This window comes from Streptopelia decaocto (assembly GCF_964273445.1).
Source record: "Streptopelia decaocto genome assembly, contig: HAP1_SCAFFOLD_30, whole genome shotgun sequence".
Taxonomy (NCBI): domain Eukaryota; kingdom Metazoa; phylum Chordata; class Aves; order Columbiformes; family Columbidae; genus Streptopelia; species Streptopelia decaocto.
This window is the reverse complement of record NW_028116159.1, coordinates 12654-83529: the sequence shown is the minus strand read 5'-3', so window position 1 is coordinate 83529 and position 70876 is coordinate 12654. Positions and strand designations below refer to the sequence as shown.

At 52.2% G+C, this 70876-nt stretch overlaps 2 protein-coding genes and 1 long non-coding RNA gene across 3 annotated transcripts; 2 read left to right on the top strand and 1 right to left on the bottom strand.

Annotated features, from left to right (window-relative positions):
• The first annotated feature begins 10450 nt into the window (after positions 1-10450).
• Positions 10451-12926, top strand: LOC309452329. The gene is made up of 3 exons (XR_014186529.1): positions 10451-10599; positions 11624-11711; positions 11932-12926. It is a non-coding gene; the product is annotated as an uncharacterized lncRNA (long non-coding RNA).
• A 13950-nt stretch (positions 12927-26876) lies between these two features.
• On the top strand, positions 26877-31239 carry LOC309452332 (uncharacterized protein; the record flags this gene model as incomplete). The annotated part of the gene is made up of 5 exons (XM_082076973.1): positions 26877-26917; positions 29157-29254; positions 29365-29506; positions 29758-29968; positions 30268-31239. 5 exons carry the CDS (start codon positions 26877-26879, stop codon positions 31237-31239), a joined length of 1464 nt encoding a protein of 487 aa, XP_081933099.1.
• A 2890-nt stretch (positions 31240-34129) lies between these two features.
• Positions 34130-38477, bottom strand: LOC309452331 (tRNA-dihydrouridine(47) synthase [NAD(P)(+)]-like; the record flags this gene model as incomplete). The annotated part of the gene is made up of 10 exons (XM_082076972.1): positions 34130-34202; positions 34837-34965; positions 35051-35239; positions 35532-35607; positions 35851-35947; positions 36320-36430; positions 36506-36571; positions 36760-36876; positions 36975-37256; positions 37854-38477. 10 exons carry the CDS (start codon positions 38475-38477, stop codon positions 34130-34132), a joined length of 1764 nt encoding a protein of 587 aa, XP_081933098.1.
• Between the last annotated feature and the right edge of the window lie 32399 nt (positions 38478-70876).

The window sequence follows — 70876 nt, the reverse complement described above, 5'->3', positions numbered from 1 at the left end:
GAGCCGCAGTGGTGGCTGCGCCCTCTGGCTGTTGGTAACTAAGGACTCTTTGGGTGTCCCAGGAGGGAATGTTGGGGCTCCCCGTGTTCCATCCCAGCCCAAGAGCCTCCCCAGCTCCTCCTGGGCAGGGAAAGGGTTCAGGGGGCTGGGCTGCCCCAGCCCCCACAGGCGGCTCCCAGGGGCTGGGGCTGCAAGTGCCTTTGGCTGGAAGCCTTGGGCCGTTCCCAGAGCTGGGACATCCTTGGCATGGGGGAAGACTTGGTGGGACGAGTCCCACGCCTGCAGTGCTGGGCAGGAGGGTCCGGGCTGGGCAGGAGGGGTGGGCAGGGCAGGCGAGGTGGAGCTGTCGCACGGGGTGGAAGGGAGAGCTTGGATGCTGCAGCCCTTCCAGTGAGACGTGAGGGGGCTCAGAGCCTCTGGGGGAGGGTCAGGGGCCGCCAAACAGAGCAGAGGTTGCACTGCGTGGCTGCTGCCCATCGCCCAGGGCTCAGGAGTCGGCCAGTGCTGCTCAGGCTTGAAGAAGCCCCGTGGAGAAGCTCAGGAGCCAGCAGTTCCCATGGTGGACGTCAAGCGAGCGGCAGAACAGCAGCTTGGCTGGGCAGGGAACTCCTGGCCCAGCTCTGGAGGAGACAGGAATTCACCGTCTCTGGAGCCAGGTCAGGCTGGGCAGGAAGGTGATGGAGCCGTCGGTCATGGGTGCGGGGAGATGGCACCAAAGGGCAGAGCTCGAGTGGAGCTGGAACTGGTGGGATCCGTGTCAGACACCAAGAAGGGCTTTATTAAGTGCATTCAGGGCAACAGGAGATCTGAAGAAAACGTTGGAGCAACGGCAGTGACGGAGAGAACTTCTTGTCACAACTTCTCAGGGCCCAGGAGCACAGACGCCCTCCCAGCCTGTGCTGTGTGACCCAAAGCCAGTTCCCGCTCTTCACGCCGTCAGAAACCTTTCTGTTCCGAGGCCAGCGCGGCAGTTTGATGCGGCGGGAGAACAACAACCCGACCCCGGACAGAGTTGATGTTTCCAGGCTCTGCGGTGGCAGCCGAGGCCTCTGAGCTCCGCCCACGGGTGGGAGGGGCCATGGGCGGGGCAGCCCCTGACTGACACCCAGACCGACCAATGAGAACGCTGCATGCCCTTGGCCTCAGGCTTCGCATTGCAGGACATTAGGATGCTGTGGCTGGAGGGACGGACAGGGACAGACAGACAGCCGTCTGGGTTCTGCTGTTCCGGTGCGGTTCTGTTTGGGGTTTCTTTAGTAGGGCCTTTGGCCATCTTGCCGTTTGCAGAGGCCTCTGGGCCTTTGCTGCCTTTGTCTCTCTTCTCTCTCCGGATCGGCTGTTGGGGACCAGGTGCTGCTGCCGGGACCGGCTGCTCGCTGGGACGCACTTTGTGAGGAGTTGCAGTTAACGTCTCTTATTTTATAGTCGACTTTTCACTGTATAGATAATATTACTAGTAGCCCATTAGTCTTGTTCCGTGGTCTCATTAAAGCATGTCTGTGTCCAGCCCGAGTGCCCCGGTGCCCTCTCCCCTGGGGTGGGTGGGCAGTGAGCGAGCGGCTGCCGTGGGTTGGAGTCGCTGCTGGGGTCAAAGCGCGACCCCTCCCGGCTCGGCAGCTTCCTGGGGAGGGGCCGTGGAGAGGGAGGCGCTGAGCTCTGCTCCTGGAGCCGGGACAGGACCCTGGGAATGGGGCGAAGCTGCACAAGGGGCTTCACACTGGACGGGAGGAGCCATTTCTTTGCGGAGAGGGTGGTCAAGCACTGGAAGAGGCTTCTGTGGGGGGTGGTGGATGCGCCAAGGCTGTAAGCATTTCAGAGGCATTTGGAATCCCCACTTAAAAACATGCTTTAGTGGTTGATTATCTTTCCAATTTTATTTCCAGGCATTCCTGGTCCTGCAGCTGCCCAAGGTGCAGCCAGACAAGGGCAGGAGGGTCCCTGCCCTGCAGCCCCTCCCTCGCCATTCTGGGGTGATTCGGGTTGTTCTGTGGGCAGGGAGGCACAGCCGGGCTCTGGAGCTGAGCGCTGGGACCCGAGGAAGGGCCGGATTGTCCTGAGGCTCTGAAGGGCTTTGTCCCCAGCCCTGTCCCCACTGCAGGGGATGCTGCTCGTGTTCCAAAGACGTTGCAGCCCCTGTTGTCTGTGTGTCCGTCCCCAGCCCGGCCCCCCCAGGTCTGTCCCTGTCCCAGGGGCTCCGAGCTGCTTCCTGCGTGGGGCCGTGTCCGTGAGTCCCGCAAGGACCCGTCTGTCCTGCTCCCCCTGCCAAAGCGCGTCTTGCCCTGGGGAAGTGGACAGGGGAGCCCCCATTGCCTGTCCCGCTGGCGGTGACTCAGCCTTTGGGGGACTTGGTGTCCTTGGGGTCTCATGGGCTCTGATTTGGGCTCATTGGGGCTTTTGCAGCTCTCAGGGCAGTTTCCCGGTGCCCCCTGCGCTCCCTCCCCCTCCCACACAGACACGGAGCAGTTCTGGACAAACAAGGTTTAATACAGAAAAACAAGAGAAAAGGTCCCAGAGTTACTCTGACCCCCCACACCCTCCTCCCGCCCACACTAACACCCCCTGCGCCATCATCCCTCTGGCTGTTGGTAACTAAGGACTCTTTGGGGTGTCCCAGGACTGAATGTTGGGGCTCCCCGTGTTCCGTCCCAGCCCAAGAGCCTCCCCAGCTCCTCCTGGGCAGGGAAAGGGTTCAGGGGGCTGGGCTGCCCTGGCCCCCACGGGCGGCTCCCAGGGCCTGGGGCTGCAAGTGCCTTTGGCTGGAAGCCTTGAGCCGTTCCCAGAGCTGGGACATCCTTGGCATGGGGGGACTTGGTGGGACGAGTCCAAGGTCGGACGTCAAGCGAGCGGCAGAAGAGCAGCTTGGCTGAGCAGGGAACTCCTGGCAGAGCTCCAGAGTCGAAGTGCCGGATTCCAAGTGACAAAGTGACCAGTGGGCAGAGCCGAGCAGGACAGAGCGGCCACTGGATTGCTTGCTGCAGTTGCAGTGTCTAATATTAGCCACAGGTCCTCTACTTTAGGAGCCCTGTCAAGAAGGACAGCGATCCCCGTTTCTGTCTGTAACCCCCCGGAGCAGCGGTGTTTGAGGTCTGGAACATGAATTCTGTCAGATTGCCCAGGGGACACTAAACGGCTCTTGGCTGCTTTGGTCTGGACTTAAAATAGGAAAGAAGCTCTTCCAGTGTGCGTGTGTCCTGACACTCCCCCTTTCCATATTGATCCCCAGGAATGAGTCCCCCCTCAGTCTCCTCTTGTCCAGCTCCAGAGCCCCAGCTCCCTCAGCCTTTCCTCACACGGGAGATGCTCCACTCCCTTCAGCATCTTGGTGGCTGCGCTGGACTCTCTGCAGCAGTTCCCTGTCCTGCTGGAACTGAGGGGCCACAGCTGGACACAAGATTCCAGGTGTGGTCTCCCCAGGGCAGAGCAGAGGGGCAGGAGAACCTCTCTGACCTACTGACCACCCCCTTTAACCCACCGCAGGTACCATTGAACTTCTTGGCCCCCTCAGCTCCCGCGCCCATCGCGCGCTCTGCCGGGGCCGGGACGCGAACCCGGGACCTCTGGGTGCGCTCGGACGCGCGTGCCGCCACGCGCCCCTCGGCAGAACCCGCCGTGGCGCTGCCGGCGCCTGCGCGGGTAGTCATGGGGGCGGAAGTGTCGCGGGGCGCGCGCCGGCAGCGTGGCGGCCGCCCGCTGCTTGCGGCTGTGCGGGCGCTGGCGGCCGGCGCTGCTGGGCCCCCGCGGCGCCGCTTCTTGGCGGCCGCTTCCTCCGCGATGCCCCCGGCCCCGCCGGGCCCCGCGCCGCCCGTCCGAGTCGCCTTCAGCACGGGCCCGCCGTGGCAGCAGCGGAGCGCCGGGGGCCTGGCGGGGGGCGACGCGCTGGAGGGCGGCGGCGGCGAGGGCGGGAGCGGCGGCAGCGGGGAGGACGGCGGCGGGGCCGGGCCCGTCATGACGGCGCTGACGCCGCTGCTCGTCCCGGAGCATTTCCCCAGCGTGCCGCTCATCGCCGTGACCCGCAACCCCGTGTTCCCGCGATTCATCAGGATCATCGAGGTGAGGGGCCGGGGCTCTAACAGACCAGGGGCGCTTTTCTCCTCAGAGCCGCGCTCTGTGTCCTCACAGGTTTATTTCAATCGTAGAGGCTTGTGGGGGTAGCAAGGTGTGCAGCCTTCTGCTTTTTAGTGTTTATCTGGAGCATCTTTGTGATGAGGAGAGACTGGGGGAGCTGGGGCTGTTGAGCTGGAGAAGAGCAGCTGAGAGCGATCTGATCAGTGGATCAGCATCTCAGGGTGGGTGTCAGAGGACGGACCAGACTCTGCTCAGTGGTGCCCAGCGCCAGGGTGAGGGGCAACGGGCACAGACTGAAACACAGGAGGCTCCATGGGAACATGAGCAGAAACTTGTTTGCTGGGAGGTGCCAGAGCCTGGCCCAGGCTGCCCAGAGCGGGTGTGGAGTCTCCTGCTCTGAGACATTCCAACCCCCTGGGCCCACCTGTGTGATCTGCTCTGTGACCCTGCGTGAGCAGGGGGGGCTGGGGATTCCGTGATTTCTAACTATACATCCTGACCACATTGGAATGGTGGTTTCTTCTGGGATACGGACTTTGTGTTTCATGGGTGTTGCATCAGAATCACTAACGCTGCATCTAACGGGGAAGGTCAGTGATTCACACAGAAGCTATTTCAGGGTCTGCTGGTTTCTCCGAGTTCTTTTGCTGAAGGTTGAGCAAATGTGTCCTTGGTTCAGCTTCATGGGGTTGTGTCGTAGCACCAAGAACGATATTTGTGAAAACTGCGAGGAGAAAGTACAAATTCAATACAGAGCGATGCTGCTGTGACGGGAGAGGCTGTGAGGGCTGGGGATGGGCATCGCAAAATTTCAGCGTGGTCTTTCCCCTCTACACCCCATATGTATTTTTAAGAGCCATAAATTTGCTCTTTGCTATGTGACTTGAGCTCATAGGCCACAAATACATATTCCTCCTGAAATGCAAGCATTTTGGAACAAGTACTCATATTTTTGCACCTTACTAGTATTTTATCCATCTGATTTTGGAGTAAATGTAACAAGAACGGAATCAATATTTTCCTGTTCACGTAGTGTTATTGATAATAATATCTGCTGTAGTATTTTTCTGCATGTCCAAATCTAATATGTGCACCTTGTAGTGTCCTTATAGATGTGTTGAGGGAAGGGGAAGGTTATATATTACTATGATCTTTAGGCACATTTTCACACAACACTTTTGTGTTCAAGTCATTCGTTTCAATGCATAGATCAACAGTGTCTTCTATTAAAATAATTGTTAAATATTCTCTCTCATTCTGCAAATTAATTCTGCCATTTAATACTTTATTTCCTGACGATGTGAAGGCTCTGCAGTGAATAGAGAATTATTACTTTTCTTCTCTCTGTTAACGCCTGTGACGCTGGCAAGCATCGCTTTGCTAGACATTGTGCCAAATGACAGCAGCCGTTGTTGTCCTAGGTGAAAAATAAGAAGCTGGTTGAGCTGCTGAGGAGGAAAGTTCGTCTTGCCCAGCCCTATGCTGGTGTTTTTCTGAAAAAGGATGACAAGTAAGTAATTTCTCTTGATCTTTTTGAAAATAAGTTATTTCCATTAATAGGCTGCGTTTATACTAAAAGTTGTGATCTGAAGTTCCCTGCCCTGGATAATGTTACAGAAATGGTGTTTATTATTGCCATTATTATTTGGGAGGGAGATGAACCATCCAGGCAGGTGGGTGATTTGGAAAGGAGCTACGTGGTGGTAACAGTGGGGATAAAGTCGAGGATCTTTGCTCCCGAGTCCAGTTTAAAGTTCTGCAACGAGTGATTGTTTCTGTCCTTTTTAATGTTACCTGCTCTCTCAAGATTCTGAATATCTGCTCCTTTTTCCCCTCAATAGCAATGAATCGGACGTGGTAGAGGATCTGAACGAAATCTACCAAATAGGAACTTTTGTGCAGATTCACGAAATGCAGGACCTTGGAGACAAGTTGCGCATGATCGTCATGGGGCACCGAAGGTGATTTCTTACTTGTCCTTCCACTGCGTCTCACCAGACTTCTTTATAAACAGATATATCCCTTTATTGTTTTCACCATGTATATTCATTTTCATACACAACTTGTGTATAACAACCTTTTGCTTTGTTACGACACATATCCTGATAGAGCTCTGGTGCTCCAGCCCTAATATTCTGTGTAATATTACAGATACAACAGGTTAACCCCCAAAAGGAAGAGCTAGTGCATGTCATTCTTATATAGGTTTTAATTTGATACAAGCAAACACTCATTAAGCTGAAGTAGAGTGGTTTCTTTGTCAAGTACAGCAAGGTTCAGAAATGATGAAAAACTTTCTCTGGAACTAATTCAAGCCAGTATTTTTGCTTTAAGAAAAAGAAATGTGATCCAGAACTATAATGATGTCTTGTCTTTATAATCTTGTCCAAGAACCAAACTGAAGAAAATAGGATTATTGTTGGGAATATAGGTGTAGCTGTATCGTGCCAAGTATTTTGAGCTAAGACAATATAAAATCGTGGTTTTAAATGTGTCAAGTAATGAATTTCCATTTGAAGGGAAAACAAAAGGACAGAAACGTGGTGGGGAGACATTGAGGGTGGGTTTTGCTTTGAAGTGCATTATCAAAGCGCAGTTTTGATTGGATTTTGGAAATTGGCAACTGTTGGTTTTGGTTTCCTTGGAATAGAAATAGTTCCCTGGACCTTGGAAGGGTGGGGGATTCATCTGTATTGATTTGAGACACAGAGCGCTGGTCAGTCACTGGAACCACACGGGACATCGGATGGGAGGAACGTGCTGTATTTACAGGGAAAAAGATAGCAAAGGAAACTCTTTGATTGGCAGCCAAATTAACAAAATGTGGTGTCCTGCAAGTGTGGGTCCTCTCATTTCTAAATCCTTCCTTTTTCTCTCCCCGAACACCTTCTAGACACCTTCTGTAGTTAATCCAGAGCTATTTCCATGCTGCAACCCCACCCTCCAGAAAATGGCTTTGAACTCTATTGACAAGAGTAGTCAAAATTAGTCAAAAGTTGCCAGTGGCAGAGAGTTGGAGTAGTTGGGGAGCTGTTTGTTTTTAAAGATCACATGGAAAATAAGACCTACACCCTGCGCATAACGCAGTGATCGCGTGAGCGGGGAGTCTGCTGCACCACAAGGGGTTTTTGACTCCATATTCACGGCCTAGTAAGACAGATTGGTCAAAGGCTGTTGCGGTTCCTGAGTGTTTGTGTAGCGCTGGTCTCTGGTGGGGAAAGTTTAAGGCAGTGGGGAGGGCAAGACTTTGATCCCGGTCTGGAGAACTGTAGGTCATGCTCTGTACTGCAAACATCTGACATGGGGTTGGATGCACAGCAGGAAAAACTCAGAAAAGCTTAAAAACAGTAACAGGGAAACTGATTTTTTTGGAGGGTGCTCATGCCATGTCCCTTTTAGGGACTAATACTTGATTAATTGGTGTGGAATATACTGTGGGTTTCATCTCTTCCAAAATCATGATCTAGGAAACCTGTGTAAAAAACCAAAATTTCAAATCTCTATGTATGGAATGACTTCAAAATCTGTTCTACACATGGTATATAATATTTAGTATTACAGTGGATAGTGCAGCAGATGTGACTTAAAGCCATTATATCCAGAATTAAAGTGCAAGAGCGAACTTGCTTTTCTGGAGAGACAAGAAGAGGGAATGAATCTACATCAGAGTTGTTGGTTCGTGCAGCTCCTGAGCTATTAGCAATGATGCCTGATTAATTGTTCTGTTCATGTGCTGCAGCATGTGGCTGAGAATTCAGACAGTCTGATGTTATTTAGATTCTTTTAATCCTTAGAAGTCTGGTTTTGTAGTTCTGCAACTGGTTAAACTAATAGAGTTTACGATAAAGGTGCTGTCAGCCGCCCTTGCCCTCTCATTAACCCACTAATTTAGTGGTTAAATTTGTTTGCATGACAACTTACTTACTGTAAATTTATTTAGTAAGTCCTGTCAGTATCTAGCACTCGTTTATTATGTTTTATTCAATCAAGCCTTATTTTGACAAAACAAAGCAAAAGCTAAATCTTGTTGAAACACGTACAATCAGTTACCTTTGTCAAAATTGGAAATTTTAGCTTACTCAAAATATAATTTAGACTTTCCTTTTTATGCGGAAGAGCTGAAATCACATGTAACAGAATTGGTTGTAGCTGGTTTCTTTTGGCTTTCAGGATCCGTATAAAGAAGCAGCTGGAAGCTGAGCCTGAGGAGCCCGAGAACAAGCAGAAGGTTCGAAGGAAACATCAGTTCATGCTTCTCACAGCCACTGCATGAGGGGATTAGATGAAAAGAATTATTTTTCATTGCCACAGCTCAATTTGCTTCAAAACGTTGCTGAATGACGAGGCTGGGCTGTGCTGTGTAATATCCTCCATCAAACTGGGTGACTTGAGTGGTCAACCTGATCCTATCTTCTGGCCAAAACCCAGTTGTTTTGTGTGTGCAGGACCCCAGCCTGTTCCCCTTCTTGCATTTCCTTGTCTCCAGAGCAATAACCGCCCCAGCGCGCGGTACCGATCCCACACACCATCACAGCGGGGACCAGGGGCTGCATTGCTGTGCTCCCGTGCCAGACACGTCGTGGAATGTCATATTTGTACTGAGGCCTTATTTGTCCTTTTCCAGTCTTTTCCTTGATTAAATCTTTGGTTTGTTTATAGGCTCTTACTGCAGAAATTGTCAAAACAATCCGGGACATCATTGCCTTGAACCCCTTGTACAGGTACGTATCCCACGTGTTCTCACAGATATTTCTATGCCACTTGTCTTTTGTCATAAGGAAGAAGAGAGATTTGCTGGATTGTCAGCTGGAATTTTGGTTTGGGATGCAAACTTTGTCATCCCTGGTTGGAAACAGAGGGGGAGTTTTGAAAAGCTGATGTGTAACTCTGATCTGAGGTAGGATGATAAGTCCTATGGCAGGTGATGTGGGTCTAGGTGAATAAATACTATTACTTATCACTGCAATGAGTATCACAGTTTGATCGTTGTAATATGAGCGCAGTATAGGTCTCTGCATTCTGGCACACAAAAATGTTCTGTAACTGTTAAGAGAGCATTTAATATATTTGGTTCTGTTTATCACACAGAATCCCAGAATGTCAGGGGTTGGAAGGGACCTGGTGAAGTGTTGAGCGTAGCCAGGCTTCAATTTGGCCGTTCCCTTCCCCAAACTGCGGTCAGGCAGGTTCTCCCGCTGCTCCCATGTGCTGTGCGAAGCAGAGATTTGTTACCTCAGGGGCAACACTGATGGTACTTAGGCCACCTCAGTAATTGTGCACAGAAGCCCCATTTATAACAGAACAATGTCATTTTATATAACAAATAGTAAATTCTGAGACATCTTGGGGTTTTGCTTTTATTAAATTGCCTTGTTCCCGAAAAAGAGAAAGGTTTTGAAGTATCTTTGAAGCCAAAGGGGCTTCTTTCCCTAGTAGTGCCCAAGACTTGTGAGTAAACCCCACTATGTGATTTATGATTTTGAATGATTGATGGTAAGCCTGTTGTTGCACACTTGCAAGCAGAAATCCCCTTTTGAGTACCAGTCTCTTATGTTAATGCCCATTAGGCCCAGCCTTTATACAGCAACAGATTGAGTTGCCTCGTATGGGTCTGGGGCTTTGATTATTGATGTGATTAATTCCACGCAGCGAAGATTCCGCAGTTGTAGCAATGCAAGCGAGGTGGATGATTTTAGGCTACTGAGAAATACCTGTGCAGATTTGAGCCTTAATCAGTTCTATCGTCCATGTATTGCTGCAGCATTCAGTGCTGTAGGTGGAAGAGATCAAGGCTCATCTTTGCTCAATAACCAGCTTATTACAGGCGAACCACATCTCTGTGCCCACATGCATAGCGATTTCTCCACTGTAAGCGCACGAGCAGTTGAGGTTTCAGTTCTGAGCTCCCATCTTTTGATTTCTCAAGTGCTGAGGGTTATTTGAGGTTTACCCAGTGCAGGAGTGTGAAAAGATATGAGTTTAATTTAGCAAAGAGGAACTGATGCGGTGGGAGATGCTCACAGGTAGCTGGGTGAACCAGGGAAGCCGGGAGAAGAACTGGAAGTCTGTCTGCCCGCTTCAGGACAGTGGAGAGAGGCAGACGGGCAGACGGACAGACAGACAGACAGACAGACTGCTTCTCCCGGTGACATGAGTACAGAGCACAAAACCCAGTGTGTAAATAACCAGAGCGAAAAGAGCTGCACCAGCATCCTTCCCCTCGCCCTCCCCAGCTCCTCCGAGGACCAGATCTGTGTACGGTGTCCATTTTGTCATCGTTGCTCCCCTGGTAACGGGGCCGTTTGGTGTTGCTGCAGTTCCCTCTGTTCACCGCGGGCGCTTCCTCCGTTCCGCAGGAGTTCATCGCGGTCAGCCAGCTGCGGGGATCCACCCAGGGCAAGATCCTGTGTTTCTATGGCCCCCCGGGGTTGGCAAAACCAGCATTGCCCGCTCCCTCGCCAGAGCCTTAAACAGAGAGTATTTCCGCTTCAGCGTCGGAGGGATGACTGACGTAGCAGAAATAAAAGGACACAGGTCAGTGTAAACTGAGCGGTTTCTCTGTCCAGCAGTTTTTACGGATGTTCTCAAAATAGGAGCTTCACTGAAGTTGGACAACGTGCTTGATTTTCGTGTGTGTTCTGCCAACCCTTGCGGCCGGGAGCTGGGATGCAGGAGGTGGAAAGGACAGCACAGGGCGGAGTTTGGAACATACCGGATTCGTGTCTCTGAGTGCAGTCGCTCCCTGTTTCTAGGGTTTGCTATGGGGAGATCACTGAAAAGCTGTGAGCCCCCCCAAGAGCATCGCACTGATGCCAAATGCGAATGGTTTCTAATAATCAGGAAGCGCTGCCTGAGGAAAAGCTGGGAAGAGGGATAGTCCCAGGGAGAACACAAGACATGGATACAAAAATCAGTATATCCAGCCCTGCCACAAGTTTATTTCCCTTCCACAAACACCTGAAAATAAAACTAACAGTGTTTTCAAACTAGTAAAAGTAACTGTTCTGGAGCGCGAGGTGAACCTGTGAGGTTCTGCCCTATATGATACAGAACCAGAGAGAAGTGTTTTATTAATACACACTTTTCGGAGTGTTTTTTTGGCGTTCACACCTTTTACCCTCTTCTTTGCTGCTCCATCTACCTGGATGCCAGTTCCGTCTAGCAGAAAAATCGTTTTGCTGGCCGCAGTTTGTTCCTTCGGTATCTTTTGATTTACACTCATCTTCCTTTTTTGTCCCTACCACGTGAGGGAATGAAACGTTCCCTTTGCTAATGTTTCTTTACCCAAGAAACAAGAAGTCACTACTCAAACATCTCTGTTCTCGGCCTTAACTCTTTGCTTCACATTTAAATGTGCCCAACATTCATGTCTGATTGCTAGAAACAGGCTTGATGGGTCTTGGTGCTTAGTGTGGTGATGGAGATGCTTTTGATGGGTGTAGAAGCAATGTAGACTTATTTACCAGTGGGATAAAGCTGTTCCATCAGCTGCATGTTGTGGTGTGCGATGTGTTTGCGCTTTACAATGGTTCCCTAAACAGAGTCTCTGCTAACACAGGAGGACGTATGTTGGAGCAAAACCAGGAAAGATCTTCCAGTGCCTGAAGAAAACCAAGACAGAGAATCCACTTATTCTGATCGATGAGGTGATGCACCTGCTCTTTCTTCTAGTTTTTGCTCTTAAAAACATTCTTGACCCCAAAGGGAAAGGTGGAGTAGTAACTTTCCTAAAAATCCCAGGTTTTATATGTTTAAATGAGGCTGGGCTCTCAGTCTTTGGGTGGCAGTGGTACCTTAAACACTTTGTTTTCCTATAACAGACTTCAACTTTAATATTTCAGTTGTGCTGTTCTCGTTGAATTGCAGCTGTTTGGATCGTGAGGATCCTCATGGACATTTAGAGGCTTCAGTAGCTCTCCTGTTCCCTACCTACACGTGGGTACATCATTGTGACAAAACCACTATTGCCCACGTGATTATTAGAGTCGCTCTCTCAGCAGATCTAAAGCAAGACTATAAGGAATGAGATGTCTACAGTCAATTTTTTATCTGATTTGGGAATAAATGGGACAGGGCTACCAGCCTGCTGCTGTGTGGAGAAGCCAATAAGGACAGGATTTAATAGCAGGTGTTCAGAACAGACCAAAGGTCTCTCTGGCCCCTGTGTGCCCTGTCTGGGGAAGAGCAACAGCAGGTGTCTTGGGAATTATAGAATGGTTTGTGTTGAAGGGACCTTCCCAGCTCCCCCAGTGCCCCCCCTGCCATGAGCAGGGACATCTTCACCAGCTCAGGGTGCTCAGAGCCCCATGCAGCCTGGCCTGGGATGTCTCCAGGGATGGTTCATCCACCCCCTCTCTGGGAATGGTGTGGGGGGCCGAGAAACTGCGTGGTGTAAACAATGAATATCTTGATGTGAAAGGTAATGAACCCCACAGGTCAGGGCACTTAAGTGCTGTTGGTGAGGAGCCTTGCCTTGGCCACTGTAGCAAACTGCGTGATGTCCATCTAGTCAATGCTGCTCTTTAGGGGGAAGAAGCAGTGGAGAGCAGCCCTGTTGTGCCCTCTTCTGAGGACGTGAATAATGCTGATAGAGACAACAACCTGGCAAAAGGGGTCAAGGACAGCAAAAAGAGCTTTTTCAAATACATAGCAGATAAAACTAACACCAGAGGCGATGTAGGCCCACTGATGAATGGGGTGGGTGCCCTGGTGGCAGAAGATACAGAGAAGGCAGAATTACTGAATGCCTTCTTTGTCTCTGTCTACTCTGCCGGAGGCTGTCCTGGGGAGCCCTGTACCCCTGAGACCCCGGATGAAGCCAGGTCAATGGAGGAGTTTGCTTTAGTCGATGAGGACTGGGTTAGGGATCAATTAAATAGTCTGGACATCCATAAATCCATGGTTCCAGATGGGATGCACCCGCGGGTGCTGAGGGAGCTGGCTGAAGTCGTTGCTGGACCACTCTCCATCATCTTTGCCAAGTCTTGGGAAACGGGAGAGGTGCCCGAGGATTGGAGGAAAGCAAATGTCACTCCAGTCTTCAAAACGGCAAGAAGGAGGACCCGGGTAACTATAGACCGGTCAGCCTCACCTCTGTCCCTGGGAAAGTAATGGAATGGCTTGTCCTTGGTGCCATCTCAAGGCATATCAAGGTTAAGAGGGTTATTAGGAGCAGTCAGCATGGCTTTACTAAGGGTAAGTTATGCTTGACCAACCTCATAGCCTTTTATGAGAATGTAATAAGGTGGATGGATGATGGCAGAGCGGTGGATGTGGTCTACCTTGACTTCAGCAAAGCGTTTGACACGGTCTCCCATAGCATCCTAGTTGCTAAGTTGAGGAAGTGTGGTCTGGACAATAGAGTAGTGAGGTGGGTTGCAAACTGGCTTAAGGAGAGAAGCCAGAGAGTGGTAGTGAGGCCAGTATCTAGTGCAGTGCCTCAGTGGTCAGTACTGGGGCCAATATTATTCAATATATTCATTAACGATTTAGACGAGGGAATAGAGTGTACTATCAGCAAGTTTGCTGATGACACCAAGCTGGGAGGAGTGGCTGACACGCCAGAAGGCTGTGCTGCCAACCAGAGACCTGGACAGGCTGGAGAGTTGGGCGGGGAAAAACCTGATGAAATTTAACAAGGGCAAGTGTAGAGTCCTGCATGTGGGCAGGAACAACCCCAGGTTCCAGTATAGGTTGGGAAATTACATATTAGAGAGCAGTGTAGGGGAAAGGGACCTGGGGGTCCTGGTGGACAGCAGGATGACCATGAGCCAGCACTGTGCCCTTGTGGCCAGGAAGGCCAATGGCATCCTGGGGTGTATTAGAAGGGGGGTGGTTAGTAGAGCAAGAGAGGTTCTCCTTCCCCTCTACTCCGCCCTGGTGAGACCCCATCTGGAGTGTTGTGTCCAGTTCTGGGCCCCTCAGTTCCAGAAGGGCAGGGAACTGCTGGAGAGAGTCCAGTGTAGGGCAACAAAGATGACTAAGGGACTGGAGCACCTTATGAAGAAAGGCTGAGGGAGCTGGGTCTCTTTAGTTTGGAGAAGAGGAGGCTAAGGTGGGACCTTATTAATGTCTATAAGCATATAAAAGGTGAGTGCCATGAGGATGGAGCCAGGCTCTTCTCAGTGGCAAACAATGATAGGACAAGGGGTAATGGGATCAAGCTGGAACACAAGAGGTTCCACTTAAATTTGAGAAGAAACTTCTTCTCAGTGAGGGTCATGGAGCACTGGACCAGGCTGCCCAGGGAGGTTGTGGAGTCTCCTTCTCTGCAGACATTCAAAACCCACCTGGACATGTTCCTGAGTGACCTCATCTGAGACGTTCCTGCTCTGACAGGGGGATTGGACTAGATGATCTTCCGAGGTCCCTTCCAATCCCAAACATACTGTGATAGGCTCCACGCCACAACGGTATATGTGGAACGCTTGCAAGTGTTCTCATCCAAACACTGTCTTTATTGTATTTTGGGTTTTATAATGTCTCAGAGTACAGTGGAATAAATCATTCTGTCCTTGACATTCATCTTCTCTTTTTATTGAAGTACTTAGACCTCTTTGTAAATGATGTGGCCCAAGAATCGTGTGTTTAGTAGTAGATCTACTGAAGGGAGGGTTACGTGACCCACGTTGCTCTCCTTAGCGTGACTTTGCAAGTCATATAATCATAGTACCAGAACATTTCTTGAGCAATTTCTCAGCCCCCTGCTGCTTTTCCTCTGGGTGGTCCTGCTGACATGCAGAGTATTCAAAGTTAACTCATCCTTAATCTCACCTGGTGGGACGGGACAAACACACCAGGATCAGACCCCTCCATTCCTTTGCCCAGCTGTGCTGAACTTCACGAGGGCTCGAGGCAGGTTCCTCCCCACTCTTGCTGGGTGGTGACTCTGTTCCAGGCTGCTGTAGTCACCCTTGCAAACCTGGTCTGTTGCAAACACTCTTTCCCAAAAGGTTTCTGGAAGGATGCAGCCTTTTTGGCCAAGCAGGAGGAGGAAACAATTCCTGCTGCTTCTGTTTGAATGTGAGCAAACCCCAATGGTGACAGTAGAAGCTGCTGCTCAGCCTTCCAATGGGCACCTCGCCCTGCGTGGGGGACTCAGAACTTGGCAGATTTGCACGATGCTCCTCTCTGGGAGCTCACAGCACTGCAAACCCTCTGCTGTACAGCCCGATGTTGCGACAGGACAAGAGGTGATGGTTCTGAACTAAAGGAGGGAGATTCAGGCCGGACACGAGGAAGGAATTGTTGGCCCTGAGGGTGGTGAGAGCCTGGCCCAGGTTGGCCAGAGAGGTGGTGGATGAACCATCCCTGGAGACACCCCAGGCCAGGCTGGATGGGGCTCTGAGCAACCTGAGCTGGGAAAGTCCCTCCAACCTCTTTTCTCCCCAGTCGATTCCGTTCTTCCCAGCAAAGTGCGAACCAGCCCTGATCTCACAGGTGGTCAGTGCAGTCTGGAGACGTTTTGGTGAATACCAGCAGAATTTTACTGCTTCAGATTTCTGCAAATTCAGCTCACTAAGTACCATGAAGCAAAGAGGAGGGGCTCAAGAGCAGGGGCTCAAGGCTCGGCCATTGTCCTTCATCAGACAAACCAAGGGCTTTCTCAGCATCAGAGCTGCTGCACTTTGCCTTTGCCTGATGCAATCACTGCCTCCAATTATCTGCTCTAACGAGTCCCTGGGGAGGCTTTGTCAGTAACAGCCCTCAGTGGGGCCCATTAATGCTTCAAGGTACTTTGGAGTTTGCTTCTGACTTGGACTTCTTGAGCAGACTCTTCAGTCTGTGCTTGGTGTCTGAGGTTCATGGACTCAGCACCAAATACGCCATGGGGCTCATTAAAACACAGAAAGCCCTAAGGAGCGATGTTTCTTTCCCTAATTTCCTTCAAATCTTCAGACTTGTAGAACTAACGGGAGAGGTTTCAATGGGACATTTGCTGATGAAGATTTCAAAGACGATTTCATAAAGAAGGTTTTTTCTTTCCAGGGTATTTTCTGTCATTTTTCAGTGTATGGAAGAAGTGACAGCAGCATTCTACACTGGACATTGATCCCGAGGGTCTCCTGAAGACATCTGGACAGGCAGGAGAACGGGCCCTTGAGGCTGGACACTGTATGGACAACCTGGCTCCTCACCCCCACCCCCAGTCTGCCGGTTCCCTCATTGGCCACCAGAGATGGCATCACTTTTCCTCCATCAGACTTCTCCACCGAGCTCTGCAGGAGATGCTGCAGCTCCTGTGCACCAGCTCCACCTGCTCTCCTGTGTGAACACTGCACAGTTTCATAAAGAGCAAAACACTTTCCTCCGCTGTGTGTGTAAGCTGGATCTGATGAGATCCACCATCCACAAGGGACATGCACACAAGAACTGGTTTAGACAGAGAGATAGGACAGGATAGAAATAAAGAGCACACCCGATACAGCATCATAGATACAGCATCTCAGATACAGCATCCTAGATACGGCATCCCAGATACGGCATCCCAGATACAGCATCCTAGATACGGCATACCAGATGCAGCATCCTACATACGGCATCCCAGATACAATATGTCACATACAGTATCCCAGATACAACCTCCTAGGTACAGCATCCCAGATAGAGTATCCAAGATAAAGTATCCCAGATATGGCATCCTAGACACAGCATCCCAGATACATCATCACAGATACAGTATCCCAGATAGAGCATCCCAGGTACAGCATCATACATACAATATCCGAGATTCAGCATACTAGACACAGAGTCATAGATACAGCATCCAAGATACACCATCCCAGGTACAGCATACTAGATACAGCATCCAAGATACAGCATGCCAGATACAGCATCCCGGATACAGTATGCCAGACACAGCATCCTTGATACAGCATCCCAGATACATCATGCTAGATACTGCATCCCAGATACGGCATCACAGGTATAGCATCCCAGATTCAGCAGCCTAGATACAGCATCCTAGATAAAGCATCCTAGATACAGTACCCAGATACACCATTGCAGATACAGCATCGCAGACAGAGCATACTAGATACAGTATACTAGATACAGTTTGTCAGATACAGCATCCCAGATACAGTATCCTAGATACAGCATCCCAGATAAAATATACCAGATACAGCTTCCTAGATACAGAATCCCAGATACAGTATGCCAGATACAGCATCCCATATAAAACATCCAAGATACAGCATCTTAGATACAGTATCCCGGATACATCATCCTAGATAGGGCATCCCAGATACAGCATTCCAGATACAGTATCCCATATACAGCATCCAAGATACAATATCCCAGATAGAGCATCCCAGATAAAGAATCCCACACACAGCATCCTAGATAGAGTATCGTAGATAGACCATTCCAGAAACACCACCCTAGATACACCATTCCTGATACAGCATCCTAGATATATCATGCTAGATACAGCATCCCAGATACAGCATCCAAGATACATCATCCAAGATACAGCATCCCAGATACATCATCCTAGATATAGCATCCAAGATACAGCATCCTAAATACAGCATCCTAGATACATCATCCCAGATAGAGCATCCCAGATACAGCATCTCAGATACAGTAGCCCAAATACAGCATCCCGGATAGAGCACCCAGATACAGCATTCAAGATACAGCATACCAGATACAGTATCCCAGATCCAGCACCCATATACAGCATTCAGGACACAGCATACCAGATACAGTATCCCAGATACAGCATCCTAGATAGAGCATCCCAGTTACAGTATTCCACATACAGCATCCCAAATTCAGCATCCTAGATACAGCACCCAAGATAAAGCATCCCAGATACAGCATCCTAAATACAGCATCCTAGATACATCATCCCAGATAGAGCATCCCAGATACAGCATCTCAGATACAGCAGCCCAAATACAGCATCCCAGATAGAGCACCCAGATACAGCATTCAAGATACAGCATACCAGATACAGTATCCCAGATACAGCATCCCAGATAGACCATCCCAGATACAGTATCCCAGATACAGTATCGCAGATACAGTATCCTAGATACAGCATCCCAGATACGGCATCGCAGATACAGTATCCAGATACACTATCCCAGATACAGTATCCAAGATAGAGCATCCGAGATACAGCATCCTAGATACAGCATCCCAGATAAAATATACCAGATACAGCTTCCTAGATACAGAATCCCAGATACAGTATCGCAGATACAGCATCCCAGATAAAACATCCAAGATACAGCATCTTAGATATAGTATCCCGGATACATCATCCTAGATAGAGCATCCCAGATACAGCATTCCAGATACAGTATCCCATATACAGCATCCAAGATACAATATCCCAGATAGAGCATCCCAGATAAAGAATCCCATACAGAGCATCCTAGATAGAGTATCCTAGATAGACCATTCCAGAAACACCACCCTAGTTACACCATCCCTGATACAGCATGCTAGATATATCATGCTAGATACAGCATCCCAGATACAGCATCCAAGATACATCATCCAAGATACAGCATCCCAGATACATCATCCTAGATATAGCATCCAAGATACAGCATCCTAGATACAGCATCCCAGATACAGCATCCCAGATACATCATCCTAGACACAGCATCCTAGATACATCATCCCAGATACAGCATCCCAGATACAGCATCCCAGATACAGCATCTCAGATACAGCATCTCAGATACAGCAGCCCAGATACAGAATCCCGAATAGAGCACCCAGATACAGCATTCAAGATACACCATACCAGATACAGTATCCCAGATACAGAATCCCAGATACAGTATCCTAGATACAGCATCCTAGATACAGTATGCTATATACAGTATACCATATACAACATCCCAGATACGGCATTCTAGTTACAGCATCCCACATAGAACATCCTAGATACAGCATCCTAGATACAGTATCCCAGATACAGCATCCTAGGTACAGCATCCCATATAGAGTATCCAAGATACAGCATCCTATATACAGCATCCCAAATACAGCATCATAGATACAGTATGCCACATACAGCATCCTAGATACAGCAGCCCAGATACAGCATCCCAGATAGAGCACCCCGATAGAGCATTCAAGATACAGCATACCAGATACAGTGTCCCAGATACAGCATACTTGATAGAGCATCCCAGATACAGTATCCCCGATACAGTATCCTAGATACAGCATCCCAGATACAGCATCGCAGATAAAGTATCCCAGATACGCTATCCCAGATACAGTATCCAAGATACAGCATCCCAGATACAGCATCCCACATACAGCATTCCAGATACAGTATCCCAGATACAGTATCCCAGATACAGTCCCAGATACAGCATCCCAGATACAGCTGGGATGCTGTAACTAGTATGCTGTATGTGGGATGGTGTATCTGGGATGCTGTATCTGGGATACTGTATCTGGGATTCTGTATCTAGGATGCTTATTCTCGGATCCAGTATCTTGGATGCTGTATGTAAAATGCTGTATCTGAGATGCTGCTTCTACGATGCTGTATCTGGGATACTGTATCTAGAATGCGGTATCTGGGACGCTGTATCTGAGATACTGTATCTAGGATACTGTATCGGGGATACTGTATCTGGGATACTGTATCTGGGATGCTCTATCAAGTATGCTGTCTCTTGTATACTGTATTTAGTATGCTTTATCTGCCATGCTGTATCTGTGTGCTCTATCTAGGATGCTGCATCTAGGATGCAGTATCTAGGATGCTATATCTGGGATGCTGTATCTAGGAGGCTGTACCGGGGATGCTGTACGTGGAGTGCTGTATCTGGAATTCAGTATCTAGCATGATGTATCTGGGATGCTGTATCAAGGATGCTGTATGTGGGATGCTGTATCTCCAATGCTATATCCGGGATGCTGTATCTGGGATACTGTATCCCAGATACAGAATCCTAGGTACAGCATCCCAGGTAGAGTATCCAACATACAGAATCCCAGATACAGCATTGCAGATACAGCATCATAGACACAGTATCCCACATATAGCATACTAGATACAGCATCCCAGATACAGCATCCTGGATACAGCATGCCAGATTCAGCATCCTAGACACATCAACCAAGATACAGCATCCAAAATACAGCATCCAGATACAGTATCCCGGATAAAGCATCCTAGATACATCATCCTAGATCCAGCACCCTATATACAACATCCTAGATACAGCATGCCAAATAGAGCATCCCATATACAGGACCCAGATACAGCATCCCAGATTCAGCATCCTAGATACAGCATCCCAAATACAGCATCCTAGATACAGCATCCCACATACAGCATCCCAGATATAGCATCCTAGATAAAGTATCCTAGATACAGTATCCCAGATACAATATCCCAGATACAGCATCCTAGATACAGCATCTCAGATACAGTATCCCAGATTCCATATCCCAGATACAACATCCTAGATACAGTATCCTAGATAGAGCATCCTAGTTACAGCATCCTAGATCCCATATCCGAGATACAACATCCTATATACAGTATCCTTGATACAGCATTCTAGTTACAGCATCCCAGATTCAGCATACTAGATACAGCAGGCAAGATAAAGCATCCCAGCTAGAGCATCCTGGCTACAGCATCCTAGATACATCACCCTAGATACAGCATCCCAGATACAGTGTCCTAGGTACAGCATCCCTGACAAAGCATCCTAGATACATCATTCAAGATACAGCATCCCAGATACAGCATCCCAGATATAGCATCCTAGATGCAGCATCCCAGATAGAGCATCCCAGATACAGCATCCTAGATGCGGTATACCAGATACAGTATCCCAGATAGAGCATCCCGGATACAGCATCCCAGATACAGTATCCCAGATTCCATATCCCAGATAAAACATCCTAAATACACTACCCTAGATACAGCATCCTAGTTACTGCATCACAGATTCAACATACTAGATACAGCAGCCAAGATAAAGCATCCCAGATACAGCACCCCAGATACAGTCTCCTTGATACAGTATACGAGATAGAGCATGCCAGTTACAGCCTCCTAGATACGGCATCCCAGATAGAGTATCTTAGATACATGATCCCAGACACAGCATCCCAGATACAGCATCCAAGATACAGCATCCCAGATACAGCATCCTAGATGCAGCATCCCAGATACAGTATCTCAGATACAGCATCCCGGACACAGCATTTCAGATACAGCATCCCAGATACAGCATCCTTGATACAGCATCCCAGATACATCATGCTAGATACTGCATCCAGATACAGCACCCCATGTACAGCATCCCCGGTACAGCCTCCTAGATACAGCATCCCAGATTCAGCATCTTAGATACAGCATCCCAGATACAGCATCCTAGATACTGCATCCTAGATGCAGCATCCTAGATAAAGCACACAGATACAGCATCACAGATAAAGAATACTAAATACAGTATCCCAGATACAACATCCCAGAGAGCGCATGCTACATACCGTATCCTAGATACAGTATCTCAGATACAGCGTCCCAGATACCGCATTCGAGATACAGTATCGCGGATACAGCATCCTAGAAACAGCATACTAGATACAGCATCCCGGATACAGCATCCCAGATACAGCATTTTAGATACAGCATGCACGATACTAGATCCCAGAATAAGCATCCTAGATACAGAATCCCAGATACAGTATCCCAGATACAGCATCCCAGATACAGCATCCCACATACAGCATACTAGTTACAGCATCCCAGATTCAGCATACTAGATACAGCATCCCAGACTTAGCATACTATATACAGCATCCAAGATACAACATCCCAGATACAGTATCCCAGATACAGCATCCCAGATACGGCATCCCAGGTTCAGCATCCTCGATACAGCATCCCAGATACATCACCCTAGATACAACATCCTAGATACAGTATCATAGATACAGTATCCTAGATACAGCACCCAGATATAGCAACCCAGATAAAGCATACAAAATACAGCATCCAAGATACAGCATCCTAGACAGAGCATCCTAGATACAGCATCCCAGATAAGGTATACCAGATAGAGCATCCTACATACAGCATCTAAGATATAGCATGCCAGATAGAGCATACTAGATACAGCATACCAGATACAGCATCCTACATACAGCATCCTAGATACAGTATCCCAGATAGAGTATCCTAGATACAGCATCCTAGATACAGCATCCCAGAAACAGCATCCTAGATACAGCATCCTAGGTACAGCATCACAGATAAAGTATCCCAGATACAGCATCCCAGCTACAGCATCCCAGATAGAGCATCCTAGATACAGTATCCCAGATAGAGCATCCCAGATACAGCATTCCAGACACAGCATCCTAGATACAGCATCCTAGATACATCATCCCAGATACAGTATCCCAGATACAGCATCCTAGATACAGCATCCCAGATATACCATTCCAGATTCAGAATACTAGATAGACCATCCAAGATACAGCATCCCAGACACAGCATCCTAGATACTGCATTCCATGATACAGTATCCCAGACACAGCATCCTAGACACAGCATCCCTGATACAGCATCCTAGATACAGTAGCCTAGAGACAGCCTCCCAGATAGAGCATCCCAGATACAGCATCCTACATACAGTATCCTAGATATGGCATCCCTGATACAGCATCGTACATACAGCATCTTAGATATAGCATCCCATATACAACAACCTAGATACAGGATCCCAGTTACAGTATCCTGAATACAGCATCCCAGATACATCATGCTAGATACTGCATCCCAGAGAAGGCATCCCAAATACAGTATCCCAGATAGAGCATCCCAAATACAGCATCCCAGATACAGCATAATAGATACAGCATCCTAGATACAGCATCCCAGATACAGCATCCTAGATACAGCATGCCAGGTGCAGTATCCCAAATAGAGCATCCCAGATATAGCATCACAGATACAGAATCCTAGATACAGCATCCTAGATACAGTATCCTAGATACAGCATCCTAGATAAAGTATCCCAGATACATCATCCCAGATACAGCATGCTTGATACAGCATCCCAGATACAGCATCCCAGATACAGCATCAAATACACAGCTTCCCAGATACAGAATCCCAGACAGAGCATCGTAGATACAGTATCCTAGAATCAGTATCCCAGATGCAGGACCCTAGATACAGCATTCCAGATACAGCATCCCAGATACAGCATCGCAGATACTTCATCCCAGATACCGCATCCCAGGTACAGCATCCCAGATACAGCAGCGTAGATACAGTATCTCAGTTACAGCATCTCAGATACAGTATCCTACATACAGCATCCCAGACAGAGCATACTAGATACAGTATCCTTGATACAGTTTCTCAGATAAAGCATCCCAGATACAGTATCGTACATACAGCATACGAGATACAGTATCACAGATACAATATACCAGATACAGCTTCCTAGATACAGAATCCCAGATACAGTATCCCAGATACAGCATCCCAGATAAAACATCCAAGATACAGCATCTTAGATACAGTATCCTGGATACATCATCCTAGATAGAGCATCCCAGATACAGCATCCAAGATACAGCATCCTAGATAAAGTATCCCAGATATAGCATCCCAGATAAAGAATCCCACACACAGCATCCTAGATAGAGCATCCTAGATAGAGCATTCCAGAAAAACCACCCTAGATACACCATCCCTGATAGAGCATCTTAGATATATCATCCTAGATACATCAACCCAGATACATCATCCTTGATATACAATCCAAGATACAGCATCCTAGATACAGCATCCCTAATACAGCATCCCAGATACAGCATCGCAGATACAGCATACCAGATACAGCATCCCAGATACAGCACCCAGCTACAGCATTCAGGACACAGCATACCAGATACAGCATCCCAGATACAGCATCCGATTTACAGCATCCCAGATACAGCATCCTAGATACAGTATGCTAGATACAGTATCCCAGATACAGCATCTCAGATATAGCATACCAGATAGAGAATCCCAGATACAGCATCCTAGATAGAGCATCCAAGATACAGTATCCCAGATACAGTATCCCAGATACAGTATCCAAGATACAGCATCCCAGCTACAGCATCCCAGATACAGCATTCCAGATACAATATCCCAGATACAGTATCCCAGATACAGTCCCAGATACAGCATCCCAGATACAGCTGGGATGCTGTAACTAGTATGCTGTATGTGGGATGGTGTATCTGGGATGCTGTATCTGGGATACTGTATCTGGGATGCTGTATCTGGGATACTGTATCTGGGATTCTGTATCTAGGATGCTTATTCTCGGATCCAGTATCTTGGATGCTGTATCTAAAATGCTGCATCTGGGATGCTGTATCTGAGATGCTGCTTCTAGGATGCTGTATCTGGGATACTGTATCTAGAATGCGGTATCTGGGACGCTGTATCTGAGATACTGTATCTAGGATACTGTACTGGGGTTACTGTATCTGGGATACTGTATCTGGGATGCTCTATCAAGTATGCTGTCTCTTGTATACTGTATTTAGTATGCTTTATCTGCCATGCTGTATCTGTGTGCTCTATCTAGGATGCTGCATCTAGGATGCAGTATCTAGGATGCTATATCTGGGATGCTGTATCTAGGAGGCTGTACCGGGGATGCTGTACGTGGAGTGCTGTATCTGGAATTCAGTATCTAGCATGATGTATCTGGGATGCTGTATCAAGGATGCTGTATGTGGGATGCTGTATCTCCAATGCTATATCCGGGATGCTGTATCTGGGATACTGTATCCCAGATACAGAATCCTAGGTACAGCATCCCAGGTAGAGTATCCAACATACAGAATCCCAGATACAGCATTGCAGATACAGCATCATAGACACAGTATCCCACATACAGCATACTAGATACAGCATCCCAGATACAGCATCCTTGATACAGCATGCCAGCTTCAGCATCCTAGACGCATCAACCAAGATACAGCATCCAAAATACAGCATCCTAGATACAGCATCCCAGATTCAGCATACTAGAAACAGCATTCAAGATACAGCATCCCAGATACAGCATCCTACATACAGTATGCCAGATACAGCACCCCAGATACAGCATCCTTGATACAGCATCCCAGATACAGCATCCTAGTTACAGGAACCTAGATACAGCATCCCAGATATACTATCCCAGATACAGCATCCCCGATACAGCATCCTAGATACAGCATCCCACATTCAGCATACTAGATACAGCATCCAAGATACAGCAGACCAGACACAGCATCTCAGATACAGTATCCAAGATACAGCATTCCAGACACAGCATCTTAGATACAGCATCAAAGATACAGCATCCCAGATACAGCATCCCAGATACAACATCCTAGATACAGCATTCCAGATACTATATCTCAGATACAGCATCCTAGATACAGCATCCCGGACACAGATCCTAGATACAGCATCCCACATACAGCATCCAAGATATAGCATCCCAGACACAGCATCCTACATACAGTATCCCAGATACAGCACCCCAGATACAGCATCCTTGATACAGCATCCCAGATACAGCATCCTAGATACAGCATCCCACATTCGGCATACTAGATACAGCATCCAAGATACAGCATCCCAGATACAGCATCCTAGGTGCGGCATCCCAGAGACAGTATCCCAATACATCATCAAAGTATCACAGTATCACTGTATCACAGTATGTTTGGGATTGGAAGGGACCTCAAAAGATCATCTAGTCCAATCCCCCTGCTGGAGCAGGAATGCCCAGGTGAGGTCGCACAGGAACATGTCCAGGTGGGTTTTGAATGTCTGCAGAGAAGGAGACTCCACAACCTCCCTGGGCAGCCTGGTCCAGTGCTCCATCACCCTCATTGAGAAGAAGTTTCTTCTCAAATTTAAGTGCAACCTCTTGTGTTCCAGCTTGATTCCCTTACCCCTTGTCCTATCATTGTTTGCCACTGAGAAGAGCCTGGCTCCATCCTCGTGGCACTCACCCTTTATATATTTATAAACATTAATAAGGTCCCCCCTCAGTCTCCTCTTCTCCAAACTAAAGAGACCCAGCTCCCTCAGCCTTTCTTCATAAGGTGCTCCAGTCCCTTAGTCATCTTTGTTGCCCTACACTGGACTCTCTCCAGCAGTTCCCTGCCCTTCCGGAACTGAGGGGCCCAGAACTGGACACAATATTCCAGATGGGGTCTCACCAGGGCGGAGTAGAGGGGAAGGAGAACCTCTCTTGCTCTACTAACCACCCCCCTTCTAATACACCCCAGGATGCCATTGGCCTTCCTGGCCACAAGGGCACGGTGCTGGCTCATGGTCATCCTGCTGTCCACCAGGACCCCCAGGTCCCTTTCCCCTACACTGCTCTCTAATATGTAATTTCCCAACCTATACTGGAACCTGGGGTTGTTCCTGCCCAGATGCAGGACTCTACGCTTGCCCTTGTTAAATTTCATCAGGTTTTTCCCCGCCCAACTCTGCAGCCTGTCCAGGTCTCTGGTTGGCAGCACAGCTTCCAGTGTCAGCCACTCCTCCCAGCTTGGTGTCATCAGCAAACTTGCTGATAGTACACTCTATTCCCTCGTCTAAATCGTTAATGAATATATTGAATAATATTGGCCCCAGTACTGACCCCTGAGGCACTCCACCAGATACTGGCCTCCAACTAGACTCTGCACCATTGACTACCACTCTCTGCCTTCTCTCCTTAAGCCAGTTTGCAACCCACCTCACTACTCTATTGTCTAGACCACACCTCCTCAACTTAGCTGTGAGGATGCTGTGGGAGACTGTGTCCAAGGCTTTCCTGAAGTCAAGGTAGACCACATCCACCGCTCTGCCATCGTCCATCCACCTTGTTACATTCTCATAAAAGGCTATGAGGTTGGGCAAGCATGACTTACCCTTGGTAAAGCCGTGCTGACTGCCCCTAATAACCCTCTTATCCTTGATATGCCTTGAGATGGCACCAAGGATAAGCTGTTCCATTACTTTCCCAGGGACAGAGGTGAGGCTGACCGGTCTATAGTTACCCGGGTCCTCCTTCTTGCCCTTTTTGAAGACTGGAGTGACATTTGCTTTCCTCCAATCCTCGGGCACCTCTCCCGTTTCCCAAGACTTGGCAAAGATGATGGAGTGCGGCCCAGCAATGACTTCAGCCAGCTCCCTCAGCACTCGTGGGTGCATCCCATCTGGAACCATGGATTTATGGATGTCCAGACTATTTAATTGCTCCCTAACCCAGTCCTCATCGACTAAAGCAAACTCCTCCATTGACCTGGCTTCATCCGGGGTCTCAGGGGTACAGGGCTCCCCAGGACAGCCTCCGGCAGAGTAGACAGAGACAAAGAAGGCATTCAGTAATTCTGCCTTCTCTGTATCTTCTGCCACCAGGGCACCCACCCCATTCATCAGTGGGCCTACATTGCCTCTGGTATTAGTTTTATCTGCTATGTATTTGAAAACGTTCTTTTTGCTGTCCTTGACCCCTCTCGCTAGCTGTAATTCTAAGGAGGCCAATTTCTTCCCCAAGGGGCTGTGGGGCATTGGAACAGGCTGCCCAGGGCAGTGCTGGAGTCACCATCCCTGCAGTGTTGGTCAGACGGACTTGAGGTTCTCAGGACATGGGGCAGTGCCAGGACTGGGTTATGGTTGGACTTGATGATCTTGAGTGTCTCCTCCAACCAAAATGATTCTGTGATTCTGTTCTACAGTTCTCTTGTTGCCTGCTTGAGCTTTTTCATCCCCTGCTATAATCAGGTCACACCAGGGTTGGACACGAGGAGCTGTGAAACCTGCGTTTCGGTGCTGGACGATTGTTGGTGATGAGTACAGCGCTTGGGTCGCCAGAGCTGTCCCTTCAGCAGCACTCAAGCAGTTTGGAGGAATCCAGTCCTCAAGAACTCGCTGGGAAAGGCCAAGCCAGGAAAAAGGAAAGGTTGATTGCAGGAAAGGATGAAATATATATGCAGGGAGCACTAAGTCAGAAAAGGCTTCCCACGGATGCGCGAGCGAGACGCCCTGGAGCTGTGCAGCACTGTGCGAGGAGGACCCCCAATCCAATGCACCCAATTCCTGGCTAAACCTGAATAGCAATAAACATCTATCAAATGCTCAGGCCTGTACCGGGATTGTTGTGGTCCCATTTCTTCTTCAATCACTAAAAGTTTCGGGCGGATGCTGCAGCACTGGGGGGAGATGCAGGGTCTGGTCTGATTGAAGCGGTTTTGGCCGGGGATCCGGTGTGTGCAGGGAGGTGGATTCACTGCAAAACGGCAGCTGGTTTGGGGGGTGAGACCAAAATCCACGGAGTGGGAGGTGGGACTGCAAGAAGCATCTTGTAATGATGCTTCCAGACTGATTGTGGAGGATGGGAGCAGGACACAGGGACGTGACCAGCGACGGCTCCTTCCTGCTGGGAGCCCTCGGGAGGGGGAAGGTGTAGCCTCAGCCTCTCCCTCTGCATCCTTTTTTGCTCCCCTGCATTGTGCCAGTCGTGCAGGGGTGGCTGGACCAGCCTGAGCCTCTTCCTTCAGATCCCAAGTCTCAGGGCCCAAACAAGGGGGTTATTTCCCCCTGAGGGGCTCAGCAGCACCTCCTGACCCTGAGCAAGAGGTGGTGGGTAACCATCCCTGGAGACATCCCAGGCCAGGCTGGACGGGGCTCTGAGCAAGCTGAGCTGGTGAAGATGTCCCTGCTCATGGCAGGGGGGGCACTGGGGAGCTGGGAAGGTCTCAACCCAAATCATTCTATGATTTTCTGCTTAACAGCAGCAGTTCACGGCCGTGCCAGTACCACTGCTGTGCCGGGTGCCAGTAGCTCTGTCTCTGCCCCTCCACCTGCTCTGGGGTCACCGCAGGCCAGCCCAGCTGCTCCTGGTCTCAGCTGGGGCTGTTTAAGCCCTGACAGGTCTCACCTGGAGCCTGGTGGGTCCATAAGCACCCACCTGGGCTCTTTGTGGGCAGCTCCCCTTATAAACCAGCAGCCTGCTTGTCCTGAGGGCTTTTTCTTTTGTTCTTTCTTTGTTTTTGCCCTTCTTTTTCACTTTGTCTTTCAGGAACCTCATTTGGAGGTGGGGAGGGTTGGGCTTTGCTACTTATGGGTCTCTAGGATGTAGTATCAGGATTTTCTACCCTTCCCAGCACTGCCAAGCAGGTAAGGACACAGCAATGAGCTGCCTCTTCTTCCCCATGGCTGGGCTAGGCTGGGGCGTTCTGCAGTCAGGAGGTGTCCCAGCCCTGTCCTCCTCCTGTTTGCTGTCCCAGATGAAGGACGATGTCGTCACGTAGCTCTGGAGTGGGCTCTGATAGCGCAAAGAAACTCTGTCCTGGCACTGAACGTCCGTGCGTCCCGGAGCCGCTCGCTCGCCCTGCTCAGCCGCGAGGGCTTCGGCAAGGGCTTCAGCGGGTACGTGGCTGTTGGGATGTGCACGGGGTCTCACCTCGTGTTTGTCCCCAAGGGAACGTGTCTCTTCTCTGGGATGGGTTTAGATTCACAGTCTCAGCACCGGGAGCCTCGCAGGGCGCAGGCTGCTGTTCCCCTGTGTTCAGGGCAGAGCTGGTGTCCCTGGTGTCCCTGCTGCCTTCATGGCAGAGACTGGGCAGTGCTGACATCCCAAAGGCCACCAGCGCACACCTGTGTCCCTGCTGCTCTGCCAGGAGCTTCTGCAACATGAGTGATGCCTTGGGGGCTGATCTGTTGGACCGCAGCTGCTCCATCCCCGACCCACAGCTGGTCTGGAGGATCTTGTCCCAGGTGGAGTTCTACCTTTCCGATGAGAACTTGGCCAAGGATGCTTTCCTGCTGAAACACATCCAGAAGAACAAGATGGGCTTCATCAGCATCAAACTGCTGACGTCCTTCAAGAGGGTACGTGGCCCCTGGTGCCGGCCAGCGGGGCTGGGAAGTGGCCTTCATGTGGTGGGTGTTTGTGTGTCTGGCTGTTCTCTGTCTGCTTCTGCTGGGGTGTATGGGGAGGTCCAGGTTGCCATTTCCACAGCCCACTGGGAACGTTCTCCTGCAAACCCCAAAGATGCTCATGTGGCATGGGGACGTTTTTTTGCTGTGGTTTCAGGTTGATGGGGTCGCAGCCTGCCCGGACAGCAGGCTTAGGGTGGTCCCTGCCTGAGACGCTCATGGGGATGTGGTGACCCCTGTCTCTTCCATAGGTGAAATACCTGACGCGCGACTGGCGGCTCACGCTCTACGCCCTGCGGTTCTCGGAGCTGCTGGAAGTGAACGAAGAGGGCACCAAAGTGCGGCGGCGTGTCCCCATCCACGAGTCCCTGCTCAGCATCCTCCCCAGCAAACTGCTGCTGGCCTGGGAGCTGCTGCCCCGCGAGCAGGACACGCCGTTGCCGCTGCAGAAGAACTTCCTGGAGACCATCACGGGGATGTTCAGCCCCTTCGGCGCCATCGCCTCCATCCGCATCCTGCGCCCGGGCCGCAAGCTGCCCTCGGCTGTGCGCAAATACGGGTCGCGCTTCCCCGAGCTGCTGAGCCGCTGCTGCGCGCTGGTGGAGTACGAGAGCCTGGAGAGCGCCCGCAGAGCCCTGGAGGAGCTCGGCCACCCAGGCGGCCAGAGCATCAGGGTGGTCCAGCTCAGCGGGAAGGGCTCCAAGAAGAAACCGGAGGTGGTGGAGGAGCTGGTGGATCAGCTGGGTTTGAAAGTGCAGGCGACAGCCGCGACGTTCCCCTATGGCCTCGGGGGCTCCCTGCTCAGCAGCACTTGGGAGCTGAACGGTGCCTCGGCATTGCCGTCGCTCCTCCTGAACAAGGAGCCCTCGGAACCCACCTGGCCCAGCAGCGATTTCAATCCCAGCGACTGGAGCGACACCTTCACCGGATCGCTCCTCTCCAGTGACCTCTTCCCTCCCTTCGACACCAACGTGGGCACCGGCAGCTGCTCCAGCCCCGAGAGCCCCCGCGGTGCCTGGGGCAGTGGGGCACCCGCCTGGGCCCCCTGGGCCAGCAGCTCCTCTCGGGATCCCAAACCCCGCCCCGGGATCCCCCCGGCAACAACCAGTGTGTCCGAGCTCCTCGGGCTCTGCAAGGGGGTCCTGCACCTGCCCCACGGCCACAATGGCACCAGCGGCTTCTCCAGCAGCATCGGGAGGGGAGAGCTTGTCCTGCAGCGCTGAGGCCTCTCTACATTTGGGTTTTGGGATTCTTTTTTTTTCTCCTTTTCTCTGTGCCCCCCCCCAGAGCTGTGGTGGGTGCTGCAGCTGCTCCAGGGACCCGAGTTTTTGGCCAGAATGAAGCTTGGGGTGCTGAGCAGCAGCGGGGGCTGCACCATCACCGGGATGGGGACTCAATGCACCTGCTGCCGGCCGGACCCGCGGAGCTGGGGTCGCCGGGTGCTCCATGGGCCCCAGGTTGTGGAGCTGGGGTGGGAAATGAGCAATAAAGGGAGATGAGATTTCCAGGCAATTTCTGGCCAGTGTAGTGATTGGTTGGTTGGTTGCAGGACCAGGGAGGGGAAAAACAGCTGCCCAAGGTGCAGCCAGACGAGGGCAGGAGGGTCCCTGCCCTGCAGTGCCTCCCTTGCCATTCTGGGGGTGATTTGGGGTTATTTTGCTGCAGCAGGGAGGTGGAGCCGGGTCTGTGGTTCCCAGTGCCCCTTCACCCCACCCCACCCAGGCATAAAACAGATCCGGAAAAACAGCATTTAATGGAAAGCGAAAAAGAAAAAAGGTCCCATGAAAGCCACTCCAGCCCCCCTCCCCCCCTAATGCAGTATCCTGTCCTCCCAAACCCCTCCAGCCCTTCTCCCTAATGCAGCATCCCGTCCTCCCTAACCCGTCCAGCCCCCTCCCTAATGCAGCATTGTGTCCTCCCTAACCCCTCCACCCCCCACGCCCCCTAACCTTGGTCTAATCCTCCCCTGCTACCACCGCCCTGTGCTTGCTGGGGGGCTCAGACTCGGGGTTTTCCCCCTGTTCGTGGCTCCATTTGCGGCCTCGCTGCTCTGCTGAGGCAGCCTGGGACTGCAGCAGCTCCATTGCTGTGCTGTGCTTGCTGGGGGGCTCGGGGCTCTGCCCCCGCTCGTGGCTCCTTTTGCGCCCCTGCTGCTCGTTGGGCGTTAGCAGGTCCTTTGGCAGTGCCAGTGAGCTGAAGTCCCGCTGGGGCACGGTGGCCATGGTGACACCGGGCTCATCAGGCTTGGGGACACTGTGCTTCAGGGCATCTTGTTGAAGGATCTTCTTGGGGACTGCAAGGTGGCTTGTGGGGTCTGCAGGGGCTTTGTTGTTGTGGGCAGCCGAGCAGCTGGGGAGGACATGGTGGCCCGGGGGTGTCCCTGCAGCGGTGGCCTTGCTGGAGATGCTCAGTTGTGCGAATTGCATCTCAAGGTTCTGGATGGGAGTTGGCAGCACTGGAGTGGCTGCGGCCACCGCTGTGCCCTGGTGGTTATACCATTGTACACGGAAAACACGGGGGTCAAAGCAGCACCCACATGGTGCCCTCAGCAGCCCTGTGAGGGGGAAAGGGAGTTGTCATGGGCTGGTCCCCATCACCAATGTCCCCTGGGTCTGCTAGTGGCCGGGACATCCCCATGGGGTGAGACTCTGTGCAGGGAATGGGGCTGCAAAGTGGGAGGAGACTCGGTTCTGGGAGGGGAAACAGGAGAGATGGCCCCGGGTACTGGGGAAATGCTCAGAAAACGGGATTTTCTGGGCACATATGACCCAGGGCAGGGCCGCTTGGCCGCGCTGGCTGAACCCCTGTGCCGGGGACAGGGGTGGTGGGTGCTGGGAGTGCCCGGGGTCGGGGATGGCGAAGGGGCCGAAGGTGCCGGGGTGTCCGAGCAGACGGGGTGCCAGGGGTGCCGTACCTGCTGGTGGGGCCTGGGGGGGCGCCCAGGCTGCAGGGATGGGCTGCTGCTGCACGCTCGGTGGGCACAGGGGGACTGAGCCTGCAAGAGAGACAGGAGCCATGGCCGGCGCTCGCCTCCGCTCTTGCCCCCATGAGCGTCCCGGGCTGCAGGGGTCGGGGTGGATTCCTACCTGGGGGAAAGAAGTTTTGGGGGAGCATGAATGGCTGTAGCAGCCGCAGGACCGGGTGGACCCAGGAACCGTTCGCCGGGAACATCGTGGTCGCTCTGACCGTTGGTAACTAAGGACTCTTTGGGGTGTCCCAGGAAGGAATGTTGGGGCTCCCAGTGTCCCGCCCCAGCCCAAGAGCCTCCCCAGCTGCTCCTGGGCAGGGAAAGGGTTCAGGGGGGTGGGCGGGTGGTGGGTACAAATGCTTTTTGCTTTAAATATTATTTTTCTGGGGAAAAGGAACAAGTCGATGCAGCCGAGCTGTGTGTGGGGACCAAGCTGCACCTTGTGTCACACAGTGAATGCATTTGTGACCATTGCCTGTGTTTCTGTGCGCTGGAGTGTTAGTGAACACGTTTGTGACCATTGGCTGTGTTTCTGTGTGCTGGAGTGATGCAGAGACAGGAAAAAGTGACCTCAGGGACACGAGGGGGTGTTGCCCAGACCTCACTCCAGCAGTCCCCTGATCAGGAAACCCGAGCAGCCCTGGATACCCCTCAGAGGGGCTGAGCTTTCCCAGGTGGGTGACACTTGGGAGGAGACGGAACCCACCACTGTGTGCTCCCCAAAAAACGGGATAGATGCTGCACATCTGTTAAGGTGCTGGGACTATTTGTGCTCTGCAGGACCCCGGGGATCGGGTCAGTACATCGTACATGGACCATTTGGCACCACCAAGGACATCCTGGGAGGAACAACAGGGCTTTTGCTCCCGCTATGTGAGCCGGGACAACTCCTGCTGCGAACCGGAGGCCAGAGCTCTGCAGTGGCCCGTATGCTGTTAATTAATCGCACTGTTCTCTACTAGCGAGGCACCGCTGGCCGCGAGGCTGGCTGAGCCCATCTGCTGCGGGACTCGTGGCAAGGACTCTCGTTGGGGACGTGAAGACAACCGGGCTTCTAAAAACATCAACCTTTATTTCATTTTGGAGCCAACCCGCCCCTCGACGCCTCCGCTCAACTCGCAGCCGCGGGAAAGGGCTCCTCAGCCCTATCTGTAGGAATTGGCCTTGTGTTTGGGCAGGAAGGTGAAGCTGGTAGGTACAGGGCCCAGAAGCATCTCACTGGAAGAAAGAGAAGAATAAAACAAAAAAATAAGGAAAGGTTTGTGTTCAGTGCACCATACACAGTTGTTTTATGGCCCCGTGGCTCTATAGCGATGGTGACTACACTCAGCTGTCTCAAATCAAGACTTTAATCTCCCTAAAAATGAAGGCTGCTGCACAAAAGCACCCACAGTGCTGAGCTTCAGCCCCAAACCACAGCCCCGGAGGGACGAGACCACCAGGTAAGGGCAACGTCCTTCTCGCCGGGGAGCCCCCAGGGTCGGTGCCGGGTTTGGTGACCTGAACGCAGCGTCACCACTGGCCAGGACTTGCCAAAAACCAACACAAGCCTCCGAAAAGCTGCTCCCAACCTCTCGCTGTGCGTGTGCGGAGCCAGAACCCTGCTCGTGCCAAACCGCATTAAGGTCAGGTCCCAAAATGATGGAAGTCAGCGCTAGCGCGATCACATTTGGCCTCGCTTAAGACTTGAACTATTTCACACTGTATTTTCAGTGCACAGTACTTTTCTTTAGAGTTCAGGTGGTTTAACATATTTCCTGGATGCTGGTTCAACTAAAATTTTCCATAAGGTGACTTTGTGCTCTGCCTTGTCCCTTCCCACCGATTTTACTGAAATTCAGCGCTTTCCTACCTTATTTTAATCCAATCATCCATGTTCTGGCTTGCCATCAGTGTCTCCAGATAGTCTCTCCCCATGTAGTAAGGCGGTCGCTCGTTAATTTTCTGAGGTAGATGTTCTAATAAGCCGACTGGGATGTACCTGCAGTGAAACGCAACAGCGGTGGGTGCGGTGGCTCGGACAACGCGGGTTCGCTGTGCTGAGCATCCCCGGCCGGCAGAGTTACCTGCAGAGGAACGAGAGCCATTCCAGCAGGAACTTCCTCGTCTTCTCCACCCCCTGCGTGTCCGAGCCCCAATGCTCGAGGCTGTAGCTGGTGAAGTCCCTGAGGATCCCAAATCTCTCACTGGAAGAGATATCCCAGTGGTGCTGCTCCTTAATTTCAGTGAAAAGCCACGGTTTGATGAGCGCCCCTCTGCAGCAAAGAAGTGCATTGTTATTCCCCTCACTGATGCTTCTGAACATGTCAACTAATCTAAGAGGCTTTCCAGCACTCACCTGCCAGCCAGTGCCGCTTGAATTTTTATCTCAATTTCAACAGGACGTTGCTGGACGTTCCCACAGATGAAAAGTGATTTTACCAACTTTCAAAGAGTAGTTTCGCCAAGAAGAAACTTCTGGTGTTTCGAGTCTGTTCAGGTATTTAATTCCCATTTTACTCTTGCACCGATGGAGCTCAGAAGCCAGGGGGGAACACAAGCACTTGCCTTGCGATCATGATTCCCGAAACGCCCATCTGCAGGGCTCGATTAGAATCTTCATAAGACAAAATATCACCGTTTCCTGTCCAGAAGGGAGAAGCCAGAGGTCAGAGCGATTCAGAGGGCAAGTCAAGCTGAGCGAATCCAGGCATGGGAGAAAATTCACAAAGGACACGGGGTCCAAGAGCCAGATTGGCCAAAGAGGCCCCGCAGCTCATGTTCTGAGCCCCCCAGGGATGTTGCTGACACTCTACCTCCTTCAGGCTAATCCTCCTCAATTCAACACACAGCACTTCCACTCCACGTGACAAAACAAAACACCTACCCAAGAGAGGCATGGGGCTGGCTCTTCTGGCACACTCTGCTATGTAGTCCCAGTCCGCGCCCCTCGTGTAGCGCTGCTCCCGGGACCGGCCATGGAGCTGGCGAAGAAACCTGCAGTGAGACCCCAAAAAACGTCCGGAGGAGGCAGAGCAGACTGGGAATATTGGGCTTCAGCAAAGGAAATGACACGGGCAGAGGTCAAGGATCCTTCTGGAATGAGGTTTATTGGGCTGAAAGCTCCCTCCCAGAGCACCGCAGGGACCATCTCCCTTTGTCATGCACGCAAAGCTCAGAAGCACCCACAAAAACGCTCCCCGCACCTGAATTTTTCACTGTCATGAACAGAAAACACTAAAACCTCGTACGCAGCTTGGCAAGGGTGTTTAAAAGAGCCGCTGGGCTGCGGGGAGTGGTAAAGTCACCCCCGTGTTGCGCAGAGTTCCCCGGACGCCGGCCAATGATCCCTGTACCGTGACCATGGAGGCTCCCCACTCACGGACCTTGGGGATTATTTTGCGAGCCACGTTCATCTTCTCTTGCACCCCCGTCCATATTTTCACAGTCAGCGGGACGTCTGGCACCTGCAGAAATGGAGGGTGAGGCAGGAGTCGGCTCCATCAGCTCATCCCCCGCTGCCGGCAGATGCGCCGATTCACCGAGTTCATCCCTCGGACGATCTGTTCAAACTTGTTGGTCTGAGTCATCAGGGCGCAGCCTCCTCCCTGGGGGACAAAAAGCGGGAGAGTCAAGATTTTCTGCCTCCTCGCATAGTGAAGATGCTGCTTGGAGCTGCTCCACAGCAGCTCTCTGCTCAGGGGGTGCAGCTGAGACTTGGAGCACCTCAAGACTTTTGGAGCATCTCAAGACTTGGAGCAACAGGACTCACAAAACATGCTAGAGAACATCTTACCTTCTTGTAGACCAGGTCAATGGGACACCCCACGTTGATGTCTACAAAGTCTACTTCAATTGTCTGGATCAGGAGCTCTGCACATTTGGTCATTGTGTCTGGAAACGCCCCTTCCAGCTACCTAGGTGGGGACAGGTTGCCTGAGTTCAAGAAGCAGCTTTTCTCTTCAGAAGTGAGTTATCATTTTTTTAGGTTATCAAGGTGACAGCACTCACCTGCACCCCAAAAATATCTTCGGTGTGATGGCATTTGAGGAGAGCCCACTCGGAGGACTGGCCCTGGAGCAGGTTGGTGCACACAGCCATCTCTCCGCAGGTGACATCCGCCCCAAAGCGCTTGCAGATCCTTCGGAAAGGGAGGTTACCACACTGGGAGAGACAGCAGAGACGTGGTTCTTCAGATCTGCCCTGCTCCAAATGTGGAACAGCAACATTTGACAAAAGGAGAGAATGATCTGTGGTGAGTGGAGCCAAGTAGAGCTTGCCTTGGATTTCCAGCTGGGAAACAAGAGGGATGGAGGAAGATATTCCAGTCAGCAAGTTTATCACTTGCCATGGGAATAACTCAGTGGGAAAACCAGAAGATCTCTGGTTTTGTTCAGGAACCTCAGCTATTCCCTGAGAATGTATTGTTTGGATGAAAGAACCAGAAACTGAACCGCTCCAGTTGTTTTCACTGCTCGGCTTGGAGAAAACTCAAAGCAGTTACAGACCGAGGGATGCAAGACTGGCTAACGGGTGCAAGGACAGAGGTGACGAGGAGGAGAGGCGGGAGGTGACAAGGAGGAGAGGAGGGCATCGTGCAGTACAAACCAACCAGCCCCAGCCTCCACTCTTCCAGCAGCTCGCTTCCACCCTCACCAACAGCTCAGCTCCTCCACGTGCAAGGAGCCGCAGCTTCTCTTGCTTCTCCCCCTCCAAGGACACCACCACGACCCCAAGAGCTCACCTTCCCACATCCCGCTCCTCACAACAGTAACACGGTCCCCAGGCAGCTCTGTCCTCTGCCTCTCACCCAGCCCAGAGCTCCCTCCTGTCTTCCCAAGCACAATCTCAGCCACTTGACAAGAGACGGCAGCCCTCAACCAAACTCACCTTCTTCTTCTCGCATGCCCGCAGCTTTATAAGATCTTCATCTGTCACCGGGCCGGCTGTTTTGATGGAGGAAGGCTCCTCGCCACTCTGCCAGGCATCTGGTTTGGGATCTTCTCCCTGCTCTGGTCGCACAGGACATTCGGGGCCATCTCCCAGGCCCTCCTGGGCTGTTGTGCAGTTGGGCACGTCTTGGTCCTCTGCAGAGCACCCGGTGGCTTTGCCGCCCTTCCCACTGTTGCCATGGGGCTTGGCCAGATCACAGAGATACTCATCGGCCTTCTTGAAGTTAAACTTCTCGCACAGCGGGTGCTGGAGGTCCTTGGAGAGGTTGTTCCTCACCGGCGTCTTCCCTTCCCACTGCTTGGCCAGGTCTGAGTTGACGATGTTCTGGTAGCCGGCTCCGAGGTGGGACTGGGCAAAGCGGCAGGTGACACCGTAAATGCACTTGCCGAAGGTTTGGAAGAGCACGCAGCTGCAGCCCAGGTCGCCCAGCTTTGCGGCCATGTACTCGCCAACATCGTGGAGGAAGCGGCACCGTGCGCCTAAGTAGCACTTCTCTGCACAGCCCTTAAAATGATAAAGAGCAGGGTGAGACCTCTGCTCTCTGCTTCCGCACCCAGTCATGCCAGGGTTGGAGATATACGAGAAATAGAGACAAAGGGGGTGAACTCCTGGAGAGGAGACCTCAAGAAACAGGCCTGACTTGTCTCTGGTTTTTTTTTGCCCAGGGATGGTCTTCAGCCTCACTTGCCATGGGACAGGTGCTCTGGTCTCCCTGTGGACACATCTGCTGAGTGTGTCCGTCTTTGCCGTGTACGTAGTGCAGGTTTCTGCTGTGGACGGGGGGAAGGGGATGTCCAGGGCCAGTGCAAACAAAGGGGAGAACAGGGCGTGTTCCCCAGCCCAGACATGAGGCAAAAATCGTTGCCCCTGAGGGTGGTGAGAGCCTGGCCCAGGTACCCAGAGAGGTGGTGGATGAACCATCCCTGGAGACACCCCAGGCCAGGCTGGACGGGGCCCTGAGCAACCCGATCAGGGTGAAGACGTTCCTGCTCATGGCACGAGGTTGCACTCGATGAGCTTTGAAGGTCCCTTCCAAGCCAAACTATTCTGTGATTCTATGTGAGAACAATCCTGGTTTCTCAGCCAAAGAGAGAGCGAGGTCCACACCACAAGGCTGCTGACAGGAGTCTTCATTTGCTCTTTATGGATTGTTTTCCTTCTCTTTCAGAAGGTGCTCCTGCAGCTCTTCCTCTGGGGAAGAGCTGCCAGTAGTGTTGAGGAGTGTGGACAGAAATCATGTTCCTCCAGCTTTTCAGCCTAAGAATGCAAATCCAGCTGTTGAAGGGGTTCGCTCAGCACTTGGTTCCCTGACAGCCCCTGGACTCCCTTTTTCAGGCACAAGATGGCCCCCAAAAAGAACTGGTTTGTGATGGACAGGCAGAGGATGCAGTTCTTGAGGGACATGAGGTGCTTCCGAGTCATCCTCCTGTTGCTCCTGGTGGCTCTTGGCATTTACTGCACAACCTCGATGCCAGGGTGGACAACACGGGCAAAGGGATGGATGGAGGTGGGTGGCTCCTGCAAGGGAGCACTGCTGACAGCGGCTGGAGAAATCACGGGCTCTTCTGCTTCCGTGCAGGGCGACCCAAAGAAAGAGCAGCTTGTGCCGTGTCTCCTGGGGAAGCCTCCCCCAGGGAGCCCCGGCAGCTCTGGTGGTGGAGACTCTAACGGGGAATTGTTCCCTTTCAGGAGCAGATCTGTGGGTCTGCGATCGAAGGGAAGACCCAGAGGTAAGAGATGTTTCCTGAGCTGGAACTGGGTCTGTGCAGAAGCTTCAGCCAACACCTCGTGCTACCTGCACCCATTTTCCTAAAGCCAGGGCTCCCGTCCTTCCCTCTGGCCTTTGCATTGCTCAGCCTGGTGAGGAGGGAAGCGCTGGCAAAGCCGGGCGAGCACCCGTGTCTGTGCTCCGTGCTGAGCTCCGACGCTCCCCAGAGGGGATGGACATCTCTCTGACGAGATCTGCTTTCCTGGTCCTTCAGCGATTACCAGGCTTTTCTGGCAGCACAAACTCAAACTATGCGGCGTCTGCTGCAGGAGGTGGCTCAGCTGAGGGTGCAGGTCATGAGCGCGAGGAAGGTGAGCGTGCATTTGGGGAAGGAGGTTTGGCTGGGCAGAAGCCCCGAGAAAGCCTCCTTGGGGTTGTTGGTGGGCTTGGACTGCTGACCGTGCTGTTCCTCAACCAGGCAGCGTCCGAGGCGGCTTCGCAAGTCTCCGTGGAGATGTCTGACTGGGCCCTGCAGAGCGCTGGTACGGACACAAGCAGACCAGCCGTGCTCCCGGCGCTGCTCTCCAAACTGGTGATGAGGACAGGACTGAAAAACGAGGAGCTGGCAGCGGCCTCACAGGTCGCGTCTGAGCACCGAGTCCTCCGCTCGCAGTCATCTGCTCCCCCGTCCTTCCAGGTGCCGCCATCGACACGCAGAGAACTTCCCAGACCTACAGCTGCCAAGGGAATTGGATCTGCAGCGTTATCCAGCTGTTTCATGCTGCCAACCCTCCTGAGGCTGTTCTGCAGGTAGGGCAGCAGAAATCCTCAGTGCTGGTTTCCTTCCTTCCTGGGAACGTGCGGTCTATCTCAGGGGCATTTCCCAGCTGCAGCAGACCGCACAGACACCCCGGTGCCTGCGCTGCAAGCTCCAGGAGCAGTTGTGTTGGCCCCAGTGCTCTCTCACGCTTCATTTCTCTGCTCTTCTGGTTGCAGCCGGATGTTTCCCCAGGGAACTGCTGGCCTTTCCAAGGTCATCAGGGCCAGGTGGTCATCCAGTTGCCAGCACGAGTCCACCTGAGCGCCGTCACCGTGCAGCACGTCTCCAAGGAAGCCTCTCCCTCTGGGTCCGTCATTAGCGCCCCCAGAGACGTCGCCGTCTTTGTAAGTGTCTGCTGGGCGCCTCTGCCATGGGGCAAAGCCGTGACAGCGAGTTTGTGCATCCCCGGAGGTTTGTGTCCCGCTCTCTCCTGAGCCCGGCTGTGCCCTGGTGTGATACTTCAAGGGCTCGAGAGGTTTCCTCCCTCTCAAGACTTAGTCTGGCCAGGGCACCTCAGGGTTCTTCACCAAAACTCCAGGCAGAGAGGAAACTCTGCTTGGGACGTTCATGTACAATGTGGTGAAAGAGCCCATCCAGACATTCCCGCTGAAGGTACGGTCCACATGCGGGGGAGAGATGCCAGGGAGCAAAGCAGGTTTGCCCGCACGTCCGCAGCAGGAAGAGCGTGAACGCTTTCTCGCTGGGCACAGGGGCCCGCAGCACTTTTGGGAGCTGGTTCCTGCGCAGGAGCCGGGCTGGCAGGGGCAGATCCATTGACTGCACTCTGGCTCTTGACGCCTCCGTTTCCTTTTGCCTCTTTTCTTCACAGGCACTTCCCAGAGCCTTTTCATACGTCAAATTTCTTGTCAAGAGCAACTGGGGAAACCCGAAATATACCTGCATTTATCGAGTGCGGGTTCACAGGAAGATGGCGAAACCAGAAAGCCTCAGCTGACACCAGAGCAGAAACAAAGGCAAAAAATAAAAAATGCTGTGTCTGTTCAGATTGGTGTAGAAGATTTGCAAACCCCATTCCTCAGCCCATGAACGTTCCTGTTCTTGATCTGGCTCATCTGTGTCAGAGGTTCATTTGTGTCGGGTTAATTAGTGTCGGTGTGGAATTTTGAAGTGTTTTGCCCCTTGTTATTCTGCCCTCCCCTCGGCACTGGCATTCCAGGGCTGGGGAGGGTTGGAATTCTGTGTTCCTGGCAGCTCCAGCAGCGTGTAGGATGGGCAGGGGCTCGGGGCAGCTCGCTGATGGGCAAGAGCGTTTCCTGGGGGTTGCTGGAGGATTCCGAGGGGCTCCTGAGAGACGGGGCTGGTGAGTGGGCGTCCCGGGATGCTGTTGGGGTTCTCCTGCCATTTCATGCCATTTGTGCCATGCTCAGGTGCCACGCTATCCAGTGCATCCTCAGTAACTACCCCTTCTCGTTCTGTACTTCCATGTATGCACTGCTATAATCCCCTTCATCTATTGGCCAGGGTTTGCCCTTCGTAAATTATTTGTTAAATGTATTAATAAATGAGTTTATTAATAAATGAATTTAACTCAAGCTAGCAATCACATCCACAGTAGCCGCTCTCTCACTCCCCACCTCCAAATAGGGGAGAGAATCAAAAGGGAAGGGACGATCTTGTGGATTGAGATAAATACAGTTAAAGAAATAACCTCAAGACCACTGGGAAGTTACGTGAAGAAAAACATTAATTCTGTCATGGGATCCCAAACAATGGCTGTGCTGGCTATGACAACCAAACCAAAACCAAACTAAACCAAAAGAGTTTCTAAGTGTCTGAAGAAAAGTAACTCGATTGCAGTTAAACCAGCACAATGGGCTAAAGACGGAGAGGGGGGAATTACAGAATGGGGGCAGCGAGCCGGCCAGAGAGCGATGGGGAGAGACCAAAAATGCACTTATGGGCAACTGCCGCCGTTTCTTGAGCTCTCCCAGGAGCTGCATCGCCGGGAGCCTCGAGTGAAGTGCTGCCTGCCCTGGGCCCGATCCTGCACCCTGGTAGAATAACGGAATCAGAGTATGTCCTGGCTGCCAGGGACAATGGTGGCTCATGTTCAACTTGCTGTCGACCAGAACCCCCAGATCCCCTCACGAACCCGCGCTGGCTGGGACCAATGCCTGCGGTGCTGTTCAGATGTTTTTCATCTGAATGAGTTACCCAGAGTTACCCCCGTGCCTGTGTCTTTCTGGCAAGGGGTCTGTCCTGAGAAGGGGATCCAGTGCATCCTCTGCCACTCTCTGGAGAGACCAACCCTGTGTCCATGGCACCGGGAGACACAAAGGGTGACTTGTGCAAGACTATCCTTCATCTGAACCACTTAGGTATGTGCTTGTGGATGGGCTATCAAGCCTTAGAGTGTAAATGCCCATATACATGTCCAACAGCAGCTCCATCACTCAGTTCCTCCTCCTGGTGTTCACAGACACACAGGAGCTGCAGCTCTTGCACTTCTGGCTCTTCCTGGGCATCTACCTGGCTGCCCTCCTGGGCAACGGCCTCATCATCACCACCATAGCCTGTGACCAGCGCCTCCACACCCCCATGTACTTCTTCCTGCTCAACTTCTCCTTCCTCGACCTGGGCTGCATCTCCACCATTCTTCCCAAATCCGTGGTCAATTCCCTGTGGGACACCTACACAGGGTGTGCTTCTCAAGTCTTTCTGTTTTCTTTTTAGCTTCAGCTTCAGCTTTAGCTTCAGCTTCAGAGTATTTTCTCCTCACTGTCCTGTCCTATGACCGCCACGTTGCCATCTGCAAACCCCTGCACTACGGGACCCTCCTGGGCAGCAGACCTTGTGTCCACACGGCGGCAGCTGCCTGGGCCACTGGGTTTCTCACTGCTCTGCTGCACACGGTCAGTACATTTTCACTGCCTTTTGCAAGGGCAATGCCCTGGGCCAGTTCTTCTGTGAAATCCCCCACATCCTCCAGCTCTCCTGCTCAGACACCCACCTCAGGGAAGTCTGGCCTCCTGTGATTAGCGACTTTTTGTTCTTTGGCTGTTTTGTGTTCACCGTGGTGTCCTATGTGCAGATCTTGAGGGCCGTGCTGAGCATCCCCTCTGAGCAGGGACGGCACAAAGCCTTTTCCACGTGCCTCCCTCACTTGGCCGAGGCCTCCCTGGTTTTGATCACTGCCATGTTTGCCAATCTGAAGCCCCCCTCGTTCTCCGTCCCAACCCTGGACCTGGGGATGACAGTCCTCTACTCATTGGTGCCTCCAACATTGAACCCCCTCATCTACCGCATGAGGAACCAGGAGCTCAAGGATGCAGTGACTTCTTGACTGAGCGGCTGTGTAAATGAGGAGCTGTGCTCTACGTGTGTTGAAACAAATTAAAAGGCCAGCTGTTCCTCGGTGTTCCGTGAAGGCCTGAGGGACAGACAATATCTCAAGGTCACTTCATGTTGTGAGCAACAGCCCATGGGAAACCATGTAAATGCAGCACTGCAATGTGCTTCCTCAAACCAATGTCCCCATGCCCGTTCCTCATGAAGCGGGACATTTCAGATGACTCTAGACTAACAAGGCACACCACAGGGCTGAGCTGCCACCCATCCTTTGGTAGCGGGAACCAGAGATTGGAGAGACACTGTCACTCCTGCCTCTGTTAGCAGAAGGGGAAGACTTTGCCCCTGAGCATCCCTGGCTGCTTAAGGAGTTCACAAGGCCAGATGTGGCTGCCTTGACATTTCTGTGTGTGACTCTAGGAACAAACCCCACTGGCCCGGTGACATTCGTCTCAGCAGACAACAAACCCATCTTCAAAAATGGCAGGAATGACAAGTGGGAGAATTACAGGCTGGTCAGCCTATCTCTGTCCCTGGGAAGGGGATGGCACTCGTCTACCTGTAGCCATTTCAGGCACTTGAAGGACAAGAACGGGATTGATGTTGAACCCAAATAAGCAGGGCCAAGAACAGTCTCCTGTGGTGTCATTACAGCCAGATTGGCGTTCTCTGGGCTGAAGAAGTGGACGCTGGGTGGGAAGTTGTCCCAACGGTCAAGTCCACATGTCGCCAGTGGTACAAAGTCCTCTCTGAAGCCAGTTATTAGTAGCATCCCTCAGTGACCAGCACTTGGGCCATCATCTTTATTCTCCTTCTCAATGATGTGACACAGTGCACTTTCAGTTCCTTTGTGGAAGATGCAACGTTGGGCAGAGGCCCTGAAAAACTTCACCTGGTTCAGCCGGCCTTGAACAGGAGAGTGAGACAAGGTGATATTCAGGGCTCTCTTCAAACCTGAGTTATTCTATGATTCAATGAATCTTCACCTTGGAGAGGTTTTGAAAACAGAACATGTGGAGGAAGAAGGAAAAAAAAAACCAAAAAATAGACAGAGGAAGAGAACTAAAAAGTGTCAACATAAATACAGCAGTTCCTGTGAAGAATGTTTCTCCACTCCAATCATTTGCAGGAAATAGATTTCATCAAATTCATAAAACAAACATACTTTTATCTGGTCAGGTCCTGGGCCATACGGAGGGTGGTGTACGAGGTCAGTTGTGTCTCAGAAACTCTTAATCCTGTAAGATGCATGTGGCTGTGAAGGGGACTGTGCGGTCAGTTCTGTCTCTGGAGGTGACAGCCCAGCAGCAGGGACATGGCTGGGAAAGAACCTCTGCCAAAGTGCCCAGGGACATGGTCGTGTCTGTCAGAGAAGCTGAAAGGCCAGCAGCACTCATGGGATCTAGAAGATCATGCCGAGGTTACTTCTCTCTGGTCAAGTGGAAGACCAGAAAAAGCCTAAACAGGTTGGGTTCCCTGTTTGAAGGGCAATTTCTGAGGTGGGTGAGCTTTCCTTGGTAGTCGCAAAAAGCAGGAGAGAGAAGGAAAAGCCACCAAATGCAGATTGGAAGGTGGAGACTGGGTATCAGGAGGAAAAAATGTCACTGGAAGAGCAGTGCTGTGGTGCAAGATGTCACCAGGAGGGAGTCTGGATCAGCCCATGGTTTGTGTTCCAAAGAACAGCCAGTGAAGGTGCAGACACAGCAGTGAAGGTGCAGAAATGCTGGGGTGAGAGCAGGTGGGGAAGCGAGATGGGTGTCTGCAGCCTGCAGGGAAAGAGGGGCAGGGGTAGGACCATAAAGAACAGCCTGAGGTGGAGATGGCAAAGGGCGCTGGCAAGGCTGGAAGGGACCAACAGGACCCAGGTCTTTGTCCCTTGGCCAAGGCAGCTGTCTCTGCCACTGAGGCCTGGGAGAAGACATGTTGTCCTCATGGCACTGGGGCCTCGTTGCCTCCTTGCAGCCCCACGGGGAAGCTGGAAGTTGCTGTACCAGTGTTGTCCTTCCCTCGGCCTTGCACACCCACATCCCACGGTCCCAGGAAGAGCCCAGAGCCGCATGTGAGGAACAGGATCCCCCTTCCCATTGCCTGCAGGTCAGGGATTCTCCATTCTGCTTCAGAAAGCAAACCAAGGGGTTTCTGAGCATCAGAGCCACCTGCACAGGCCTTGGCCCACCTCTCATAACAGCCTCCAATTATCTGCTCTAACGAGCCCCTGGGGAGGCTTTGTCAGTAACAGTCCTCAGTGGGGCCCATTAATGCTTCAAGGAACTCTGAGGTTTTGGTTTTGACTTTGGGTCCTTGAGGCCTTTTTTCAGTCTCTTCTCAGTACCTGTGATTCATGGACGCAGCCTCAAATACACAAATGGGCTTCTTAAAATGGCAAAAAGCCTGACAAGCCCTGCCTCTTTCATCATTTTGTTCAAGTCCTGAAGACTTGTACAGCAAATTAGAGAGGTTTCAGGAGGTAAGGTAAAGAGGACATTTTCAAGGAGCACTTTTCAGGCTTCGCCACTGAAGTTTGCACCTGATTGTCAGAGCTTTGTTGCAGGAATTCCTACCTACTTTCCTTAAAGAACTCAACGTAAACAGGCACAGAGGGTTTTTGGTTTTACTTGGGTGGTTTGACCCCCGGCTGTTCCACATCCAGTGGACCATCCCCTACGGCCACCAGGGCACAGCGGTGGCCCCAGACCCCCGGTGCTGCCGACCTCCATCCCCGGCTACCGGCACGTCCAGGGGCAATGGGCACCGATCAGCATTCCCAGCACGGCCACCGCCGCGGGGGCATCTGGAGGCAGGAACATCCCCCGGAGCAGCCCCTCTGCTGCCCTCCTCAATGAAGCCCCTGAGAACCCCACCGATGGCTTTGACGTATCTGAGGAGATGCTCCTGCTAGAGGCCCATTGGCTGTTTGGTGTCACTCCAGCTACAGTGCGGGTCACCGAGGATGGTCCCAGAAGCAGCCCCACGCCTGGGAACACGGGTGGCAGCGCGCAGAGGGGAATGCGGTGGCCACCCCCCTGGCGACAGCCCTGGGCAGCGACGCTCCATCCGGCCCCTCTGCTGCCGAACCAGCCTCTGCAGACCTGGCAGCTGAACTGGCCATCCCGGAGGATGAGCTGCTCCAAGAGGCCCTGCAGCTACTCGGCTGCTCCCGGGGGGCGGTGGAGTCCAGCCAGGATGGTCCAGGCAGCAGCCCCGTGCCTGGGGACCTGGGTGACAGCGGCACAGAGGGGAATGCGGTGGCCCCATCACCTCTGGAGCTGCCAATGGCCGTCGATGGGCACTGGGCAGCGCTGAACATCCCGGGCACTTCAGCCACCGTGAGGGCATCTCCGGGCAGCAACAGCCCCCTTGTTAGATGTGATCTAGGTAGTGACTCTATAAGCAAATCCTATAGGAATAGGACTGAAATAGATTTTCCTGGTCCTTGGGGCATTTCCTTAACGTTATGCAATTCTTCTAATAAACTTCCCAGATTTCCATTTAAAATTATTAGAGATTAAATAGCTTCTATTTTGTACTGAAAGGATATTTGCAGAATATCCAACTCGGTGCAAGTGACGTGCATCAAACTTGCCTTCCAGCTGGAAAATGCCAAACTGTCCTCTGACCGAAACGACAAAGCGGCCCGTGCGGCGCAAGAGGAGCTGAAAGAGGCTCTTATGAGAAAGAAGTTCTCAGCTACCAGCTCTCTCGCCTTCAGAAACAGGTAAAGGCACTACATTTGCTCTCATAACTAATCCAGAGCACTGTGGTGTTTGGATGGATTGACATTTCCGTCCCTTTGCGTTCCATGAATTTTGCGGACAGAAATCTTGACGTCCATTTGGGAGGGAGATAGATTTTTGAACGTTTTTATTGTACCCACATAGATGCCAACTGTGTTTTTCACAGGCCAGCGCCACGGAAGATCGCATTCGCGAGCTGGAGGAAACGATGGCTGGCGAGCGGGAGAAGATCACAAAGATGCTGGATGCAAAGGAGAGGGAGATGACAGACATGAGGGACCAGATGCAGCAGCAACCGACCGAGAACCTGCTCCAACTGCTCGACGTTACATTAGCACTCGGCGCTTACGGAAAACTCCTGAAAGGAGAAGAAGGGGACAGTAGAAGCTGCTGCTCAGCCTTCCAATGGGCACCTCGCCCTGTGTGGGGGACTCAGAACCTGGCAGATCTGCCAGAGCTCGATGCTCCTCTCTGGGAGCTCACAGCACTGCAAACACACTCCTTCTTCTTCCTTGTTTCAGTGAAGAAGTTGACTTTCCTGACAACCTCGTGGAGTAGTGTTGGCGGAAAAAGGACAAGAGTGATGAGTCTTGAAGTCGATCGTGCAGTGTCCAAAAGGCTCGAGCGCCTTCTGGCCTGTTCCTGAGCCCCTGGTGTGGGCAGAGGTGCGCGATCTGCTGGGGAGGAGCCCCTGCCCCGCGGCCGGTGCCTGGGGAGGCCCCGCAGCCGCAGCTGCGGGAGGTGCCGGGTGGCGCCAGCCCCATTGTTGCGCGGCCCCGCACGGCCCCGTGTCACAAAGGGCGTCCCAGGGCCGGGTGCTCATAAGGGGCGTCCCCGGCAGCTGCTGCCGTGCTCTCGCACTGAGCTGGCGGCTGTGCTGCGAGCGTGAGCGCGGGCTGAGCTCGACGGCGGAGCCACTCAGCTCCTCGCTGTCTGCGATTCATTCTATACTCTTCTTTTTTTCTGGAAATTACGTCCTTTTTTTTCTCCCTGCCCTTCCTGACAATTCCAGTGTGTGGAAAAGGTAATGTTTCATTTCCTTTGAGACGGGGATGGCGTAGATAGAGAGAGGGTAGAAGTGTGGGTTGGCCTGTACCTTCCTCGCTGTCCACTGGGCTCTCCCGTTGGGGTTTGGGTAGATGCAGGCTGTCAGCGGAATTCCTGTTTCCTAGTTATCTTTTCTCCAGCACATCCAAAGAGGGCCAAGTCTAGGCACACCACTCGAGGGCTTTCCTTATCCAAACAAGGAGATCTCCTTTAAAATCTGATTTCCTTACAGGCACCAGTGTCAGAATGGCTCTGCCACAAAGGGACCTGTATCCTCCGCAGAAGATTTGCGCGGCCTGGCAGCAAACACGCAGTGTGGGAGGAGGCCTCTACAACCTGGACAACACCTGCTTCCTCAATTCCGTCCTGCAGTGTTTGACATACACCCCTCCGCTGGCCAACTACTTGCTGTCTCGCCACCACAGCCAGTCCTGTGAGTCCTTGCTACGCGTTCTTTTACACCTCTTGGGCAGCTCTAAATGATGAGGAAACCAGAGCGACTCTGGGAAAACAGCTCTGAGGATGAGATGTAGAGGATGGAGAAGGGAGAGCGGACGTCATACCTGTAACCTGTGGGGTGGTTTGGTGTTTTTCTTCCTTGAAGATTTTCCACAGCCGTGTATATTTTAATTGGGCTGCTTCCTTCTTTCCCTCCCTTCTTAGGTGAGGAGAAAGGCTTCTGCATGATGTGTACGATGGAAGTGCACATGGAGCAGGTCCTGTCTTGCTCGGGCAGTGCCGTCGCACCTGTGGCTGTTGTCAGCGAGCTGCCACGTGAGTCATTTCAGATGGTTTCCTTTGGAGGTATTTTTCATTGCCAAAGAACCCCGTGTGTAACTGTTTTTTCTGGGTTCAGGTTAAGGAGGAGAGCTTTTAGAAGGGTCAGTTTTCTTTCCTTTTTTGGGGAGATTAACGTGAAAACCTTCTTCTTTCTCAGGAATAGGAGATTTCCAGTTTGGTGCCCAGGAAGACGCGCATGAATTCTTCGGCTGTGCCGTGGCTGCCATGCAGACAGCTTGTTTGAGCAGCAGCAGCGAGTAAGCATGAGCACATGACCATGGAAATGTTCTCTGGCCCTTTTGACTCCTTCCTGTAAATCGTCAGTGAAACCCGCTCTCCAGGGCTCTGCTAACAAGGAAAACTCTTGCAAGAGCGAGCTCTCTGCCTTCCACCTTCTGAGCCGCGATTACCGTTTCTTTCCAGCTGGGACACATCTCAAGGCAGCACAGTCATTGATCAGGTCTTTGGAGGACTTCTAAGATCCAGAGGTAATTTTTAAAAATATCCCTGTCCTTAGAACGGTCTGTGGCTCTTTCTCCCTTTGTGGAAAACCGCTTTTTGCAGGCAGCAGCATGTCCAGGCTGCACCGGTCCATTACATGGGCAGAGTTAGTGTCCGTCCCAACCTGAGAACCTTTTCTCTTTGCCTTCCAGTAACATGCCGGAGCTGCAAAGCTGTTTCAGACACCTACGAGGCATTCCGTGATATTCCTTTGGATATCAAGGTAAGATGTTTGGAAATGGTGGTGCAAAATGTTTCGAGGTCCCTGCAGGGGCCTCGTTTCTCTCCAGTAAACTCCGTTGACTTCAAACTGCGGGTTGTTACCACGCAAGATGGTGGATGGGAAGGGAACTGGACTTGTGTGCTCCCTCCGTAGAAGCCCTGTAAATGGTCTCCCTGCGCTGGGTGCCAGCTGGGCAAAGAGCAAGGATGCTGTCGACAGCCATGATGACGCTGTCCTACCGCCCTGCTTTGGACTCCTCAGTACGCACATGATGCTGGACGGGTGGCTTTTGTGGCTTTTGCTGCTTTTGACCAGGCAGAGCACAGGACACTCTGGTGCTGCCCAGGAGTAGCTGTTTATTGGGTTAACGCTGGCACCGCATGGGGAGCTATTTCTTGGGATTTTGAGTTTCCAGGAGCTCAGTGCTCTCCTTTCTTTCTCATCCAGGCAGCCACATCTGTCACCGGAGCTCTGGAGGACTTCGTCAGACCCGAGCACCTGGATGGCAAAAACAGCTATAAATGTAGCAAGTAAGATCTTTACTAATGACATCTTCATAGTAGATACTGGGTTATGGATTTGCGTGTCTGGAAGCAGTAGTTAGGTTTGGACGTCACTGAGAAACCCAGTCGTGACACAGCTTGGGGTTTTTTCTGTTTGTTTGGTTTTCTTCCCCGTACAACCAAACCTCCTGAATCATCCACAACTTGGAATAAAATGCATTTGTTTCTAAGATGGGTACATTTTTTTCCCCTTCTACCTGAACTGGGCAAAACAAGCCTTAACTCAGCCCTAGATGGACGGGGGGTGGAGTGTGGGCAAGACAGGTTGCAACCGTTGGGTCTGTGTTTTCAAGGTGTGAACAGCGGGTCAGTGCGTCCAAGAGACTTACAATCCATCAGGCCTCCAACGTCCTGACCGTGTGCTTGAAGAGATTTGATCCTTTCTCTGGCAGAAAGATTACCAAGGTATGTAAACAAGTGCACAGCCACGTTGTCTGCTTGGAAGGAGTCCTTTCCCAAAGGAGAATGCTTGTTCTGGAAGTTGTTCGTGTCTGCACACGATGGCTATGGAGTGCAGCTGTCTGAGAAAAAGAATTGCAACAGCTCTGCCTTGCTCTTGCCCTTGTGGCCAGAGGAAAGCTCCAGGGTGAAGATGAGCACCTGGGTGCTCATGAAGAGTTGGTTTGGCTGAGAACAGTTTTCTGCCACTTTGGTGATGACATGGCGACACCTGTTTCTGATGAACTGAGAAGATCCTTTGACAGGATTTTCTCAGGCTGCTTCCCAAAGACTCTCAGGATAACTTGGGAATCCTCTTGGTGTCTCCTTAGGTCGTGCCGTACGCAGAATATTTGGACCTTGGCAAATACACATCTGAAGCGGCTGGAGGACCACTCCTCTATTCCTTGTATGCCGTCCTGGTCCATGAAGGTCACAGCTCTCAGCAAGGACACTATTACTGCTTTGTAAAGGTAAAAGTGTGATTTGCATTGGTCTATTGTGCCCTTCAGTGATGTACTGCCTGTGTTTTTGTTTTCAAAAGCCTGCCGTTCATCTGAAGATAGAATTGCTTTGCTTTGCAGGCCAGCGATGGACGGTGGTACAAGATGGACGATGCCTCTGTGGTTCTGTGTGACATCCAGACAGTTCTCGGCCGGTGTGCATATTTACTCTTCTATGTCAGGTAAGAACAAGTGTGAAAGGGTGTTCAGGATACGCTCCCTCTCCTGTTTCTGATCTTGTCGTTGCTGTTCTTCTCCGGTGGGTTTTGCTTTCTGTCCTAAGAGAGAAAGACCGTCCAGCTGAGTTCTGTCTGCTCTGCAGATGGCCCCGTCCTTTCTTCTTCTTCCTTGTTTGGCACTAATCTGTTGTGCTTGCGTAAATTGCTATCTGTCTGCTCTCTGGGCCTGGCTTGCTGTGAAAAGAGGTGAAACAGGGGTCCGAGCGCATAGAAAGATGAATTCCTGCTCTGAAAGGGGCAGATACGACTGACAGAGCACGATCTAATTTCCAGCTTCCAGTCCTGGTTCAGTCTTCTGCGTGTCATATCAAGCGCTGCCAGAAGATGCCAGGATGAGAGTGAAGCCACGTGGAGGCTGCGAGAACAACCCTAGACTAAGATCCCTGTTGTTTCTCCAGGCGCCACGATTTGACCCCTGGAGCGGGCGCTGAACGCCAAGAGACACAGAGCGCTGGGTTGGCAAAGTCGGTTCAAGAGCCGAAGAGTCCATTTTCTGGAGGCTTCGTGGCACCGAGAAAGCCGGAAGGTGAAGCAAGTACACAGAGGATCCACCAGAACGGGAGCCCACGGGACTCCGCAGCGCCTCCCCCTCAGCGCTGCGGCAGGAAGAGAAGGCACTCTGCCACTGAGGAGGGGGAGAAGCTGGACGGGAGCCACCCAGACTGTCCGCCTCCCAAGCGCAGGCGCACCGGCCCTGTGGAAACACAGAAGCGCGCTCCCCGTCAGCTGCGGCGTGGGAGAGGGATCCTGCGCTGCTCCTCCCACAGGGACAGAAACAGCTCTGGTTATGGCAGAAGCTCCATTTGGGAAGGGCTGTACAGCTCGAGCGGCCACCGAGCAGACTGGCACCCCGGGTCAGGAGGGGAGCAGCTGCGCTGCAGCAGGAAGAGAAGGCACTCTGCCACTGAGGAGGGGGAGAAGCTGGACGGGAGCCACCCAGACTGTCCCCCTCCCAAGCGCAGGTGCACCAGCCCTGTGGAAACACAGAAGCGCGCTCCCCGTCAGCTGCAGCTTGAAAAACAAGGTGCGCTCCCCCCAGTGCCCGTTCACCCAGAGGCTGCAAACAAAAAACCGCCGTGCAGAAAGAGAAAACAGACCTGTGCAGAGGAGGGTGAAAGTGCGCCCGAAAGAAAGCGGCAAGGATAGAAGCGAGCCTTCTGGCGATCCAGCCTTGAAAGGGAAATGCCAGAACGGGAAGAAGATCAAGAAATCCAAAGCGAGCTCGGGAGAGGAGGACTGCAAAGGAGGCCGCGTTTGCAGCCTCACCTGGCAATGTTGCCAACCTCTCTGCCAGGTGTTCCAGGTGCACGGCTTATGGACAGAAGCGTTCAGTACTCGTGGCTGAAATTACCATCGACACTGGCCACTGACCATCAGAGGCCACAGACAAACATTCTCAAGAGGATGCTGACGGCTGAACTTGACATGTGTGTTTGCAACAATAAAACTGCCGTCATAGCCAAACCCAGTCCTAAGTGGCACCACCTGATTTCCCTGGAGAGTTTGACGACTCAGGAAAGAATGGAGGAGCTTGATTTGGGTTTTGTTTGGTTGTTAACTTCTTTACGTTTTTTAAATTTCAGCCTTCAGCGATGCAAGCAGCCTTGTGAGCCAGAAGGGCAGAAGCTTTCTACAGCTGCTGAGCATAATAAATTAGCATGTAGAGTTCTCAGTGAAAATATGCCAAAGCACAGAGCATCTCCAGAGCTGCTCGATTAGAGACTCAGGTGCTTGCGTTCTCCTGGCAAACACGGACAGTAGTGCTGGGGAAAAAAAGACAACACTTGAGTCTTGAGGATGGTATTGGAGTGTCCTACAGGTTCAAGCAGCTTCTGGCCCTCTCCTGACTGCTGCAGTTTGTTGTTCTTTTTGGTGCTTTCCCCCTTTTCTTAAACACGTCATCACAGAGGTGCCACCGCTGATTGGCTCAGCCTTGGGCAGGTCTGTCTTGGAGCCGGCTGGACTTGGCTCTATGGGACACAGTGGAAGCTTCTCGCAGCTTCTCACAGAAGCCACCCCTGTCGCCCTTTTGTGCCTTTTTCCACCGAGGAGGGAGGTTGGTGGGGGGGCCGCTGCTCGGGGCCTGGCTGGGCATCGGTCGGTTGGTGGGGAGCAATTGTTTTCAGCTGCATCCCTTGTCTTTCTTGGGTTTTATTTCTCTCTCTATTTGCCTTTTCATTACAATTTGTAATTATTATCATTATTTCACTTTGATTATTAAACGCTTTTGATCTCAACCCACAAGTTTTCTCAGTTTTATTCTGATTCTCCCCCCACATTTCCTGAGCCCATGGACCACCCCTGTGAAATGTCCATGAAATGTCACAACACCCCGCTGAGCTCATGGAGCCCGTGGCTTTGGGCTCCGTCTGTTCCGTGGCCACTCCGGACAGCACTGGTGTCTGTCCCGTGGGGTCACGGGCACCAAACCCAGCTCGGGTGGGAACCACCCGTTTCCCCTCGTGTTCAGGGCCCAAAGCACCAGCTGTAGCATCTGCCCGTCCTTTTGAGTGCCCAGAGCCTCCTTCTTAGTGCTCAAACTTTCATTTTTAGGGTCCTGCCATGTCTTCCATTACCCATGGCCTTTGCTTAGAGCCCCCAGCTTCATTTTTAAGTGGAGTTCGTTGCCTGGCAACAACCACCCAGAAGTCAGTGTGGGAGTCAGGACAGCCAATGGCATTTGAGGGGGTGGGGAGAAGGTCTGTGATTGATATGTAACCAACCAATAAACTTTGAGGCTGCAGGGGAGGTGGCAAGGCTTGAAAGGCTGGGCACTGTGAAGGGCGGGCCATGCTGGCTCCACCAATCATACCTGGAAGGAGAGTGGCACATGGATGATTGACAGGTTTTCTGACCAATCTTTTGATGGGAGGAGCAAGGGTTCAGTCCCAGGCAGCCGATCAGAGGAAAGGCCAAGCAGCCCCGGCCCCAGGCCCGGGGCCTCTGTCCCCGCTCCCTCCCCTCCCCCTCGGCCACCCCCATGTTCTAGAGCCCCCGTCTCCAGGGCAGCCACCCGCTCACACAGTCAGTACCCCGGGCCGTGCCACCAGACGGCAGCCACGTGCCACCCGGCTTTGGTAGGAATGAGTTTCAGGAAAAGAATGCTCATTGACAGGAATTCAACCCGTTAGAGCAGAAATCTCAGCAGAGCACTGCCAGCAGCTGCCCTGGCGCTCCAGCACGCTCTAACTGCAAATACTTCATTGCCAGCTGCAGCAACACAGAACTCTGGGGAAAAGCAACTCACGGTGCCCCCGCGGCGGTGGCCGTGCCAGAGCTGTAGGGCTGTGCCCGTTGCCCCTGGACGTGCCGGTAGCCGAGGATGGAGCTCGGCAGCACCGGAGGGCTGGGGCCACCGCTGTGCCCTGATGGCCACAGGGACTCGTGCACTGTATGTGGAACACCCCGGGATCGAAGCAGCAGCCGCACGGTGCTCTCTGCACTCCCCCTGTGTGGGGGAGAGGGAGCCGTGCTGGGCCGGGGGGACCCTCCATGGGCACCCACCAAGCCGGCCCCCATCACCAACAGCCCCCGGCTCTGCCCAGGCACATGGGCATCCCCATGGGGTGAGCTGCTGAGCAAGGAACGGGGCTGCAAGGGGGAGGAGACTCGCTTCTGGGAGAGGAAACAGGAGAGATGGCCCCAGGGATGGGGGATGTTCTCTGGAAATGGAATTTTCTGGGCATGAATCAGCCAGGCCAGGGCAGGGGTGGTGGGTGCTGGGAGTGCCCGGGGTCGGGGATGGCGAAGGGGCCGAAGGTGCCGGGGTGTCCGAGCAGACAGGGGTGCCGTACCTGCTGGTGGGGCCTGGGGGGCCGGGGGTGCCCCCCCCGCCGGGGTGCCCAGGCTGCGGGGAAGGGCTGCTCCTGCCTGGGCAGTGGGCACAGGGGGGCTGAGCCTGCAGGAGAGACAGGAGCCATGGCCGGCGCTCACCTCCGCTCTTGCCCCCAGGAGCGTCCCGGGCTGCAGGGGTCGGGGTGGGTCCCTACCTGGGGGGCAGAAGCTTTGGTGGAGCACAATCGGCTGCAGGAGCCGCAAAACCGGGGGGGCCTGGGGGCCGCGCGCTGGGAGCCGCAGTGGTGGCTGCGCCCTCTGGCTGTTGGTATCTAAGGACTCTTTGGGTGTCCCAGGAGGGAATGCTGAGGCTCCCCGTGTTCTGTCCCAGCCCAAGAGCCTCCCCAGCTCCTCCTGGGCAGGGAAAGGGTTCAGGGGGCTGGGCTGCCCCGGCCCCCACGGGCGGCTCCCAGGGGCTGGGGCTGCAAGTGCCTTTGGCTGGAAGCCTTGAGCCGTTCCCAGAGCTGGGACATCCTTGGCATGGGGGGACTTGGTGGGACGAGTCCCACGCCTGCACTGCTGGGCAGGAGGGTCCGGGCTGGGCAGGAGGGGTGGGCAGGGCAGGCGAGGTGGAGCTGTCGCACGGGGTGGAAGGGAGAGCTTGGATGCTGCAGCCCTTCCAGTCAGACGGGAGGGGGCTCAGAGCCTCTGGGGGAGGGTCAGGGGCCGCCAAACAGAGCAGAGGTTGCACTGCGTGGCTGCTGCCCATCGCCCAGGGCTCAGGAGTCGGCCGGTGCTGCTCAGGCTTGAAGAAGCCCCGTGGAGAAGCTCAGGAGCCAGCAGTTCCCATGGTGGACGTCAAGCGAGCGGCAGAAGAGCAGCTTGGCTGGGCAGGGAACTCCTGGCCCAGCTCCGGAGGAGACAGGAATTCACCGTCTCTGGAGCCAGGTCAGGCTGGGCAGGAAGGTGATGGAGCCGTCGGTCATGGGTGCGGGGAGACGGCACCAAAGGGCAGAGCTCGAGTGGAGCTGGAACTGGTGGGATCCGTGTCAGACACCAAGAAGGGCTTTATTAAGTGCATTCAGGGCAACAGGAGATCTGAAGAAAACGTTGGAGCAACGGCAGCGACGGAGAGAATTTCTTGTCACAAGTTCTCAGGGCCCAGGAGCACAGACGCCCTCCCAGCCTGTGCTGTGTGACCCAAAGCCAGTTCCCGCTCTTCACGCCGTCAGAAACCTTTCTGTTCCGAGGCCAGCGCGGCAGTTTGATGCGGCGGGAGAACAACAACCCGACCCCGGACAGAGTTGATGTTTCCAGGCTCTGCGGTGGCAGCCGAGGCCTCTGAGCTCCGCCCACGGGTGGGAGGGGCCATGGGCGGGGCAGCCCCTGACTGACATCCAGACCGACCAATGAGAACGCTGCATGCCCTTGGCCTCAGGCTTCGCCTTGCAGGATATTAGGATGCTGTGGCTGGAGGGACGGACAGGGACAGACAGACAGCCGTCTGGGTTCTGCTGTTCCGGTGCGGTTCTGTTTGGGGTTTCTTTAGTAGGGCCTTTGGCCATCTTGCCGTTTGCAGAGGCCTCTGGGCCTTTGCTGCCTTTGTCTCTCTTCTCTCTCCGGATCGGCTGTTGGGGACCAGGTGCTGCTGCCGGGACCGGCTGCTCGCTGGGACGCACTTTGTGAGGAGTTGCAGTTAACGTCTCTTATTTTATAGTCGACTTTTCACTGTATATATAATATTACTAGTAGCCCATTAGTCTTATTCCGTGGTCTCATTAAAGCATGTCTGTGTCCAGCCCGAGTGCCCCGGTGCCCTCTCCCCTGGGGTGGGTGGGCAGTGAGCGAGCGGCTGCCGTGGGTTGGAGTCGCTGCTGGGGTCAAAGCGCGACCCCTCCCGGCTCGGCAGCTTCCTGGGGAGGGGCCGTGGAGAGGGAGGCGCTGAGCTCTGCTCCTGGAGCCGGGACAGGACCCTGGGAATGGGGCGAAGCTGCACAAGGGGCTTCACACTGGACGGGAGGAGCCATTTCTTTGCGGAGAGGGTGGTCAAGCACTGGAAGAGGCTTCTGTGGGGGGTGGTGGATGCGCCAAGGCTGTAAGCATTTCAGAGGCGTTTGGAATCCCCACTTAAAAACATGCTTTAGTGGTTGATTATCTTTCCAATTTTATTTCCAGGCATTCCTGGTCCTGCAGCTGCCCAAGGTGCAGCCAGACAAGGGCAGGAGGGTCCCTGCCCTGCAGCCCCTCCCTCGCCATTCTGGGGTGATTCGGGTTGTTCTGTGGGCAGGGAGGCACAGCCGGGCTCTGGAGCTGAGCGCTGGGACCCGAGGAAGGGCCGGATTGTCCTGAGGCTCTGAAGGGCTTTGTCCCCAGCCCTGTCCCCACTGCAGGGGATGCTGCTCGTGTTCCAAAGACGTTGCAGCCCCTGTTGTCTGTGTGTCCGTCCCCAGCCCGGCCCCCCCAGGTCTGTCCCTGTCCCAGGGGCTCCGAGCTGCTTCCTGCGTGGGGCCGTGTCCGTGAGTCCCGCAGGGACCCGTCTGTCCTGCTCCCCCCGCCAAAGCACGTCTTGCCCTGGGGAAGTGGACAGGGGAGCCCCCATTGCCTGTCCCGCTGGCGGTGACTCAGCCTTTGGGGGACTTGGTGTCCTTGGGGTCTCATGGGCTCTGATTTGGGCTCATTGGGGCTTTTGCAGCTCTCAGGGCCGTTTCCCGGTGCCCCCTGCGCTCCCTCCCCCTCCCACACAGACACGGAGCAGTTCTGGACAAACAAGGTTTAATACAGAAAAACAAGATAAAAGGTCCCAGAGTTACTCTGACCCCCCACCCCCTCCTCCCGCCCCCACTAACACCCCCGAACACCCCCCTCCTCCCACACCTCCCCTGACCTACCCACCCCCAAACCCACCACCCTCCTCCCACACCCTCCAACCCCCCAGACCCCCAAACACACTCGCACTCCTCCCACACACCCTAGACCCCCCACCCCCAAATACTGCACCCCTCGTCTCCCACACCCACCCCTGGTGTTCTCTGGTCTAATCCCCCCTCCCACCCCCCTGCTCCCTGCAGAGCCCTGCGCTTGCTGGGGGGCTCTGCCGAGGGGCTCTGCCCCCGCTTCTGCCCTCGCTGCTCTGCCTTGGCCGCCTGGGGCAGTGGCAGCTCCATCCCCACGTCCCTCCACAGCTCCGGGGGCTCCATCCCCAGCACATAGAGCTCGGCCATGCTCAGCACGGCCTCTCTCAGCTTGGAGACGGTGTAGTCAGGGCTCAGAAGATCTTCAGGCAGTGAGAGGGACGAGAAGTCAGGCTGGGGGACAGGTGGGCTGGTGACACCAGGGTCCCCTGGCCTGGGGCTGCTGACAGTGGGTGACCCCCACTGTGTCCAAGCAGCAGCCAAAGATGCTTAGGGCCTCTTCCAGTGGCACCTCTTCAGTAACTGCAGGGTGTCCCACTGGGTCCCCAGGAGCTGTGTGGTGGGGGGCAGCAGAGGGGCTGGGGGGCTGGTGCTGCCCAGGGGGCTGGTGCTGCCTGGGGGTGTCCCCGTGGTGGTGGCCGTGCCGGAGACGTTCTGTGGTTCCACTGGCCCTTCGCAGGTGGTGACAGACATGGGGAGTGGTGAGGAGGCAGGAGCCACAAAACTCCCCTCTCCAGGGGTGTCCCCAGTGTCCCCAGTCATGGGGCTGCTGCTGGCACCAGGCCGGCAGACTGCAGAGACGCCAAAGAGCCGATGGGCCTCTCCAAACAGCATCTCCTGAGACAAGTGCAGCTCAGCTCCTGGGTCCTCCTGGTCTTTCTCCTGGGGAGCAGCAGAAGAACCGCTGGAGATGTTGCTGCCCCCAGGTGTCCCCTCAGCGGTGGCCGTGCCGGAGCTGTACGGCTGTGTCCATTGCCCCTGGACGTGCTGGTAGCCATGGATCGAGGTTAGCAGCACCATAGGGGATGGGACCACCGCTGTGCCCTGGTGGCCGTAGGGCATGGCCCACTGGAACTGGAACACCCAGGGGTTGAACCAGCAGCAGCATTGTGCTCTCTGCAGCCCTGTGTGGGGGAGAGGGAGCTGTGCTGGGCCGGGGGGACCCTCCATGGGAACCCTCGAGCCGGCCCCCATCGCCAACAGCCCCGGTTCTGCCCAGTGCCGTATGTGCCGGGGGACAGGGGTGGTGGGTGCTGGGAGTGCCCGGGCTCGGGGATGGCGAAGGGGCCGAAGGTGCCGGGGTGTCCGAGCAGACAGGGGTGCCGTACCTGCTGGTGGGGCCTGGGGGGCCGGGGGTGCCCCCCCGGCCCGGGGTGCCCAGGCTGTGGGGAAGGGCTGCTCCTGCCCGGGCAGTGGGCACAGGGGGGCTGAGCCTGCAGGAGAGACAGGAGCCATGGCCGGCGCTCACCTCCGCTCTTGCTCCCAGGAGCATCCCGGGCTGCAGGGGTCGGGGTGGGTCCCTACCTGGGGGGCAGAAGCTCTGGGGGAGCATGAATGGCTGCAGGGGCTGCAGGAGCCAAAAAAACGGGGGGGGGCGGGGGCCACGAGCTGGGAGCCGCAGCGGTGGCTGCGCCATCATCCCTCTGGCTGTTGGTAACTAAGGACTCTTTGGGGTGTCCCAGGAGGGAATGTTGGGGCTCCCCGTGTTCTGTCCCAGCCCAAGAGCCTCCCCAGCTCCTCCTGGTCAGGGAAAGGGTTCAGGGGGGCTGGGCTGCCCTGGCCCCCACGGGCGGCTCCCAGGGGCTGGGGCTGCAAGTGCCTTTGGCTGGAAGCCTTGGGCCATTCCCAGAGCTGGGACATCCTTGGCATGGGGGGACTTGGTGGGACAAGTCCAAGGTCGGACATCAAGCGAGCGGCAGAAGAGCAGCTTGGCTGAGCAGGGAACTCCTGGCAGAGCTCCAGAGTCGAAGTGCCGGATTCCAAGTGACAAAGTGACCAGTGGGCAGAGCCGAGCAGGACAGAGCGGCTGCTGGATTGCTTGCTGCAGTTGCAGTGTCTAATATTAACCACAGGTCGTCTACTTTAGGAGCCCTGTCAAGAAGGACAGCGATCCCCGTTTCTGTCTGTAACCCCCCCCGAAGCAGCGGTGTTTGAGGTCTGGAACATGAATTCTGTCAGGTTGCCCAGGGGACGCTAAACGGCTCTTGGCTGCTTTGGTCTGGACTTAAAATAGGAACGAAGCTCTTCCAGTGTGCGTGTGTCCTGACACTCCCCCTTTCCATATTGATCCCCAGGAATGAGTCCCCCCTCAGTCTCCTCTTGTCCAGCTCCAGAGCCCCAGCTCCCTCAGCCTTTCCTCACACGGGAGATGCTCCACTCCCTGCAGCATCTTGGTGGCTGCGCTGGACTCTCTCCAGCAGTTCCCTGTCCTGCTGGAACTGAGGGGCCACAACTGGACACAAGATTCCAGGTGTGGTCTCCCCAGGGCAGAGCAGAGGGGCAGGAGAACCTCTCTGACCTACTGACCACCCCCTTTAACCCACCGCAGGTACCATTGAACTTCTTTGCCCCCTCAGCTCCCGCGCCCATCGAGCGCTCTGCCGGGGCCGGGACGCGAACCCTGGACCTCTGGGTGCGCTCGGACGTGCGTGCCGCGGAAGTGTCGCGGGGCGCGCGCCGGCAGCGTGGCGGCCGCCCGCTGCTTGCGGCTGTGCGGGCGCTGGCGGCCGGCGCTGCTGGCCCCCGCGGCGCCGCTTCTTGGCGGCCGCTTCCTCCGTGATGCCCCCGGCCCCGCCGGGCCCCGCGCCGCCCGTCCGAGTCGCCTTCAGCACGGGCCCGCCGTGGCAGCAGCGGAGCGCCGGGGGCCTGGCGGGGGGCGACGCGCTGGAGGGCGGCGGCGGCGAGGGCGGGAGCGGCGGCAGCGGGGAGGACGGCGGCGGGGCCGGGCCCGTCATGACGGCGCTGACGCCGCTGCTCGTCCCGGAGCATTTCCCCAGCGTGCCGCTCATCGCCGTGACCCGCAACCCCGTGTTCCCGCGATTCATCAGGATCATCGAGGTGAGGGGCCGGGGCTCTGACAGAGACCAGGGGCGCTTTTCTCCTCAGAGCCGCGCTCTGTGTCCTCACAGGTTTATTTCAATCGTAGAGGCTTGGGGGGGTAGCAAGGTGTGCAGCCTTCTGCTTTTTAGTGTTTATCTGGAGCATCTTTGTGATGAGGAGACACTGGGGGAGCTGGGGCTGCTGAGCTGGAGAAGAGCAGCTGAGAGCGATCTGATCAGTGGATCAGCATCTCAGGGTGGGTGTCAGAGGACGGACCAGACTCTGTTCAGTGGTGCCCAGCGCCAGGGTGAGGGGCAACGGGCACAGACTGAAACACAGGAGGCTCCATGGGAACATGAGCAGAAACTTGTTTGCTGGGAGGTGCCAGAGCCTGGCCCAGGCTGCCCAGAGCGGGTGTGGAGTCTCCTGCTCTGAGACATTCCAACCCCCTGGGCCCACCTGTGTGATCTGCTCTGTGACCCTGCGTGAGCAGGGGGGGCTGGGGATTCCGTGATTTCTAACTATACATCCTGACCACATTGGAATGGTGGTTTCTTCTGGGGTACGGACTTTGTGTTTCATGGGTGTTGCATCAGAATCACTAACGCTGCATCTAACGGGGAAGGTCAGTGATTCACACAGAAGCTATTTCAGGGTCTGCTGGTTTCTCCGAGTTCTTTTGCTGAAGGTTGAGCAAATGTGTCTTTGGTTCAGCTTCATGGGGTTGTGTCGTAGCACCAAGAACAATATTTGTGAAAACTGCGAGGAGAAAGTACAAATTCAATACAGAGCGATGCTGCTGTGACGGGAGAGGCTGTGAGGGCTGGGGATGGGCATCGCAAAATTTCAGCGTGATCTTTCCCCTCTACACCCCATATGTATTTTTAAGAGCCATAAATTTGCTCTTTGCTATGTGACTTGAGCTCATAGGCCACAAATACATATTCCTCCTGAAATGCAAGCATTTTGGAACAAGTACTCATATTTTTGCACCTTACTAGTATTTTATCCATCTGATTTTGGAGTAAATGTAACAAGAACGGAATCAATATTTTCCTGTTCACGTAGTGTTATTGATAATAATATCTGCTGTAGTATTTTTCTGCATGTCCAAATCTAATATGTGCACCTTGTAGTGTCCTTATAGATGTGTTGAGGGAAGGGGAAGGTTATATATTACTATGATCTTTAGGCACATTTTCACACAACACTTTTATGTTCAAGTCATTCGTTTCAATGCATAGATCAACAGTGTCTTCTATTAAAATAATTGTTAAATATTCTCCCTCATTCTGCAAATTAATTCTGCCATTTAATACTTTATTTCCTGACGATGTGAAGGCTCTGCAGTGAATAGAGAATTATTACTTTTCTTCTCTCTGTTAATGCCTGTGATGCTGGCAAGCATCGCTTTGCTAGACATTGTGCCAAATGACAGCAGCCGTTGTTGTCCTCGGTGAAAAATAAGAAGCTGGTTGAGCTGCTGAGGAGGAAAGTTCGTCTTGCCCAGCCCTATGCTGGTGTTTTTCTGAAAAAGGATGACAAGTAAGTAATTTCTCTTGATCTTTTTGAAAATAAGTTATTTCCATTAATAGGCTGCGTTTATACTAAAAGTTGTGATCTGAAGTTCCCTGCCCTGGATAATGTTACAGAAATGGTGTTTATTATTGCCATTATTATTTGGGAGGGAGATGAACCATCCAGGCAGGTGGGTGATTTGGAAAGGAGCTACGTGGTGGTAACAGTGGGGATAAAGTCGAGGATCTTTGCTCCCGAGTCCAGTTTAAAGTTCTGCAACGAGTGATTGTTTCTGTCCTTTTTAATGTTACCTGCTCTCTCAAGATTCTGAATATCTGCTCCTTTTTCCCCTCAATAGCAATGAATCGGACGTGGTAGAGGATCTGAACGAAATCTACCAAATAGGAACTTTTGTGCAGATTCACGAAATGCAGGACCTTGGAGACAAGTTGCGCATGATCGTCATGGGGCACCGAAGGTGATTTCTTACTTGTCCTTCCACTGCGTCTCACCAGACTTCTTTATAAACAGATATATCCCTTTATTGTTTTCACCACGTATATTCATTTTCATACACAACTTGTGTATAACAACCTTTTGCTTTGTTACAACACATATCCTGATAGAGCTCTGGTGCTCCAGCCCTAATATTCTGTGTAATATTACAGATACAACAGGTTAACCCCCAAAAGGAAGAGCTAGTGCATGTCATTCTTATATAGGTTTTAATTTGATACAAGCAAACACTCATTAAGCTGAAGTAGAGTGGTTTCTTTGTCAAGTACAGCAAGGTTCAGAAATGATGAAAAACTTTCTCTGGAACTAATTCAAGCCAGTACTTTTGCTTTAAGAAAAAGAAATGTGATCCAGAACTATAATGATGTCTTGTCTTTATAATCTTGTCCAAGAACCAAACTGAAGAAAATAGGATTATTGTTGGGAATATAGGTGTAGCTGTATCGTGCCAAGTATTTTGAGCTAAGACAATATAAAATCGTGGTTTTAAATGTGTCAAGTAATGAATTTCCATTTGAAGGGAAAACAAAAGGACAGAAACGTGGTGGGGAGACATTGAGGGTGGGTTTTGCTTTGAAGTGCATTATCAAAGCGCAGTTTTGATTGGATTTTGGAAATTGGCAACTGTTGGTTTTGGTTTCCTTGGAATAGAAATAGTTCCCTGGACCTTGGAAGGGTGGGGGATTCATCTGTATTGATTTGAGACACAGAGCGCTGGTCAGTCACTGGAACCACACGGGACATCGGATGGGAGGAACGTGCTGTATTTACAGGGAAAAAGATAGCAAAGGAAACTCTTTGATTGGCAGCCAAATTAACAAAATGTGCTGTCCTGCAAGTGTGGGTCCTCTCATTTCTAAATCCTTCCTTTTTCTCTCCCCGAACACCTTCTAGACACCTTCTGTAGTTAATCCAGAGCTATTTCCATGCTGCAACCCCACCCTCCAGAAAATGGCTTTGAACTCTATTGACAAGAGTAGTCAAAATTAGTCAAAAGTTGCCAGTGGCAGAGAGTTGGAGTAGTTGGGGAGCTGTTTGTTTTTAAAGATCACATGGAAAATAAGACCTACACCCTGCGCATAATGCAGTGATCGCGTGAGCGGGGAGTCTGCTGCACCACAAGGGTTTTTTGACTCCATATTCACGGCCTAGTAAGACAGATTGGTCAAAGGCTGTTGCGGTTCCTGAGCGTTTGTGTAGCGCTGGTCTCTGGTGGGGAAAGTTTAAGGCAGTGGAGAGGGCAAGACTTTGATCCCGGTCTGGAGAACTGTAGGTCATGCTCTGTACTGCAAACATCTGACATGGGGTTGGATGCACAGCAGGAAAAACTCAGAAAAGCTTAAAAACAGTAACAGGGAAACTGATTTTTTTGGAGGGTGCTCATGCCATGTCCCTTTTAGGGACTAATACTTGATTAATTGGTGTGGAATATACTGTGGGTTTCATCTCTTCCAAAATCATGATCTAGGAAACCTGTGTAAAAAACCAAAATTTCAAATCTCTATGTATGGAATGACTTCAAAATCTGTTCTACACATGGTATATAATATTTAGTATTACAGTGGATAGTGCAGCAGATGTGACTTAAAGCCATTATATCCAGAATTAAAGTGCAAGAGCGAACTTGCTTTTCTGGAGGGACAAGAAGAGGGAATGAATCCACATCAGAGTTGTTGGTTCATGCAGCTCCTGAGCTATTAACAATGATGCCTGATTAATTGTTCTGTTCATGTGCTGCAGCATGTGGCTGAGAATTCAGACAGTCTGATGTTATTTAGATTCTTTTAATCCTTAGAAGTCTGGTTTTGTAGTTCTGCAACTGGTTAAACTAATAGAGTTTACGATAAAGGTGCTGTCAGCCGCCCTTGCCCTCTCATTAACCCACTAATTTAGTGGTTAAATTTGTTTGCATGACAACTTACTTACTGTAAATTGATTTAGTAAGTCCTGTCAGTATCTAGCACTCGTTTATTATGTTTTATTCAATCAAGCCTTATTTTGACAAAACAAAGCAAAAGCTAAATCTTGTTGAAACACGTACAATCAGTTACCTTTGTCAAAATTGGAAATTTTAGCTTACTCAAAATATAATTTAGACTTTCCTTTTTATGCGGAAGAGCTGAAATCACATGTAACAGAATTGGTTGTAGCTGGTTTCTTTTGGCTTTCAGGATCCGTATAAAGAAGCAGCTGGAAGCTGAGCCTGAGGAGCCCGAGAACAAGCAGAAGGTTCGAAGGAAACATCAGTTCATGCTTCTCACAGCCACTGCATGAGGGGATTAGATGAAAAGAATTATTTTTCATTGCCACAGCTCAATTTGCTTCAAAACGTTGCTGAATGACGAGGCTGGGCTGTGCTGTGTAATATCCTCCATCAAACTGGGTGACTTGAGTGGTCAACCTGATCATATCTTCTGGCCAAAACCCAGTTGTTTTGTGTGTGCAGGACCCCAGCCTGTTCCCCTTCTTGCCTTTCCTTGTCTGCAGAGCAATAACCGCCCCAGCGCGCGGTACCGATCCCACACACCATCACAGCGGGGACCAGGGGCTGCATTGCTGTGCTCCCATGCCAGACACATCATGGAATGTCATATTTGTACTGAGGCCTTATTTGTCCTTTTCCAGTCTTTTCCTTGATTAAATCTTTGGTTTGTTTATAGGCTCTTACTGCAGAAATTGTCAAAACAATCCGGGACATCATTGCCTTGAACCCCTTGTACAGGTACGTATCCCATGTGTTCTCACAGATATTTCTATGCCACTTGTCTTTTGTCATAAGGAAGAAGAGAGTTTTGCTGGATTGTCAGCTGGAATTTTGGTTTGGGATGCAAACTTTGTCATCCCTGGTTGGAAACAGAGGGGGAGTTTTGAAAAGGTGATGTGAAACTCCGATCTGAGGTAGGATGATAAGTCCTATGGCAGGTGATGTGGGTCTAGGTGAATAAATACTATTACTTATCACTGCAATGAGTATCACAGTTTGATCGTTGTAATATGAGCGCAGTATAGGTCTCTGCATTCTGGCACACAAAAATGTTCTGTAACTGTTAAGAGAGCATTTAATATATTTGGTTCTGTTTATCACACAGAATCCCAGAATGTCAGGGGTTGGAAGGGACCTGGTGAAGTGTTGAGCGTAGCCAGGCTTCAATTTGGCCGTTCCCTTCCCCAAACTGCGGTCAGGCAGGTTCTCCCGCTGCTCCCATGTGCTGTGCGAAGCAGAGATTTGTGTTACCTCAGGGGCAACACTGATGGTACTTAGGCCACCTCAGTAATTGTGCACAGAAGCCCCATTTATAACAGAACAATGTCATTTTATATAACAAATAGTAAATTCTGAGACATCTTGGGGTTTTGCTTTTATTAAATTGCCTTGTTCCCGAAAAAGAGAAAGGTTTTGAAGTATCTTTGAAGCCAAAGGGGCTTCTTTCCCTAGTAGTGCCCAAGACTTGTGAGTAAACCCCACTATGTGATTTATGATTTTGAATGATTGATGGTAAGCCTGTTGTTGCACACTTGCAAGCAGAAATCCCCTTTTGAGTACCAGTCTCTTATGTTAATGCCCATTAGGCCCAGCCTTTATACAGCAACAGATTGAGTTGCCTCGTATGGGTCTGGGGCTTTGATTATTGATGTGATTAATTCCACGCAGCGAAGATTCCGCAGTTGTAGCAACGCAAGCGAGGTGGATGATTTTAGGGTACTGAGAAATACCTGTGCAGGTTTGAGCCTTAATCAGTTCTATCGTCCATGTATTGCTGCAGCATTCAGTGCTGTAGGTGGAAGAGATCAAGGCTCATCTTTGCTCAATAACCAGCTTATTACAGGCGAACCACATCTCTGTGCCCACATGCATAGTGATTTCTCCACTGTAAGCGCACGAGCAGTTGAGGTTTCAGTTCTGAGCTCCCATCTTTTGATTTCTCAAGTGCTGAGGGTTATTTGAGGTTTACCCAGTGCAGGAGTGTGAAAAGATATGAGTTTAATTTAGCAAAGAGGAACTGATGCGGTGGGAGATGCTCACAGGTAGCTGGGTGAACCAGGGAAGCCGGGAGAAGAACTGGAAGTCTGTCTGCCCGCTTCAGGACAGTGGAGAGAGGCAGACGGGCAGACGGACAGACAGACAGACAGACAGACTGCTTCTCCCGGTGACATGAGTACAGAGCACAAAACCCAGTGTGTAAATAACCAGAGCGAAAAGAGCTGCACCAGCATCCTTCCCCTCGCCCTCCCCAGCTCCTCCGAGGACCAGATCTGTGTACGGTGCCCATTTTGTCATCGTTGCTCCCCTGGTAACGGGGCCGTTTGGTGTTGCTGCAGTTCCCTCTGTTCACCGCGGGCGCTTCCTCCGTTCCGCAGGAGTTCATCGCGGTCAGCCAGCTGCGGGGATCCACCCAGGGCAAGATCCTGTGTTTCTATGGCCCCCCGGGGTTGGCAAAACCAGCATTGCCCGCTCCCTCGCCAGAGCCTTAAACAGAGAGTATTTCCGCTTCAGCGTCGGAGGGATGACCGACGTAGCAGAAATAAAAGGACACAGGTCAGTGTAAACTGAGCGGTTTCTCTGTCCAGCAGTTTTTACGGATGTTCTCAAAATAGGAGCTTCACTGAAGTTGGACAACGTGCTTGATTTTCGTGTGTGTTCTGCCAACCCTTGCGGCCGGGAGCTGGGATGCAGGAGGTGGAAAGGACAGCACAGGGCGGAGTTTGGAACATACCGGATTCGTGTCTCTGAGTGCAGTCGCTCCCTGTTTCTGGGGTTTGCTATGGGGAGATCACTGAAAAGCTGTGAGCCCCCCCAAGAGCATCGCACTGATGCCAAATGCGAATGGTTTCTAATAATCAGGAAGCGCTGCCTGAGGAAAAGCTGGGAAGAGGGATAGTCCCAGGGAGAACACAAGACATGGATACAAAAATCAGTATATCCAGCCCTGCCACAAGTTTATTTCCCTTCCACAAACACCTGAAAATAAAACTAACAGTGTTTTCAAACTAGTAAAAGTAACTGTTCTGGAGCGCGAGGTGAACCTGTGAGGTTCTGCCCTATATGATACAGAACCAGAGAGAAGTGTTTTATTAATACACACTTTTCGGAGTGTTTTTTTGGCGTTCACACCTTTTACCCTCTTCTTTGCTGCTCCATGTACCTGGATGCCAGTTCCGTCTAGCAGAAAAATCGTTTTGCTGGCCGCAGTTTGTTCCTTCGGTATCTTTTGATTTACACTCATCTTCCTTTTTTGTCCCTACCACGTGAGGGAATGAAACGTTCCCTTTGCTAATGTTTCTTTACCCAAGAAACAAGAAGTCACTACTCAAACATCTCTGTTCTCGGCCTTAACTCTTTGCTTCACATTTAAATGTGCCCAACATTCATGTCTGATTGCTAGAAACAGGCTTGATGGGTCTTGGTGCTTAGTGTGGTGATGGAGATGCTTTTGATGGGTGTAGAAGCAATGTAGACTTATTTACCAGTGGGATAAAGCTGTTCCATCAGCTGCATGTTGTAGTGTGCGATGTGTTTGCGCTTTACAATGGTTCCCTAAACAGAGTCTCTGCTAACACAGGAGGACGTATGTCGGAGCAATACCAGGAAAGATCTTCCAGTGCCTGAAGAAAACCAAGACAGAGAATCCACTTATTCTGATCGATGAGGTGATGCACCTGCTCTTTCTTCTAGTTTTTGCTCTTAAAAACATTCTTGACCCCAAAGGGAAAGGTGGAGTAGTAACTCTCCTAAAAATCCCAGGTTTTATATGTTTAAATGAGGCTGGGCTCTCAGTCTTTGGGTGGCAGTGGTACCTTAAACACTTTGTTTTCCTATAACGGACTTCAACTTTAATATTTCAGTTGTGCTGTTCTCGTTGAATTGCAGCTGTTTGGATCGTGAGGATCCTCATGGACATTTAGAGGCTTCAGTAGTTCTCCTGTACCCTACCTACACATGGGTACATCATTGTGACAAAACCACTATTGTCCACGTGATTATTAGAGTCGCTCTCTCAGCAGATCTAAAGCAAGACTATAAGGAATGAGATGTCTACAGTCAATGTTTTATCTGATTTGAGAATAAATGGGACAGGGCTACCAGCCTGCTGCTGCGTGGAGAAGCGAATAAGGACAGGATTTAATAGCAGGTGTTGAGAACAGACCAAAGGTCTCTCTGGCCCCTGTGTGCCCTGTCTGGGGAAGAGCAACAGCAGGTGTCTTGGAATTATAGAATGGTTTGTGTTGAAGGGACCTTCCCAGCTCCCCCAGTGCCCCCCCTGCCATGAGCAGGGACATCTTCACCAGCTCAGCTTGCTCAGAGCCCCGTGCAGCCTGGCCTGGGATGTCTCCAGGGATGGTTCATCCACCCCCTCTCTGGGAATGGTGTGGGGGGCCGAGAAACTGCGTGGTGTAAACAATGAATATCTTGATGTGAAAGGTAATGAACCCCACAGGTCAGGGCACTTAAGTGCTGTTGGTGAGGAGCCTTGCCTTGGCCACTGTAGCAAACTGCGTGATGTCCATCTAGTCAATGCTGCTCTTTAGGGGGAAGAAGCAGTGGAGAGCAGCCCTGTTGTGCCCTCTTCTGAGGACGTGAATAATGCTGATAGAGACAACAACCTGGCAGAAGGGGTCAAGGACAGCAAAAAGAGCTTTTTCAAATACATAGCAGATAAAACTAACACCAGAGGCGATGTAGGCCCACTGATGAATGGGGTGGGTGCCCTGGTGACAGAAGATACAGAGAAGGCAGAATTACTGAATGCCTTCTTTGTCTCTGTCTACTCTGCCGGAGGCTGTCCTGGGGAGCCCTGTACCCCTGAGACCCCGGATGAAGCCAGGTCAATGGAGGAGTTTGCTTTAGTCGATGAGGACTGGGTTAGGGATCAATTAAATAGTCTGGACATCCATAAATCCATGGGTCCAGATGGGATGCACCCGCGGGTGCTGAGGGAGCTGGCTGAAGTCATTGCTGGACCGCTCTCCATCATCTTTGCCAAGTCTTGGGAAACGGGAGAGGTGCCCGAGGATTGGAGGAAAGCAAATGTCACTCCAGTCTTCAAAACGGCAAGAAGGAGGACCCAGGTAACTATAGACCGGTCAGCCTCACCTCTGTCCCTGGGAAAGTAATGGAATGGCTTGTCCTTGGTGCCATCTCAAGGCATATCAAGGTTAAGAGGGTTATTAGGAGCAGTCAGCATGGCTTTACTAAGGGTAAGTCATGCTTGACCAACCTCATAGCCTTTTATGAGAATGTAACAAGGTGGATGGATGATGGCAGAGCGGTGGATGTGGTCTACCTTGACTTCAGCAAAGCGTTTGACACGGTCTCCCATAGCATCCTAGTTGCTAA